Consider the following 72,089-nt stretch of genomic DNA (forward strand, 5'->3'; position numbering starts at 1 on the left):
GTTCCTCTGAGATTGCAATTTTCATGGACGGGTACGTTTATAGGCCGGTGCATGGCACTGTCATGCTACTGTACTGGCTCGCTACAAGTGCAGTTCAGATGGAATCAATGTTGGTTTTATTGTGATAGGCGTTGTCCTTTTGGTTAGTGATGATGTGGGTTTTGTTTTCAGTGTCTGGTGTTGAAACGGTGATTGATAGTTGTTTTGAGGATGATTTTGGAAATTGATTTGGTAGTCTGATTGTATGGATAAAGTGGCCATTTTGTTTGAGTTCTCTTTGTGTGATGATGCTTTTGGGATCGAGTCGATTGATCGATGTTTTGGGTTGGTGAGAGTATTGCATTGTTAGTGTCACTTGTAGCATCACCTCTAGATTCGGCATTGGATTGTTGGAGCCTTACCATTATGGTAAAGACTCACGTTTGTTTTGAGACAAGTTCTTGTCGCATTCATTTTTGGAGACAGTTTATGGCTATGACTGGTCTTTTCTTTTACCTAGACACTCTAGGACACGATGTCCATAGGTGTTCATTGTTGCATCATTTTTGTTCTTATGTAGTTTCATTTACTACCATGTTAGTAGTATGATTTCTGATATTGTGACGCATGAGTAGGTGGAAGTGTGTCCACATTTGCTTTCTTATTGTGTGGCATTAGCATGCCTTCTTTATATGCTTAGAGATGCCATGTTGTTACTGTACTTTAGTGACATGATTTTATGCTTACATGGAGATGTGCTGCATGTAACCTTGATTTTTATCTATGTAAGTAGATTTATTTATTTGGTTGTTGCATTCCTTGTCATATGCATGACTTCTATATTCGGTTCTTCCTTTTGTTCCCTTTTCATGTTTGTCGTGTTGACATTTGTGGGATAATAGGGTTTCTTCTCTTTCTTGGTACAAGTAAGGGACTTCATAAGGAGTGAGTCTCTTCTCTTCGTCGCCTTGTGCACGGTTTTGGGTTTTGTTGATCTGTAAGGATCACTATTGTTGTCTTGAGTCCTTGGTGAGGATTTGGTTGATTTTGGTCGACTTACTTCCATGTAGGGGGTGAAGTCTTTGACCTTGTGCCTTTCGTTTCAGAGACAGAGTTGTGGTGTTATCTTTCTTAGGGCTAGTGGTTCCCTTTCTTCCGTATCTTCCCTTAGGGAGTTTTTGCCGTGGTTGTGGACGGGTTGTGGTGCTCAGAGTGAGTGGATTGGTGTGAGATCATTTTACGGGAACTTGTGTCCATTTGATTAAGGATTTCATTGACTCGTTGTGTGAGTTTGACGCTGTTTAGGGATGTCTTTTGAAGACTTGTTTCAGTTTTGGAGACCTTGATGTGGTGGACTCTTAGAAGGAGTTTTGAAGGATCATTGTTGGATATAGCTTGTTTGTGGAGTCGTCTCATCCTAGTTATGACTAGGTATAGTTTTGAGGAATCGTAGTTCCAACGATTATTTATGGATCGATGGAAAATTGAGGAATTTTGATTTGGCTTAGTGATGCCAAGCACGGTTTCGAGAGATTCATTTTGTGATCATAGTTGTAAGGATTTTGATGTGAGTGCCACTTTGTGGACTTGTATTTCTAGGATCTAGTTATCCGTGATAGGGATTTTGATCCGATGTTTGATTACGATAAGTGGTCTTATGGTTGATCTGTTTCAGGGAGATATGTAGGACTTTCGATGGAATGTCTTGTAATGAGATTCATTTTGGTTTCTGGATGTTTTGACTTGTTTTTCAGGATTGGGACTCTTGATTGATGTCGTTATGGAAGTATTTTAAAACATTGGAGTTGTCAGCTTTGTTGTATTAAGGATTTAAGGCCTCAAGCATAGCGATACCTATGGCATTGTTGTCAGAGTTTGGGATTGGCCAGGATGGTTTGGCCGGACGTCTTTGGACCATATCTCAACTCTTACAAAATGTCTGGCCTCCGTGGTGCTTTTGTTCTTGATCATTTTTGGCATTGATGTCATTTGTATTAAGAGGTTTCATGGGTAGACCTAGTGGGGGGCAGGTTATGAACTAGTGCCTTATACTGTCATGCTACTATACAAAGTTGTGTGTTGTGGGCGAGTACTAGTTGCCGTCGATGCTACCTTACTGACGAGTAAGTGTGGGCGGGCACTAGGTACTGTCATTGCTACCACGCATTTGAGTACGTCGTGGGTGGGTTTTGGTCACTATTCGTACTGCGACGTTGTGTTTGTTCTGTACCCTGATTTGATACGAGGTTATTTTGGAGTCCTTTTTAGTGGATTTTTTGGATCCGCATGATAGTTCGTCAGGAGGGATGCTTACGGTTGTGGACTTCCTTTCCATTGTTTGGCCTTGAGTTTTGTGTGTGAGTTTCGACTTGTGGTGTGGCCATGTAGTCACTTTCCTTTTGAGAGGTTGTCCCTGTCGTGAGCACATGGGTGCAAATGACATTGGTTTGTGCGTTGTCCTTCAGTTTTGGGATTGCTTTTGTAGCATGTTGTGTGGGATACTCAGAGATGTACTCTGTAGTTATCTTGGTTTCTCCTTTTGTTTTGTTGGGGCTGGATTTCGGGGACGAAATCCCTTTAAGGTGGGAAGGTTATAATGACCTAGTCATTTTCATTCCTTTGCTTTTCTCAGATTTTCACGGGTATTTTTTTTCCGTTGATCTTTTCCTTTCTGAGTTCGGTTTCTTGTCACTTAGTGTCATCTTGAGTGCTCAGGGATGGTTTCCGAGACTGTTTTCCTTGGATTGACGACTTCCTTTGATGACCGTGTCATTTTCACATTTTCACTTTTGTGACACTATTCACTTTCGTCTTTTTCTCGGTTGTCACTTTGTAAGCATAACCTCACTTTTCATGTTCGGATTTGATTCCGATTTTGCATGCATCCACGATATTTAAATTCCATACTATGTGTATTTTCACTTTTGTAGAAAAGCATGCTAAGTGCTTACTTTTCTTGTAAAGGGTATAGATGCATGACCTTTTTGTAATTTTCCTAACTTTAGGGGTTTTGTGTAATTACTGTAAAGTAATTATTTTTCATCTTAGGTACCATTTTGCAATTTAATTAGGGAGATATTTTTAAAAAGGACCATTTTGCAATTTCTGAAAAGTGTGACAAGTGTCCCACTCTCATTAGTCCACTTGTTGACATGTGTGTGGAAACACTTTGAGGCCTTGGATGAGGACATGTGGAGGGTAGAGATTTAACCACTTGTTGGCCTAGGATAGGTGCACTTGTTGGCTTGGATGGTTGACAAGTATAGGCTTAGGATTAAGCCTACAATGGATGCTTGGATGAGTAACAAGTGTAGGCTGACAATTTGATCTTGCATTAGTGTGTGTGTGAGAGGTAGTGTAAGAGCACATAGTGAGTGGAGGATCTCTATCCCCTCCACTCACATTTCATCTTCATTATTTTCCATTTCCTTCCTCTCTTGTAAAGAAAACCTAGCCTCCATAGATGCAGCTTAAAGCCTTAAGCTTTGACTTTGATTTTTGGGAGCCTTCCATTGATTTCCAAGCTTGAACTTGGGAATACATTTTGTTCCCCTCATCTTCCTCTTCATAACCCTAGAAGGGTTTGCCATTTTGTGTTGATTTTGCCTTGGATTCTAGAGAGACACTTCTCTAGTGAGGTAGGGGATGTTTTGGGGTTGTATATTTTGTTATCTTGCATGCTATTGATGCTTATATAAGTTGTATGCATGTCTTTTGTTAATTTGATAAATTAGTGATTTATCATATCTTGCATATAACTCATTTTAGACTTGGTAAATGGCATGGCCATGAGTTGATCTTTGATACATATTAATTTGGGATGATTTAGAAGAGTTTTCAAAGCTAGAGATTAAATGGATTTAATTTGATTTAAATTCTAGTAAATTGTATTTTACTTGTATTCCACTTTAGACTTAAGATATAGTATGACCATGATTTGGTGCTTGATATCAATTAATTGAGAATCATTTGAATAACTTTTGAAATCTTGAGATTTGATTAATTTAAATTAATTAAATTCTATATGATGCTATCTTGCTCATTTGATACTTTTGATTTGATATATGTTATAAGCATGCTATGTTGTTTAACATATATTAATTTGAGGTCATTCGAATTTGATTTGAAATCTAGAGAATTTGATTATCTTGTTTAATTAAATTCTATCTAATGGCTCCATGGATCTATTGGTATTTTAGAAGTTGTTTCTATATTCAAATCTTGGACTTGAACTTTGTTATGTATTCACTTTGTTGTGTTTTAAGCATTGGACAACTTTGTTATTATATTTATATTCATGAGAACATGTTTTCTTTATGGAATATATTGATGCCATGTGTAGTGAATTGCACACTTTGTAATTGACATTATGTATATCATTTTAGAATTGAAACTGTAAGGCATGGATTGTGTGGTTTCAACCTACTTGTGCATAGAAGGTATTTTCATGCATTATATAAGTTATGTATAAGTTGTGAACTTATTTGATTATTTTGGATTCTCTTGGGACATGGTTACTAGTAACATGGCTAGAGTTTGGCTCTAGTGCGGGAGGTATGAGTTTTCCCCAATTGAGATAGTGCGCACTTAGGGTGGTCTTCCCTGTGGGTTAGTGCCCGAAATAACCATTGAGGTCTCGGCAGAATTCCGAGCTTAGATGTCCAAGTCTTCCACTATTTGGTTTCGCATTCAATTCCAAGTTAACAGTCATGTTTATATTGTAACTTGTGGTTTTGGTTATTGGCGATTTTGATGTTGTTAAGTACATCCATGTTTATGATTTTAATGAATCATTTTGATGTTGTTAAGTACATCTACGTTTATGACTTTAATGAATCATTTTAATGTTGTTAAGTACATCCATACTAAATTGATATATTTAGTTGATTTCACACTTTTAGATTTTTAGTTGATAACCTAGAGAACCTATGTCTTGATGTGTGGTATTAGATATTCTAATTATGCTAAATTGTTATATCTAGTTGATGTTGCATTTTAGAACTCTAGTTGATAACCTTGAGAATCTATATGTTGTTGCTTTGTGTAAGGTTGCTCCTATGTTGTTGTTTTGTGTAAGCATGACCCTATGTTGCTAAAATTGCATTAATGAGGTGATTGATGCTACAAACGATCTTAGGTAGCTAGGATGCTCCTTGAGTCTCACCTTTGACATAAACATTAGGTGGAATAAACCACAATAATTAAATCATGAAAACTTGTAAAACGTAGGTCGATGCATGCTTATTTCCTACGGGTAGCTTTATGTTACTCACCCCTACGATACTGGGGCATATTTCAGGTATAAGAATCAAGGTTGCGATTCTCGTCATGCTTGGATGATTAGTGGACTTGAAGACTTCCATTTTTGTGAAGGTTGGCTCGGAATGCCAATTGTAGTCTTATTTGTCAAGTGTGTATATTTGATTCTAAACTTGTAATGTGTGCCTAAGCATACTTTTTGGTTCTCATTTTATGTATATGACATGAGGCCAAGGGCCAAACTTCTTTTGAAATCACATATACGTCATGGATGTTAAATTTTCCCTTTAATGAGAATATATGAAAATCTTACATTTCAGTATGTTATTTTGCACTGGGGTGTGCATTGTGTATGAGATTCATCCGTTAGCATTCATTAATCATGCATGAAGTGTGGCCAAGGGCCAAATGGTAATTTCTAATCATTTGCTAATTTTGGTTTTCAAAATATCCATTTCAAATTCATTTTCGTCTTTTTGGCCGTTGGGGGGTTGGATTTTACATCAGTCATTTCTGGGAGCTACAGACCATTCCTGTGCACTCAAAATCACTTATTACGTTTGTGTGCATATTCGTTTCAGCCTAGAAGTGCATTTGGGGTCAAATGTAGGTTTGGTGCAAACTTACATTTTCGCCGTTTTGAGCCTAAACTGAGCATTAGGGCATTTTGGGGTCTTCACATGAAAAAAATAGTTTTCTTTTGGCATGGTTGGCTAGAAAACATGATTTTGAGTGTAGTTTCTTCTTTGTGTTTCTTTCAAACGGGCCCAAAAAGTCCTCAAAATTGCATTTCAAGGTTGTATTTCAGGTGCATCCTACAACAGTTCGAGCGCTCTAAAGGGGGTTCAAGCATTCTAACTTTGGGCAGAACTCTCGGGGCAATTTTTGAGTGCTTGAAGCCCTTGCTCGAGTGATCGAGGTACTGTTCATGGGTGTATATGTGCTTTGGTTCAGCACTACACCTCCGACTTTAAATTATCATATCCTCTTCGTTTTAACTTTGAATTAGGCGATTCTTGAGTCGAAATTAACCGCGTTGAAGTAAGCTTTCCAATGGTACCAATTTCAGATTTGGATTATTCTTGTAGCTCAAGATATTTGAGTTTTAGTTAAGTAGTGTCAGAATTTGGTTTGAACCAGGATGGGGTTTCCATTCCTTCAACTTCAGGACTTGATATCTTTGCCGTCCAGACTCTGAATCAAGTGATTCTTGAGTCTATCTTTATTAGTTTTTCATTTTATTTCTAATGGTGTGCACGGTGGCACCCATTTCAGTGTGGAATGACCATTTTGCCCTTAGGTTCATTCTTATCCGTTTTTGAAATGTTGCTTCCGCATTTTCTTCCTTTGGGTTTCGTGACCTCGTTAAGGGTCACATCGGTGTCTTAAAGGAGTGTTGCATCTCTAGAGGTCATTGTTCTATCTTTTCTTTTTGCATTTTGGTTCTGTTTTGGGTCATCACAGGACACACTGGGTTGAAAAATCCAGGGTCGTCACAGCAAGTGACAAGGAATAAGTGACATGATGTGAAGCATGCTAGACAGTATAAGTATGGAATGCATCCAATGTGGAAAACACAGGCATTGGGCATGTTTGAGGTAGCATGAAACACAAGAGATGGTGTGTGAAATATGTGATGCATATTTGTGAAGTTCGATCTATCACAAAAGTGTGAGATCGATGCAAGTTCGATTGATCTTGAATAAGTGAGATCGATCTATTATAGATCGATCTGAGAAAAAGTTTGATAGATCGAACTGTGAGGTGAAATTCGAAAAGTCATAGATCTGTGACGTTGATGGCACGGGGGCCTCACAAACAAGCTTATGGGCCCGTCTTACACAACAAATCAATATTTTTGGTCACTTTCCTTAGCTCGTGACCCCTAAAATCAAGAATTAAAATTAAAAAATATAAAACCTATATATAAATATATATACACATATATACATAACTTCAAAGCTTTGTCAATGGCAAGATTCATCATCAAAACATCATAGATCTAACATGGGAGGCATGGATTCATGAAGATAAAGCTTGAAATCAAAAGAGGAGTTTCAAATCTTACCTCAAATGAGAGATGAGATGAAAGGGAGATGAGATCTGAGATCCGAGATGAAGTGGAAAGATTCGAGATGAGATGGACTAGCCGGATGGTTCGCTGGAGGTAGGGAGGTGAGTAACAGCGGTGAGGGACGAAGGTGAGGGTGTTAAATCAATCTGTGGCTTCGATCTAATAACCCTAGGTTTGGTTTTTTAAACACATTCCATTACCAGTTCGATCGAACGAACTAAAATCTCAGATCGATCGAACTGTGATCTATCTCTCCTCACCAAAAGATAAAATTGTTATTATTATTATTATTATTATTATTTATTTTTTTGAAATTTAAAATTCAAAATCATAAAAAAATAAAAAAAATAAAAAAATCAAACTTACAACAATAAATCAAAGAATAGAAATCGATCTCTCCAAGATCGATCTCAGATGAACTCCGATCGATCGAAAATGCAAAAACCTGCAGACATGTTCGATTGATGGGACAGAGAGCCTTTTGATGCAGGTTGGATGCAGGTTCAAAAAATTTCTAGGTGTTGGGACTACAGATCGATCCAAGATGAAGTTGGATCGATCGAAGAACTAAAGATTGATCTAGGAACAAATTCGATCGATGGGACTGAGAGGTAAAATATGCAGGTTTCCTTCGAACGATTAGACAGAGAGGTGATTGGATGTAGGTTTGATGTAGGTATGGAGTTTGATCGATCAAACCTCCTTGGAGATCAAGCGAACTTATGCAAAATGCTCATTTTCAACATTAAAGTGCATGCAATCCTAATCACAGTTACTAGCAATGTATATGAACCTAAACCAAATATCTAGACTTTACAAGAAATGAAATTTAAAATAGAAATGAGGAAGGAATAGGGTTGTGACACCCTACAAAATATACTAGTCTTTAACGTCTCTAGCAAGACGTTGGGCTCTTTTAGCCCGGGTCAAATATCTTGTAGTGCATCGCCTCCTTGATGGGGTGATGAGTGCTTTGAACTCTACCCAACAAATGGTTCCCTAGAGAACTTATTTGATTACGCTCAAAAGAAATTTTTGGTCCTTGGTCAAAATGATCTTTGGGCTTCCATGCCCTTTCAAAACAAGATTTTGAAACTACTTTCTTGGAATTCAGGGTTGAAGAGGAACTTTTTGGAATTTTTATTTCACACAAAGACTATATTCCTTCACATTCAAGGTCATGATATTTCTCTAAAACATTCATTTCTTCATGCTTGTCAAATGAATTGGGGGTCGGATTGAAGATATTCAATTTCACCTTCATGTGGCCAAATGAGATCTTCATTATCCCTGTCCTACAATTAATGTTGGCATTCGCGGTTGCCAAGAAAGGACGGCCAAGGATAACGGGAATTTGGCTCTTAGGATTCAGGACCGATTCCATATCAATGACAACGAAATCAATGGGGAAGAAGAATTTATCAATCTTAATCAATACATCCTCAATGATACCCCTAGGCTTTTTGATGGATCGGTCGGCAAGTTGCAAAACCACCGATGTCAGTTTCAAGTCTCCTAAGCCTAATTTGACATATACCGAGTATGGAAGAAGGTTAACACTTGCTCCTAAGTCTAAAAGAGCCCGATAAATGATATGATCCCAACGATGCATGAAGTGGTAGGTGTGTTATACTATAAAATTGAGCTTACTTGCTCGGTTAAGACCACTTTTCTAGGTGCTTGTCTTTTGTTTTTCCTCTTTTGGGTGCATAAGTCTTTCAAAAACTTAGCATAAGTTGGAATTTGCTTGATTGCATCCAAAAGTGGAAGATTGACTTTCACTTGCCTAAACACATCCATAATATCATTTGTTTTGGCCTTTTGCTTGTCAATTGAAATGGATCCTTTTAAGGCATCCGGAAATGGAGCTCTTGGCTTAAAAACCTTTTCAGAAATTTTCTTTGAAGTCTCTTCAACACAAGAAGTTTTAAAATCATTTTGCAAATTTTTCTTTTCAAAATCACCTTTCAAATTAATTTTTAACACATTCTCATTTGAAAGATCATGCATGTGCAATGAAGGAGGAATATGATAAAAAATGAGATGGGTGTCAACTTTGGGTTGCACCGGTTCACTCTCTTCCTTGGACATGTGTACTTGGTTGTCCAAAATCTTCCCACTTCTCAAGGTAGTTATCACATTGACATGCTCTATTGTGTGACCTTCTGATGAGGAATGAGTCTCCACAACACATTGTTGCTTGGATGGGGCATTCAAAGGCATTTTCCCTTTCTCTCTAGCATTTAAGGTACTAGCTATTTGCCCTACTTAGGTTTCTAGCTTAGCAATGGATTGAGAATGAGAATGAAGCGATTGAGTGTTCGCCTCTAGAGTGCCTAGTGATAAGCGCCGAATATTGTATATTCAAGCGCCCTAAATTGCATTAGTAAAGTCCGTTGTATGTTAATTTATGTAGATTATCTTCATTTCTATGTTTTTATGCATTTTTAGGTTCATTGGCCAAAATGGAACAAGAATAAGGCCTTGTGGAATCTTGAGCAACAAAAGGTGCCAATGCTGAATTCTGGCAGCAGTAGAACCTGGGCTTTGCTCACCATTTTGACCTTCCAAACTCGAGAACTGGACTTCCCTCATAACATAAAAGATTTAGAGCTCTGAATTAGCTTTCTAAATCTTCAAACGGTTTGTCATTCGGAGCTCGGAGCAGAGAGTTATGTCCTTGTTACCAGAGGTGCGCAGAACTGCCTGGCAGCAATGAAATTCTGCCTTGATCTTCATTTTCGACCAACCATCCTTGAGAATTGGATCTCCACTAAAACATGAAATATTTAGAGCTCTGAATTAGCTTTCTAAATCTTTAAACGGTTCATCATTCGGAGTTCGGAGCGCAAAGTTATGGCTGTTTAACCGAAGTAGGTCTGGGCGGAGCAAGGCAAGAATGGAGCATTCTGCTCCAATTTCGAGTGCTCGAGCCCTTATTTCGAGTGCTCGAGCCCTTATTTCGAGTGCTCGAACTTAGGGCAGAATTGCATCCGGAAATGGCCCATTTTCAGCCACTTGCATCTTGGGTTCCTCAATTCTAATTTCCCTCTTTAATGGTTGGTTGGAGATGTTGGTTGGTGGGGGTTTCTAGAGCCTTATCTCTAGAAGATAAGAGAGGGAAGCCACACAATAGGATTGAGCTTCATTTTACAAGATTGCAGGAGAGAGAAGAGAGCAAGAAAGGTGTGTTCTTGGAGCTAGAAGAGGGGAGCTCGAAAATGGAGGTCAAGGCTTTGCTTCCTCCTTCCTCTAGTGCATCAATGGGTAACTAACTCCCTTCTAGGGAGGTGACGAAACTCCTTCTTGTAAGCATGTCTTGTTTTTGATTTACATTTGGGGATGTAATGTATATATATGACCTTTCCATGAACTAGAGCTTTATTTGATGTGAAGAGCTTCAATGTCTATTAATGATCATTTTGAGTTTAAGATCTTGTCTTAAGATTGTCTCCTCTTATGATTATTTTGCTTCCATTTTCATAGTGACAATGAAGATGAGTTTATGGAAATGTTTTTATTGGCATGATGCTTGGGAAATTTGATAGTCTATAGCTTAGGGTTCTCTTTTGATAGATTATTCTTGATTCCTAATGTCATGTGCTTCTACTATGTGATTAAGGGCTTGATAACTCTATGCTTAGTGAGTATGTCTAAGGTTGCAACCTAGTTTAGGTAACCAAAACATGCAATACTTTGATAAGTTATTCTTTCCTATTGATTTCATAAAAATTCTTGAAGGTAATGTAGCAATTTTATGTTGTTGCATTTCATGGTTTTATGTATATATTATTCCCCAAGTAAATCATGTATTAACATGCTTATGGATAGGTAGTGGATTCACTTCCCTAGCCCTCTCTACCTAGATCTCCTTCCTTTACATTTACTAGCATTCTTGTTTTATGCACACTTCAATTACTAGCTTAGTGACAAACCAATCAACAACTCCTTATTACACCTTATCATTCTTAAATAACTCTAGATACTTAGGTTGCCTTAAGACTAGCGCAGTCCCAGTGGTTCGACTTACCCGACCAATAGCCCTATTTTACAATGATTCGTGCTATTGCGAAGGTTGATGTTTAATTGACCAACCGATCAATTTTTGGCGCCGTTGCCGGGGACTGCAAACGGTTTCGCGACCAAAGTTCTAGGGTTAATTTTAGTTTGATTGTTAATATTGTGTCTTGTGAATATTCCTTGTGTGTTTTGATCATCTTCGTGTTGTAAGATTCTAGGGACTCGAAGCTCGCCGTGGGATTGCTAGCAAATTGTAAGTCTAGAGGACCCCAAGTAAGTCTCTTGACTTCTAGTTTCGCATTGTGAATATTGTGTATGTGTTTAGTTTTGTTGTGAAGCCCTTGTCGAGGCTCTTATCTTGTTTATATTTCGTGTTCAAGCATCGGTCCTTGTCGTGGCCATTTACATTTTTGTCTTGATAATTGAGGAGAAAAGGAATATCATATGTGGAGGTTATGGTGATGAAGTGTTGTGTTGATTGCTTTGTGTGTTGTTGAATTACTCCTAGATGGAGAATAATTGTCTCCCAATTCAATTCTACACACCACATGCGTTTTGTGCTTTTTGCTCTAGTAATACACATCATACTAGAGATTGTCTTCCAACGAGACAATTCTCAGATTTTTATCTAGAGCAACCAAATGCAAATTTCTCTGAACCGGGTAATGATCCATACTTCAATGGTTATGACTCGAGTAGGGGAGATCACCAAAATTTCTTGTGGCATGACATGGAAAATTCAGCCCCACAATCTCATGGGCAACATTTTCAAGCCAATTTTCAACCCAATGATCATTATTTCCAGCCCTCTTCTCCTTTTCCACCGTCTCCATTGGATGAGCTAATTGTTGCTAACAAACAAATGATGGAGTCTATGCACACACAAATGATGGACTCCAACAATCAACTATTGGCCTCCCTTGCTAGCATGCAATCCACAGTAGAGTCTATCAATCAAGTGGTACCATATCACCAGTCCCAAGTTAGTGCAATGATAGATGACCAAATATCTCAAATTCAACAAAGGATTAATGCTAAAAATCATGAAGAAGAGGAAACATTTTCATTTGAATTTATGGCCAATCCAAAAGAAAATTCTATGAATGATGAGATTACTCCTAGTAACTTTCATCATGAGAATGATCAAGTGGTTATTACATGTGAAAATGATAAAATGGTGGTGGAAGATCAAATTGTTGCCCCACATCAAAATGAAGAAATTGTGGCTCAAAATGGGAAAAATAATGATGTAGAGATTGTCTACCCTACTCCAAAACAGCCCCTACATAATCCTTTGCTTGATACACCTCCTTCAATGGAGGATCCTCTAAAAGCTTGTTTGGCTCATTTCAATTGTGAGGATTTTAATGTTGACAATTCCATTTCGGAGGTGAATTCTTTGCTTAATATTTATCCACATATTCATTCTTTTCCTTTGTCAACATCAAATGTATCTCTTTCTTGGGAGCTTGCATCTCATCCCATTCCCTCACTTGAGTTGTCTCAAGTTGTTGAGCCCGAACCGCCGGATAAGTGTGAGGAGGATGTTGAAATTTTGAAGGATAAGTTGTCGAGCATTCCCATGCTCAATATGACCCTTCAAAAGCCTTTGCTACGTGCACTCTCAGCTACTCCACCTTTCCCTAATCCAAATCAGCCCCATAGTCCAAAGTTCTTCATTGAGGATGAAGAGTGGATTGAGGTCTTTCCATTACCTCTTTCCAATTTTTGTCTTCAAGCTCTTTTCCTTCCGCTTCCAAAAGAACTTTCTTACTTCGGGAAGCTTGAATTTCTTGAGAGACATGGTATAGGGTGATGAGGACTAACCTGATCTCGGTGCGTCTAGCTATCGACGTTAAATTTAGCACTTATGGGAAGCAATTCTTTCAATTTCCAAGCTTCCCTCCTTTCAATTGCCTGAGCCTTGAAATTTTCTGGGAAATGGTTTCGAAAAGCTAAAAATTTGATTTTCCTGGAATGCTCTTCAGTTGTGTTCCACAATTTTAGACCGGCTTCTTAGACCTTCTCAACTCTTGTTTTCATTCCCGGAAGTTTCCGGCTCTATCAGGCAATTTTCTCGGACTTTCAACATGGCACTCACATGCATAACCTCTCATCTTCAATGCATTGTTGAAATGTTCTTAATCTCATCCATGCATTGAAGAGATGTTCCAAAGTTTGAAAATTTTCTCAAAATCATCTATGCATTGTGTGAGGTTGCAAAAGTTAGGAAATCTTCTTGAAATCATCCATGCACTCATTGAAAAAAAAATTTGCACAATTTGAAAATTTTTCTAAATTTTCCATGCATTGCAATGAAGTGTAGAGTTTGACAATTTTCCCTCCTTGCATTAGAATGGATTGAAGTTCAAAAGTTTGAAAATTGTCCATGCATTAGAACGAAGTTGAAAAGTTTTCAAAATTTTTCATCCATGCTTTGGAATGGAATGAATTTGCAAGGTTTAAAAAATTTTCCTACATTCATCCATGCATTTGAAGAGACCAAATTCCACCCATGCATTGGAATGGATTGAATTTGAAATTTTTAAAAATTTTCCATGCTGTAAAAAAATTTGCACAGTTTGAAGCATTTTCCAAATTTTCCATGCATTACATGAAGTTGCCAAGTTCTTGATTTCCATCCATGCATTGGTTTGGAAAAATGCATGCAAGGTCTGAAAATCCATCTATATATTGCTTGGCCTCAGGTGCAGCAGTTGCAAAAATTTTTCCATCTAGTTTGCATAATGTTGCTCACATTGCAAATTCCATCTCCATGTTGCCTAATGAGCTCACTGCCTCATTTCCGAGCACTCTATCTCTCATTTCAAGTGCTCGTTGCTACCATCCATTTTCAGCCCAACATCTCGCAGCTACTGCCATGATTTCGAGCACTCGAAGACTGGATTTCGAGTGCTCGAAGCTGAAACCCAAAGCTGCTGAGTGCTCGCAACTACCACCCCTCTCAGCATCACACCATGCCACTTCACACCTCAACTCCCATGCATGCCTCTGCAAATCAACCTCCCACTCATCCCTAAACCATGCATGAACTCTTCCCTGCATCCCTCTCTCTCTCTACCACCATCAACCCTCACCATGCCATGCACAACATTAACAACACACCAACCACCATCAACCCAGAAACCACACAACCACCTCAACTCCAACCCACAAACGTTTCCCTATGCATGCAATCATGCCACCATCCCCACAACCCAACTCTCGGCATCTCCCTTTCCTTCTGCAGCCACTGCCAGTTTTTCGAGCACTCGAAGTCCAACTTCGAGTGCTCGAACCCCCTCTCAACCTCACCCAAGCTCTCTCACTCAACAGCCGAGCCCTCTGCCGATTTCTAGAGCCCTCGAACCCAAGTTTCGAGTGCTCGCCATTGCCCGGGCTCTCTCATGCAAACCAACTGAGGCCACTGCCCCTATTTCGAGCACTCGAAGGCACCCTTCGAGTGCTTGAACCAAGCCTCTCTCTCTCTCCCTTTTAAAACCCCAGCCCACCACTCTTACTCAACCTCATCTCCTCTCCTCGGCTGCCAACCCCTCTCCTCCACCAACTTCACAACCCAACCACCCTCAACCTCACCACCCCATGCAAACCCACCTTCACCTCCTCCACCTTTTTCCCCACTCTCCTCTAACCCAAGCACCATCATCAACCTCTCATCCACATCTTCCATTAACCACAAATAATGGGCCTTGTGTTCTCCATTGTTGGGTAAGTGTCTACCCTCTTTTTCTTTCAATTTTTGATCAATGGAGGATGGGATTGCTTATGGAAAGGATTTGTGATTGTTGGGAGTTGTGTATTGCATTTGCAGGGCCAAATTTTTGGATTTTCTCATCTCTAATCAACCTTTGGCCCTCTTCCTTTTTGTCTTGCACACCACGTGTTTGACGAATTGCCTAAGCCAACTTTATCTCTCTAAATGCACGGCTTTTGGCATTGTTTTGTTTTCCATTTTACACTTATGACTCATGTGTGCCAATTTGTATTTTGTATGGATTTTTACCTTGCAACACATTCGTCTTAGTGTTTTCATTTCTGTTTTGATTTTTTTTCTTAAGAGACCTATGCTTTCACCTGTGTACATTAGTTCTGTCTTGATAGGTCTTCATGTCCAAGTTTGGGGGACGCCGTTGCGCACTCACATGGCTGAACATCTACGTCGTCGTCACTCCACTTGGTATTATTGTTCTTTTACCCTCTTTGCGCTTATTTTGATTTACTTGTCTTCTCACATTGAGGACAATGTGACATTCAAGTTTGGGGGTGCATTTATGTATTTTTGGTTTTACACTTTTGCTAAGCAATGATAATGGAATTTGAAACCTGTTGGAGATGAAAGCATATGTTTAAAACTTTGTGTATAGAAGCAGCTGATATTTTTGAAAATAAAGAAAATTTGAGTTGAAATGATCATGTAGATTCAAATTAGTCTGTATAAATGTCTCAATTAAATTCTCACTAGATTTGACACTCTTTTAAGCTTCACAATGCACAGATGCACATTGGAAACTTAACTGTGAGGCATGCAACTTGATTGACCTTGACCTTGCCCTAGTTAATCTGATTTGATGAACCTAATGGATGAATATCTTTGGCATGATTTAAGTTGTCTAAAAAAAAAAAAAAAAAAAAAAACTGAAAAGGAAAGAAAATAATGACCAGTTGACGTTCGTAGCCTTTCCAACTCGAGCTATTAAGCCCTAGGAGTGTCTCTACACTTAACACCCTAAAGCCATCTGGTTTGGGAGTTGTTGGCCTAACGCTTGCTACAAGGGTTGGTTAGAAAGCTTAAAGGACTTAAACATTGCACGGTCATTCAAAAAAAATAAACTGGTAATAAGCATGGTTCGTTGGAGTTCGTAGCCTTTCCAACTTGAGCTATTAAGCCCTATGGAGTGTCTCTACACTTAACACCCTAAAGCCATCTGGTTTGGGAGTTGTTGGCCTAACGCTTGCTACATAGGTTGGTTAGAAAGCTTAAGGGACTTCAGCATTGCACAACCATTCTATGTTTCGCTTATGAGTTACAATAAATTGTCAACAAGCAACAAAAGTTGTCTTGTAAATAAAATCATGCCTTAGGGACCTCATTTAAAGGGGAATTCAATGATTTGAAAACTTGTGCTTTGGAATTGGAAAAGAAAGTAAAAGCCGCATGTTGAGAATCTAATTCACTTTCACTGAAGCTAGAGTTGATTTCCATTCAAGAGATGATAATTGAGTTATTTATATAGACTTTGATGTTGATGCATGCATGTGGAAATGTATTTAGCCAATTTTTGTATCAATGCTTCATATATGCAAGGTAGTTTTCCCAATGACTCCATCTCCAGTTTTTGTCTGTTTCAAGTTGTATTTGAGCTATGTATCTATCTCATTTTACCATGGATGATATTTTTGTAGTAGCATGCCCATGGTTGTCTTTTCATTAAGTTTTTCATTGTAGTTTTGCTAAGGGACTAGCAAAATGTAAGTTTGGGGGTGTGATAAGCGCCGAATATTGTATATTCAAGCGCCCTAAATTGCATTAGTAAAGTCCGTTGTATGTTAATTTATGTAGATTATCTTCATTTCTATGTTTTTATGCATTTTCAGGTTCATTGGCCAAAATGGAACAAGAATAAGGCCTTGTGGAATCTTGAGCAACAAAAGGTGCCAATGCTGAATTCTGGCAGCAGTAGAACCTGGGCTTTGCTCGCCATTTTGACCTTCCAAACTCGAGAACTGGACTTCCCTCATAACATAAAAGATTTAGAGCTCTGAATTAGCTTTCTAAATCTTCAAACGGTTTGTCATTCGGAGCTCGGAGCAGAGAGTTATGGCCTTGTTACCAGAGGTGCGCAGAACTGCCTGGCAGCAATGAAATTCTGCCTTGATCTTCATTTTCGACCAACCATACTTGAGAATTGGATCTTTACTAAAACATGAAATATTTAGCGCTCTGAATTAGCTTTCTAAATCTTCAAACGGTTCATCATTCGGAGTTCGGAGCGCAAAGTTATGGCTGTTTAACCGAAGTAGGTCTGGGCGGAGCAAGGCAAGAATGGAGCATTCTGCTCCAATTTCGAGTGCTCGAGCCCTTATTTCGAGTGCTCGAACTTAGGGCAGAATTGCATCCGGAAATGGCCCATTTTCAGCCACTTGCATCTTGGGTTCCTCAATTCTAATTTCCCTCTTTAATGGTTGGTTGGAGATGTTGGTTGGTGGGGGTTTCTAGAGCCTTATCTCTAGAAGATAAGAGAGGGAAGCCACACAATAGGATTGAGCTTCATTTTACAAGATTGCAGGAGAGAGAAGAGAGCAAGAAAGGTGTGTTCTTGGAGCTAGAAGAGGGGAGCTCGAAAATGGAGGTCAAGGCTTTGCTTCCTCCTTCCTCTAGTGCATCAATGGGTAACTAACTCCCTTCTAGGGAGGTGACGAAACTCCTTCTTGTAAGCATGTCTTGTTTTTGATTTACATTTGGGGATGTAATGTATATATATGACCTTTCCATGAACTAGAGCTTTATTTGATGTGAAGAGCTTCAATGTCTATTAATGATCATTTTGAGTTTAAGATCTTGTCTTAAGATTGTCTCCTCTTATGATTATTTTGCTTCCATTTTCATAGTGACAATGAAGATGAGTTTATGGAAATGTTTTTATTGGCATGATGCTTGGGAAATTTGATAGTCTATAGCTTAGGGTTCTCTTTTGATAGATTATTCTTGATTCCTAATGTCATGTGCTTCTACTATGTGATTAAGGGCTTGATAACTCTATGCTTAGTGAGTATGTCTAAGGTTGCAACCTAGTTTAGGTAACCAAAACATGCAATACTTTGATAAGTTATTCTTTCCTATTGATTTCATAAAAATTCTTGAAGGTAATGTAGCAATTTTATGTTGTTGCATTTCATGGTTTTATGTATATATTATTCCCCAAGTAAATCATGTATTAACATGCTTATGGATAGGTAGTGGATTCACTTCCCTAGCCCTTTCTACCTAGATCTCCTTCCTTTACATTTACTAGCATTCTTGTTTTATGCACACTTCAATTACTAGCTTAGTGACAAACCAATCAACAACTCCTTATTACACCTTATCATTCTTAAATAACTCTAGATACTTAGGTTGCCTTAAGACTAGCGCAGTCCCAGTGGTTCGACTTACCCGACCAATAGCCCTATTTTACAATGATTCGTGCTATTGCGAAGGTTGATGTTTAATTGACCAACCGATCACCTAGAGCGGTCAAAACTTTCTCTTCAAAAGCGGGGCTCCTAGAATTTCCTTGAGAATATGATGGTTGATTAGGAAAATAAGAATTAGAAAATTGATTTCCTTGTGGTTGAAATGATGATCTAAAACCTTGGGAACCTTGGCTTTGCATTGGAGGTGGAACATACTTCCCTTGATAACCACTTTGGGGAGGGTTTGAGCCTTCCCCTTGGTTTCTCCAAGAGAAATTCGGGTGATTCCTCCAACTAGGATTATAGTGATTGCCATAAGGATTGTTTCCTTGATTAACAAAAATTGCATTGACTTGTTCATGATGCTCACTTTGCACATGTCCATGGGGACAATTGGAAGTAGAAAGCAAAACACTTGAATAAGTCATATATGTCTCATTGGATGCATGATGGGAATGGTTAAGGATGGAAGATACTTGATTTGCCGAGTTTTGGTTGATCAAGAATTGAACAAACCTTTAAGAGAAGGATTTCATCTCGGTGGCTATTTCATTGGAATGGTCAACTTAATGTAAGCCAACGCTCTTCCTTCCACTTGAATTCCTACCATTCTTAAAAGATAAAGTTCGATGCAAAGAATTTTCACTCATGCTCTCATAAAGACGCCACACGTCGTCCTCATGCCAATCAATGTAAGAGCCACCCATGGAAGCATCAACCATACCCTTATAATTGTCGGATAAGCTCTTAGAGAAATATTGAACTAATTGCCATTTGGGCATGTCATGATGTGGACACTTCCTAAATAATTCATTGAATCTTTCCCATGCCTCATGAAACGTTTCCCTATCCCCGTGTGAAAACTCTCGAATTGAGGTTCTCATGGCATTGGTCTTAGAAACCGGATAGTGCTTCTTCAAGAACTGTTCTTGCATTTCTGTCCAAGAAGTTATTGAAAAAGGCCTAAAATTCTTAAACCAATATTTTGCCTTGTCTTTAAGGGTGAATGGAAAAAGTTTAAGCCTTAAGACCTCTTCTAGCATGTCTGTGTATTTCACGGTGGAACATACTTAAAGAAACTCATCCAAATGCTTGTAAGGTTCTTCACTTGGAAGTCCATGATAGTTAGGAAGCATTTGAATGGTTTGTGGTTTGATCTCATAGTGGTGTGCTCTAAATGGTGGCAATTGAATGCATGTGGGTGCGTTGTATTCATTAGGCACATAATGATCTCTTAAAGCAAGGGGAGGATTAACAATTGGAGGTGTGACATGGGCACCTTGATTGCCTTGGATGATGGGAGGTTGTGGAGCATAGATTGGCCTTGTCATTCCCAATGGAACTTGGCCTTGTTGTTGTGGTGGGTGAATGAATGGCCTTGGCATACTTAATGGTACTTGCATGTTATCACGATGCACATTGGGGTGGAGGATACCTTGTTGGTCTATGTGACCAAGGTCCTCCACATGATCCTCATTATGTCCTTCCATTGATGAAATGGATTGACTAGAATTTCCTCTTCTCCTAGGGTTTCGAACAACAGATTCAAGACGAAAATTTAGAGGGACAAGAGTAGGTTTTAATGATCTACGACCATGCATGCACAACAAAACATAACAAGCAATAAGTACTGAACAATCACTTCACCTTCGCAACAAATCAACAATCAACAAACTTCCTCCACATACAATGTTCCCATACTCCCATGCTATCAACAATATGCAAAGAAAATTAAAATTGCCTCCACGTGGGCTCACGATTTAACCGAGAATTGAAATACAAGCCTCCACGCAGGGCGATGATTTAACTAGAGATTGAGTTAAGAAAGAGCTCACAAAGGGTCCTTTAGCACTTCAATTCAATTTTAAATTTTAGCTTTACAAATTTTTAGATTTCAGCTTTTTCCTTGCTTAGCTCCTTACTTGAAATGCTCCTTTGTTCACCTTCTAGCTCAATGCACCTAGTCAAACAAGAACCAACACAATAAGTAACCAAAATGAAAATGAAAATAAAGAAAAGACACGATCAAAAGAGTACTGATTCCAAATTCATTCCACAAATACGACGTTGCCTTCAATCAATCCCCTGCAACGGCGCCAAAAACTTGGTGTGTGGTCCATAGTCATCACACAATCCAAACCAAAGTTTGTGTAAAAGAGAGTGGTGTTGGACTATGGTGAGTGTGGCCAAGTTTTACATTTATAATATGCCACTACTACCTTTCACTAAAAATATAGGTAGGGCGAGTAGGGATCGTCCCAAGGGATTGGTGGGTCGTATTAGGTTGTAGAATCGAGATTAAGGCTAGTAGGTCGAGTGATCAAAAGATTGGTTGGTGATTGAATTACACTAAGTTGCAATTTAAACTAAAGTAAACAATTAAATGCAATAGGGAGAAAATAAGAGAGAGAAATCTTGGAGTTTAGAGATCACCACTTAGCATAGCTTTTCCTCATCCTTAATGAATGATTAATGAGGGGAAAAACATGTATTGCAACATTAGTGTGTGTGTGTGGTTGTTTCAACAAGCATGGATGACTAATTAAGTATATATTGTCTAAGCAACATGATGAATAACACAATATATCAAATTAAGCCATTAATCCTTTCTTTAAGCTCACAATTAAAACACATCACAAGGTTAGAGACATATGCTACTTGCTTTCATAAGTATGGAACATCAAACAACAAGCATGGATTGTCCTCTACACTATAATTAAGCTAATAACATGAAATTAAACTAATTAAACTAAGGAAGAGGCACAATCCATCAAGAAATGAGTATGAACCATCAAATAAACCACAAAAGCATTCCATTAAGCACCATATCTTGACAATCTCTAGATCTATAGCATTAATACACATAAACATCCATCAATAACACAAAATCTAGAGACAAACATATAAACATCTATTCTAGCATACATAGACATATGGATAGAATGAAATGATCAATTGGAAGCATTAAACCACACAAATCATTGAATAAACAAGATCTATATATATAAAAGTGTCAAAACATGTTTCACAATACAAATCCCCTTAAAAATATATAAATCAAGATGTAGAAAGCATGTTTAAGGCTAACTCTAGCCCAAAGAGGATGTCTAGCCACTCATGGATGGTGTCCTCCAACCCTCAAGGGCTAACTCCATGGTAGAGATTGCTCCTCTTCTTGGTTGATGGAAGAACTCCAAGCTTGTGTCTCTAGCCTCCTTTCTTCTTTTCTTCCTCATTAAGAATATGGAAATTATGCCTCTATTGTGTCTATCTAGTAAATGTCAAGAATGGCTCATATTCCTTATATAGGTAGGTTAAATGTCACCCCTAATGAGCTGGGCTCGTACACCAATATTTTTCCAATGATTGGATAAGAGACAACTTTTAATGAGCTGGAAATTGGATTTTCTCGGGCTTTGAGGAAGTTCGCGATCGAACTTGTGGTGAGATCGATCGAACATAGCTGAGATCTATCGAATTTAAGTTGAATCGATCCTCTATGGCGGCGCCTTTTTGGATAAAGACAAATCTTAGATATTTTGAAGATATTTTTGGGAAAGAGATAAGTGTAGTAGGTAGGGTGGTATAACTGGATAAGATGAAATCTTTTTGATTGATCGGAAGAAAGTTGGATCAATCGAATTTTGTGGGATCTTTTGATAAGGACAAAAGAGCTTGGATCCATCTTGAAATGTTGAGATCGATGAACTTTTGATCGATCAAATATTTTCTGAGATCGGTCGAACTTGCTAAATTTCCACCACTTGCTTCTTTTTGTTCCCACTTTACTCATTTCTTTGATTCATCTCAAGATTGCTTCAATTATGCTCTTATTTAGCTGAGTTAGCTTATTTTGGGGATAAGTACTTGAAAATGAAAATAATACAAAATCAATCTAAAGTGGGAAAATAAGATAGATAAAGGTCATAGAATACCTAAACTTAAGGGGTTTAAATGCGCACTTTTCAGGGCTCATCATCCCCCATACTAGGACCATGTCCTAGCCATAGCCAAACAACGACATCACAAGTTTCCAAAATCAACAAGTTGTACAACAACGTATATATCAACATGTATATACAAGATAATCAACTATCTACCACGCACAACCTAATTTGGAAACACATACAATACATGTTCTAAGTCCACAAATACTATGGCATGAAAGATGTCAAGAACAAAGTGTGCAACTCATTACACAAGGCAACAATATAATCCATAAGGAAAACATGCTCTCATGAATATAAATATGACAACAATTTTGTCCTATGCTCAAAACATAACCAAGTGAATATACAACAAGTCCAAATTCGTGATTTGAATATAGAAACAACTTCTAAAACACAATTAGATCCATGGAGCCATTAGATAGAATTTAATTAAACAAAAATAATTAAATTCTTTAGATTTCAAATCAATTTCAAATAACCTCAAATTATTATATGTCAAACAACATAGCATGCTCATTACATATATCAAATCAAATGAGCAAAATAAGCAAGACTTCATCATGTAGAATTTAATTAATTTAAATTAATTAAATCTCTAATTTTTAAAAGTTGTTTAAATGATCCCAAATTAATATATAACAAGGAATAAGTCATGTTCATACCATATATCAAGTCTAAAATGGAATACAAGCAAAACACCATTAACTAGAATTTAAATCAAATTAAATTCGTTAAATCTCTAGATTTGAAAACTCATTTAAATTATCACAATTTAATATATAACAAGGATCAAGTGATGGCCATGCCATATATCAAGTCTAAAGTAAGTTACATGCAAGTTACCATTTAATCATTTATTTCTCAAATCAACATAAGATATGTATACAACTTATAACTCTTTACAAAAGCAAGTAAGACCACATGAAAAATAAACTATAACACCCCCTACCTCATTAGAGAAGTGTCTCTCTAGAATCCAAGGCAAATCAATATAAAATGGCAAACCCTTCAAGGATTATGTAGAGGAGGATGATGGGAATAAAAGTATTCCAAACTTCATGGTCAAAGGTGAGTGGAAGGGCCACAAAAATCAAAGTCAAGGCGTAAGCATCAAGCTTCTCTAATGGTGGCTAGGGTTTGTGGTGAGGAAGAGAATGAAACAAAATGATTAAGAATGAGTGGAGGAAATAAAAATCCTCCACTCAGTATGTGTTCTTACACCATGGTCAACACACACATCTATGGTCAATTGCACAAAAACCCCTCTTTAACAACATAATCCCAAAGTAGCCCAAAAATAATTGCAAGACTTAATTTGGAGCATAAACTTGTCACTCATCCAAGCCAATAAGTGGTCCAATCCTAGGCCAACAAGTGGGTGATTCTCCACCCTCTACATGTCATCATCCAAGGCATCAAAGTGTTTCAACACAAATGTCAACAAGTGGACCAATGAGAGTGTGACACTTGTCACACTTTTCAAAAATTAAAAAAAGGTCCTTTTTGAAAATATCTTCTTAATTAAATTACAAAATTGTCCCTGAGATAAAAAATAAATACTTTTTGTAATTACACTAAAACCCCACAAGTTAAGAATATTACAAAAAGGTTATGCATCTATACCCTTTACAAGAAAAGTAAACACTTCGCATGCTTTTCTAAGAAAATAAAAATACACATGGCATGGAATTTAAATATCATGGATGCATGCAAAACTAGAATCAAATCCGAACACAAAAAGTGAGGTTGTGCCAACAAAGTGACAAACGGGAAAAAGACGAAAAGTAAATAGTGTCGAAAAATGAAAAAATATGGAAATGACGCAGTCCTTAAAGGAAGTTATCAATCCAAAGGAAAGAGTCTCAGAAACCATTTCCGAGTACCCAAGAAGAGACCAAGTGACGAAAAACCGAACACAAAAAAGAAAAGACAACGGAAAAAATTTATTCGTAAAATATGAGAAAAAAGGAAAGGAAAGAAAATAACCGAGTCATTACAGTTTAAAAAAGAGAAAGATCGGTTCTTTGCTCAAATCAAAAATTTCTTTTGGGAAGTGATGCATACAAATGTGTACCACTAAAAAATACCACTTATAACAATAACACATTCATCATTGTAGATTAATGCTATAGTAGGGGGTTATCGAACCACAAGGATTGCTAGTTTATGGCAAATAGAATTGTAAAATTACTTTGTAGTTGATAAAAGATATAATAGTTCGATTGGTTTGTCACTTAACCTACGAATTTAAATTACATAAGATAGTAAATAATTTGGATAGAATGGATTGAACTTATAAAGAGAAGGCTAGGGAATTGATTTCACCTTAACCTTGTAAACATATTAACTTGCACTTAACTTGGGGATAAACAATTGTACATATAAAATGATGTGTAGAAGTATAAAACTACCACAATATCTTCAAGAAGATCATACATTTCAGGACTAAGCATAACCTATCATTGGTTGGTATGGTTCATCCACCTAAACTAGGTTGTGTATAAACCATCTTCCCTAGGCATGGCCTATCAAGGTACTTCAATGGTATGTTACAGCATATGAAATTAATTAAATATCATAAATTATTTTCAGTTGGTATGGACCATCTACCTAACTACATTAATCTAAAGGTGTAGCATGGTCCATCTTACTTAAGCATAATCTATATAAATACTCAATTACATGCCAATATAACCATTCCATAAATTCTTTCTCATTGTCACTATAGGAAATCAAGTGTATAATTGTGTCAATGTGATTTCTAAGACAAGATAAATAAATCAACATAATTATATATTCAAATGATAATCACATACATCAATTCAATTTAAAATACATCAACTCATTGTAAACACTTCTAATTTATGAAACTAAATATATACAATAAGAATCCCTAAATTAAAATACAATTTAACACATGTTTACTTAGTCTAGGTTACATCAACTCCCTAGAAAGGAAGTTAGCCCCTCATGGATATGGCAGCAACCTTAAGGATTGAAGAAGAGAAGAAATTCCCTCTTTCCCCCATTGTTGCAAAACTCAGCACAAGAACCCTAAGAAAATCCTCTCCCTCACAATCTCTTTTCAAAAATTGAAACTAACTGACTTGATTCAAGCCTTTGCCCCCTCTTTATCCTTAGATGAGTTTCAAAATAAAATAACTCGTTCAAATTTAAATTTCTACTCAAGATAGAACAAAATCGGACTTATTAAAAATGGGGAATGTAGCCTTGCGTTCGGATGCCAATTCCTGCGTTTGGACGCAAGGCCCTGATAGTTGGGGTCCGGATGCCAGTTCTTGCGTCCGGACGACAAGCACTGTAACGACCCTGGATTTTTCAACCTAGTAAAAGATAGAAAAATAGAAAAATGTAGAAGTAAAAGATAGAAAAATGGTCTCTCGAGATACAACACTCCTCTAAGACACCAATGTGACCCTCAACGAGGTTACGAAACCCAAAGGGAGAAAATGCGGAAGCAACATTTCAAAAACGGATAAGAATGAACCTAGGGGCAAAATAGTCATTTGACATTGAAATGGGTGCCATTGTGCATACCATTGGAAAGACAATGAAAAATTAATAAAGATAGACTCAAGAACCACTTGATTCAGAGTCCGGACGGCAGGGATATCAAGTTCTGAAGTTGAAGGACGAGAAACCCTATCCTGGTTCGAACCAAAAACAGACACAATCTTACTAAAACTTGAATATCTTGAGCTACAAGAATAATCTGAATCTAAAATTCATACCATTGGAAAGCTTACTTCAATGCGGTCAATTTAGACTCAAGAATCGTCTTATTTGGAGTTAAAACGAAGAAGATATGATAATTTGAAGTCGGAGCTGCAGTGCTGAACCAAGACAATACACCCGTGAACAGTACCTCGAGTGCTCAAACATTTTCCGAGAGTTCTGCCCAAAGTTAGAGCGCTCGAACCCCCCTTTAGAGCGCTCGAACTGCTGTAGGCTACACTTGAAATGCAACCTTGAAATGCAATTTTGAGGACTTTCTGGGCCTTTTTGAAAAAAATACAAAGAAGAAACTACCCTCAAAATCATGTTTTCTAGCCAACTATGCCAAAAGAAAACTTTACTTTTAAGGTGAAAACCCCAAAATGCCCTTATGCTCAGTTTAGGCTCAAAACGGCAAAAAAATGTAAATTTGCACCAAACATGCTTTTGACCTCAAATGCACTTCTAGGCTAAAACGAATATGCACGCAAATGTATTATATCTATTTAGACATGCACCAATGGTTCACGGCCTCCGTAAACACTCAATGCAAAAAGTGACCCTCCAAACCTCCATTTCACAGTAATTTGTCTAAAAACATAAAATATGGAGACTAAGTGCATATGCAAAGTTTGGTAAGGTGTTTGGCCCTTGGCCACACCTCGAATAAAGTAAATAAACCTCAAATAAAAACTCATAACCTAAAAATACCTCCCAATGCAAAAATGATACCTAAAAACCTTAGGTTTCTCTATTGTCCCCTTTAAAAGCAATTTTCCATGAATAATGCATAAAGGTGAATCTAAATATAAATTGGCTCTTGGCTACATATTACACATTCAAAATAAGTACCAAAAGGTGCACTTAAGTGCACATTACATGACTTGAACAATAAACACAAGTGTTTGACATAGTAAGCAAAATGGAACAAGATATGCTAACATGTGCATATTCTAACATAGCAAAAAAAATACTCCAAGTAGTCTAGCAAGTCTAAGATTGTTGTGCATCACACATTATGGCTTCTTTACCTAAAAAACACCCAGTAACTTAGGGGTGAGTAAACAAGTTTACTCGTAAGGAATGCATGGGTTTATCTTTGTATCAAGTTTGCAATTCAATACAATTTAATTCATGCTATCAAAGTGACATTAGAACTTTCAACGTAGCACAATGTGATGTGAAGTCACAAAGTTAACAACTTGGAATTTAAATGTGAAATCAAGCCAAAGTGGATCCTTGGATATCGCCCGGATTAAAACCGTACTCTTGAGATCACTTTAGGGCTATTAACCCATGGGTACCTTCCCCTAGTGCGCACTATAGTTGTAGAGGGACAATCCCCCGTACTAGAACCAAGTCCTAGCCTAGTCATGTTCTTGATAATATCCCAAGTTTCCAAAATCAACAAGTAGAGCAACAAGTCATGACATGTGATAAAACACAATGAGTTCCATGGATTACATGACTAAATCATTAGTTTAACATGGTAAAAATTAAGTAGACCAACTAGGTAATTTCTCTAGATTTCAAGAATTGTCCAAATGATTCCAATTTAATATATGACATGGAGTAATTCATGGCCATGCTTTATATCAAGTCACAAATGAATTACAACCATGGTATCATTAATTTGAATTTTAATAAACATAAATCAATTAATCCTCTAGGTTTAAAAGCTCATTTAAATCATGCCAAATTAATACACAACAAGGATCAAGTCATGGTTATGCCATTTATCAAGCCTAAAGTGAATTTCATACAAGTTACCATTAGTCATTTATTTCTTATTCCAATACAAGACATGCATATAACTTGGATATCACTATAAGAACAATTAAATTACTTGGAAGATAAATGATAACACCCCCTACCTCACTAGAGAAGTGTCTCTTTAGAATCCAAGGCAAAATCAACACAAAATGGAAAACCCTTCTAGGGTTATGAAGAGGAAGATGAGGGGAACTAAATGTATTCCCAAGTTCAAGCTTGGAAATCAATGGAAGGCTCTCAAAAATCAAGGTCAAAGCTTAAGGCTTTATGCTCCATCCATGGAGGCTAGTGTTTTCTTTACAAGAGAGGGAGGAAATGGAAAATGATGAAGATGAAATATGAGTGGAGGGGATAGAGATCCTCCACTCACTATGTGCTTTACACTACCTCTCACATACACACTAATGCAAGATCAAATTGTGAGCCTACACTTGTCACTCATCCAAGCATCCATTATAGGCTTAATCCTAAGCTTACACTTGTCAACCATCTAAGCCAACAAGTACACCAATCCTAGGCCAACAAGTGGGTGAATCTTCACCCTCTATGTTTCATCATCCAAGGCCTCAAAGTGTCTCCACACAAATGTCAACAAGTGGACCAATGAGAGTGTGACACTTGTCACACTTTCTAGAATTTTCAAAAAGGTCCTTTTTGAAAATATCTCCCAAATTAAATTGCAAAATGGTCCCTAAGACGAAAAATAATTACTTTACAGTAATTACACAAAAAACCGCTCAAGTTATGGATAATTACAAAAAGTCTTATTTTCATGGCTTTTACAAAGAAAGTAAGCATTTAATATGCATTGCTACAATACTAAAAATGTAGATGTCATGGAATTTAAATATCGTGGATGCATGCAAAATCGGAATCAAATCCGAACACGAAAAGTGAGGTTATGCTAACAAAGTGACAACCGAGAAAAAGACGAAAGTGAATAGTGTCACAAAAGTGAAAATGTGAAAATGACTCGGTCCTTAAAGGAAGTCATCAATCCAAGGAAAAGAGTCTCGTAAACCATCCCCGAGCACTCAAGATGACACTAGGTGATAAGAAACCAAACTCAGAAAGGAAAAGATCAATGGAAAAAAAATATCCGTGAAAATCTGAGAAAAGGAAAAGAAAGAAAATGACCTGGTCATTACAAGCACGCTACTTGGCTTCTTTTTGTCTTCTACAGTGCTGGCTGCATGCATCACCTATTTGGGCCATTTCTTCTTGAAACCATTTCATGTTTAGGCCCAATATGCCTTCTGCTACAAAAACCCTTAAAACCATATTTTTATTTCTTTTTCGCAATTAGACATGCAAAAACAGAAAAACATAAAAATGAAGTTAATCTATATACACAAATCAAATAAGGGGCTTAACTAATGCAATTAAGGGTGCTTAAATATGCAATATTTGATGCTTATCAGGAAGACCCCAAAATTTTCAAGTATTGCCCGGATCAAATAATCTGGAGATGCATTCCTGTGACGACCTTGGATTTTTGAACCCAGTGTGTCCTGTGATGACCCGAAGTGGATCTAGAGTGCGAAAACAAAACAAAAACAAGTTTATAGAGATATACATTAACCCTAGGACACAAGAATGGACTTTCATAGAGCTTTGAAGCTCAATGGAAGCAAAACGAAGACAAAGGTGTCAAAATTCTACCAAAAGAAGGACCAAGGGTAAAATGGTAATTTTACCCTAAGAGGAAGGAATTTAACTTCTAGCAAGTCAAATGAAATCAAAAACATCCTTTGGCAACTTCACATGAAGTCCTAAGGCCAAAGGAAGAGAAATCCTAGATGAACCCTATCATGGTTCGAACCAAATCCGACACCTCCTCACTAAAATAAGGATCTCTTGAGCTAGTAAAAGACAATGAAACTAGAATTGGTACTATTGGAAAGCTTATTCCAATGCGGTCAATTTAGACTCAAGAACGGACCAATTCGGAATTGAAACAAAGAAGTTACATCAGATTCAAGTCGGAAGTCCAAAGTTGGACCTTCAAACAGGACTTGGAGGACTTGAACCGGTTCAACATTCTTGAACTAGTTCAACATGGATTATATGCCCATGCGGGACCAATTTTTGTACCTTGAACGGGTTCAACCATCTTGAACCGGTTCAATCTTGACAGAAACAGTGAAATGCAGCAGAAATAGTGTATTTACAGAAGAACAAGTTTGGAACGCAGTTTTTGAGATCAAGATGACATTTTTCGAAAAAATGTCATGAAGAAACTCACCCTAAAAGCACATTTTCAATATGATAGGGTCATGAACAGAATTTATTTCCCAAAGAAAATCCCCAAAATGCCCTTGAGCCAAAATATGCGAAAAAAATTTGAAATGAGTCCGTAGGAGGCTCATTTCACCAACGAAAGAGTTTTTCATGGAAGCAATCATGCACGCAAACGTAAATGGTGGCTTTGAGTACAAGGGAATGGTCCGTGGCTCCCAAAAATGGCTGAGTCAAAATCCGACCCCCCAACGACCAAAAAGGCGAAAATGAACTTGAAATGGAAATTTTGAAATCTAAAATAATAAAATAGAGTCAAATGACCATTTGGCCCTTGGCGGCACTTCATACATGATTAATAAGACCCTATGAAAGAATGAAAATGGAATTCCCACACTCGATGCACCCATGGTGAAACAAATACTTGACATTTTTCAATGTTTCATAATATTTCATGAAGTCAAAATTTACATTCAATACAAAATACATGTCATTGGCCTCCGGCCTCATCTCATACAAGTCAATACATTACAAGAGGTGTACTTATGTACACATTACATATATGGAATCAAACTTATACATTTTGACATAAAAAGCTACAAAAGGCATCTCATGCTAACATTTGCATGAAATGGAAACTTAAAAGCTACAAGTCATCTACGGAATGATGAGTATCATGAACCAAGTCTTCGTACCTGAACAAAACCCCCAGTAACTTCGGGGTGAGTAAACAAGTTTACTCGTAGAGAATAAGCATACATAAACTCAATTTCTTTAAAAAAATTTACATTAACTTGAAACAATTAAAAAGGGGCCATGCCACCTAACATCTATGTCAAAGTGAGAATCAGGGATCATCCTAAGCTACTCATGCAATTGAAATGAGATACATGACATACAAGCATACCGGTTACAAGTGTACTAAACGAATATGGAAACGTGCGAGGTAAGTATACAAAACATAGGTATACCTAATGAGATCGGAAACACACAAAGTAAGTATACAAGACACGAGTATACTAAATGGAATCTAGATACAAGAAGCAAGTGCATAGTTTCAAGTATACTGAATGAGGTCTAAATACATGAAGTAAGCATGATGTCTATGCAATTAAACAAGGTGAGAAATACTCCATATAACATGATAAGGTTCTTAGATCTTTAAGAGCTAACACTTGAAATCTAAGAGTTTAGAGATTTTGCATGTTGATTTAGATCATTACATATGGTCCATGCCATCTAGAATCTAAGTCAAGATGCTTATATAGGATCATTCCTAAATCATATCAACATGAAGCAACATGAATCACGATGTCTATGAAACTGAACAAGTTGGGATAATCTAAAGAACATGACAAGGAGAACACTTGAATAAAGATTAACATGAATTGCATTATCAATACAATTAAGCAAGGTTGGGATAATCTATACAACACGACAAGAGGATACTAGAATACAAGGATCACATTATCAATGCAATTTACACGATTGGGACAAGAACAAGAGTTATACATGAAATCAAGAACAAGGCATAATATCTATGCAATTAAACAAGGATGGAACATTTCCTATAACATGAAAGAGTTTTAAATATTCAAGGAATGCAACACTTGAAATTTAAAGAGTGAAATTAAACAATATGGAAACTTGGATATCGCTCGAATTAAACCATACTCTTGGGATCACTTTAGGGCTACTAACCCATGGGTATCTTCCCCTAGTTCCCTTAGTGCGCACAATAGAAAATCATTATTTTGGGATCACTTTAGGGCTACTAACCCAAGGGTACCTTCCCCTAGTCTTGGGATCACTTTAGGGCTACTAACCCAAAGGTACCTTCCCTTAGTGTGCACGATAGTGTAGGGAGCTTTCTATCTCCCGTACTAGAACCAAGTCCTAGCCATGTCACTTCTTGATTAATATCCCTGAGTTTCCAAAATCAACAAGTTGTGCAAGTCAGGATGACATCAAGATACAAGTAATGCATTAAACACGTTTCATGCATAACCATGATTTCGGAAACACACAAGGCATGCCCTTAGTTCTCATCTATTATGGCATGTGAAATATCAAGGAATCATAGTACGCATTTACGTAGACTACAAACTATGATATATAGTACATAGAATCCATTGATGTAAACATACCACTAGTATAAGATAAATTATTTAACGATTTGTTTAACAACACTTGAATAATTAAATCATTCCAATGTAAGGGTGCAAGTTCATCAACTACACTAATGAAGTTAAGTTGTAACAAGTCGTGATACATGATAAAAAGACAAAAGCCCCATGAAATACAAGTCTAACTTATTAGAACACTAAGCAAAAATTAATTAACCTAATTAGTTAATTTCTCTAGAAATCAAAGTTGTTTAAAAATTCTCAAAATAATATCTGTGAAAGTATATGGCATGCACATCAAGAATGTCAAGTCGGAAATCCAATGGAATGAATAGTGCATTTGGAATAAATTAATTAATCAAATTAATCAATTGTCTCTAGATTTTAAAACACCTCCAATTACTCTCAAATTCACCTATATTGAAGAGTATGCTAGGGCCTAATATAATATGACATCACATATCAATTTCAAGCTAGATAAGGCCACATGAATTAAATTTTCATTCAAGAAAAATATTAATTAAAATCTTCAATACTTATCCAAATGCTTTCAAATTAATATATGTCAATGAACACGTCAAGGGGAAATATTCTATCATGCCACATGTTCAAACCAAGTTATAACCAACTAGAAAAATCAAATCTCATTCTAGAAAAATAAATAATAAAATCTCTAGATTTTGATACAAAAGCATATAAATGAGTTGTATAAGCATCAATAGCATGTAATACATCAAAAATATAAATTATAACAGCCCCTACCTCTATTTAGGATAAAATCTCAAATCCCCACCAAAAGAAAAATGATCTGAATCCGACGATACTCCTAGGTTATGTCGAGGACAACGAGAGGAACATTAAACACCAAGGAGGTACTATGAAAATCCAAACTTGAACTTGAAACCCGAACTCAAAAATGGTCAGATATGGGTTCTAATAAGGGGGAAAGGTCGACCACGTCAAGGCGAATATAAAACACAATGGTACGACGGCATTTTACACGAGGGAAGTGGCTGGAAAAGAAGGAAGAAGGGCGGTAGCCATGGCTGCCATGGATGGCCAGCCAAGAGAGGGGAGAGAGAGAAAAAATCTAATTTTTTTGTCTTTAAGTCCTCTATTTATGGAAAAACCCTAAAAGTGCCCCGAATGGGTCCCAACGGGTCCGGAAAAGTGGAATTTGTGTAGACACGCTCAAATGGCAAAACTCCATGAACGAAAAAGAACCAAAATGAGAAAATATGAACAACAGAAGAAATGACATCAAAAATCGAGTTCCGAGCAGAGAAATATGCCCTGAACAAGTTCGGCGGCAACCGTGGTAAAAAAATCCCTGAAACTGGGGAAAATGACTGGAAGGGACTTTTAAGAGTACCCGGCTCGACGAAATGTGAAAACAAATCACATATGAGGATCCAGGCTCAAAATGAGATATTTTGCAATAACTTTCGTTAATTGCAAAATTGCCCAGAATGGAAATATCTTCCAAAAGATATTTTCTTAAAAACCGCTGAAATAATATATCTTTAAAAGATATTTATGAAAAACACCCCAAGAAAAGAAAAAAATTCTGAAGAACTGTGCACCTATGCCACTATGGACACCGGGAGCAACTAGAGTACTTTTTCTGCAAAACTAAAGATACGTATTTCATGAAAACCACATAGATTGAAGATACGTGAAGTCAGAAATCAACTCCGAGCATGAAAAGTGAGGTTGTGTCAAAAAGTGACCAACGGGAAAAAGACATAATAGGGAAAAGGATGAAAAGTGAATAATGCCTGAAAAACGAAAAATGTGAAAATGACTCGGTTCTCAAAGGAAGTTGTCAATCCAAATGAAAGAGTCTCGAAAACCATTTCTGAGCACTCAAGAGAACACTAAGTGATGAGAAACCAAACTCAGAAAAGAAAATTAAATGAAAAAAATTTATCAGTAAAATTTGAGAAAAAGGAAAGGGAGGAAAATAACCGAGTCATTACAACCTACCCTCCTTAAAGGATTTTCATCCTCGAAATTAGGAACATACCGGAAAAGAATAGAACAAAGAGCGAACAAAAGGTCAAATCAAAGAGTATCTCATTAAGCACTGAAGGACAACTCCAGAAGTCTCAAGATTAACTAAAGGAACGCGAAACCATGAACTGAGACAACACCTCACACGAATCGGCATGTTAACTTAATGTTAAGCACCTAGAGAATCCTAAGACAACGAAACGTTGAAACATGATACAAGAAGAGAGTGACAAGGCAATATAAACAATGACCAGAACCCACCCACACTTACTCGTCAGTAAGGTAGCATGACTGTATAAGGCACTAGTTCATAACATGCCTCGAACCAGGTCAACTCTGAAAAACCTATCGATATGGATGACATTAATGTCAGAAACGATCATTACCAAAAGCACTACGGGAACTAGACATCTGCGAGAGTTGGGGTAGATAATCCCAAAACGCTGACAACAATGTCATAGGCACCGCTACACTTAAGGTCTTAGATCCATAGTGTAAGTAGAGCCAGCAGCTCCTACATTGCAAAACACCCACAAAGCCATGAAGGAAAAGGGAAATGAAATAGTGCCTCCCTGGCCCGTGTCTCACTCCATCTGACAAGGACTGCGATTTTATGCTCACATGAGCCTTACTCGCATGAACCATCAGATGAAGGTCTCGAAACACCCAACCAAGAAAATGGATAAAAAGGTTCCTAACATGGGTCCTTACAGGATGAATTTCTCCTATCTAAGGAAGAAACTCGTGAAACAAGAATGCATCCAAGGGATACGTCAGACCGAAAAAGACAATGTCAAAACTAGATATAAAAGTAAATAGCTAGCATGCAATATAGCAACGGACTATCTACTCACATAAGTAGTAAAATCACGTAAGACATGTCAGTGTATACAGCATAAGAACGTAAGGCATGACGATATGCTGCATATAATCATGCCAAGATGAACAAACGTATACAATGTACTCAGACAGACGAGCATATACAATATGCTAAAATAACAAGCAGGTACCATGTGCTAAGGTAAACAAATATATATCATATGCTAAGATAGTCAAGGTAAGCTTCTAAGCGAGTTGCCACATAAGCAAACAGACATGTTATCAAGTCAAAACATGTTATCAAGAAGCAATTAAACACATGGAGCATGGCAACACATGCATGATATGCACCCAAAACCCGTCGTCTAAGGTATTCGAACCTGGACACTCTAATACCACCTGTGACGACCTTGGATTTTTCAACGCAGTGTGTCGTGTGATGACCCAAAGCGGATCCAGAGTGTGGAAGCAAAACGAAAACAAGTCCATAGAGATGTACATTATCCCTAGGACACAAGAATGAAATTTCATAGAGTTTAGAGTCTCAATGGAAGCAAAACGAAGACAAAGGTGTCAAAACCCTACCGAAAGAAGGACCAAGGGTAAAATGGTCATTTTACCCTAAGAGGAAGGAATTTGACTTCCAACAAGTCAAATGAAATAAAAAACATCCAAAAATATCCTTTAGTAACTTTACAAGAAGTCCCAAGGCTAGAGGAAGAGAAATCCCAGATGAACCCTATCCCAGTTCGAACCAAATCTGACACCCTCTCACTAAAATGAGGATATCTTGAGCTAGGAAATGAATCTAAAACTAAAATTGGTACCGTTGGAAAGTTTCTTTTGAGGCGGTTAATTTAGACTTAAGAATAGACCAATTCAAAGTTGAAATGAAGAAGTTACATTAGATTGAAGTTAGAAGTGCAAAGCTAGACCTTCAAACAGGACTTTGAGGACTTGAATCGGTTAAACGTTCTTGAACCAGTTCAACATGGAAAGTACACCCATGCTAGACTAATTTTTGAACCTTGAACAGGTTCAACCATCTTAAACCGGTTAAACCTTGACAGAAATAGTGAAATGCAGCAGAAACAATGTATTTACAGAAAAACGAGTTTGAATGCGATTTTCGAGATCAAGATGACATTTTTCGGAAAAATTTCATGCAAAAAAACTCCCCCTAAAATCACATTTTCTATGTGACGGGGTATAGAACGGAATTTATTTCCCAAAGGAAATCCTCAAAATGCCCTTGAGCCAAAATATGTAAGAAAAATGTAAAATGAGTCCGTAGGAGGCTCATTTCACCAACCAAAGAGTTTTTCAAGAAATTAATCATGCACGCAAATGTAAATGGTGACTTTGAGCATGTGGGAATCGTCCGTGGCTCCCGAAAATGGCCGAGTCAAAATTCAACCCCCCAACGGCTAAAAAGGTGAAAATGAACTTGAAATGAGAATTTTGAAATCTATAATTATAAAATGGAGTCAAATGACCGTTTAGCCCTTGGACACACTTCATACATGATTAATGAGACCCTATGAAAGAATGAAAATGGAATTCCCACACCCGATGCACCCATGGTGAAACAAATACTTGACATTTTTCAATATTTTCATAGTATTTCATGAAGTCAAAATTTATATTAGATACAAAATACATGTCATTGGCCTCCGGCCTCATCTCATATGAGTCAAATACATTACAAGAGGTGTACTTATGTACACATTACATATATGGAATCAAACTAACACATTTTGATATAAAAAGCTACAAAAGGCATCTCATACCAACATTTGCATGAAATGGAAACTTAAAAGCTATAAGTCATCCATGGAATGATAAGCATCATGAACCAAGTCTTCGTACCTGAACAAAACCCCCAGTAACTTCTGGGTAAGTAAAAAAGTTTACTCGTAGAGAATGAGCATGCATAGACTCGATTTCTTTAAAGATTTTTACATTAACTTGAAACAATTAAAAATGGGCCATACCACTTAACGTCTATGTATAAGTGAGACTCAGGGGTCATCCTAAGTTACTCATGCAATTGAAATGAGATACATGACATACAAGCATACTGAATACAAGTGTACTAAACGAAGATGAAAATATACGAGGTAAGTATACAAAACACATGTATACCTAACGAGATTGGAAACACACAAAGCAAGTGTAAAAGACATGAGTATACTACATGGAATCTAGATACAAGAAGCAAGTGCACCGTTTCAAGTATACCTAATGAGGTCTAAATACACAAAGTAAGCATGATGTTTATGCAATTAAACATGGTGAGAAATACTCCATACAACACGATAAGGTTCTTAGATCTTTAAGAGCTAACACTTGAAATCTAAGAGTTTAGAGATTTTACATGTTGATTTAGATCATTACATATGGTTCATGCCATCTAGAATCAAAGTCAAGATGCTTATTTAGGATCATTCCTAAATCATATCAACATTAAGCAACATGAATCATGATGTCTATGAAGCTGAACAAGGTTAGGATAATCCAAAGAATATGACAAGAAGGACACTTGAATAAAGATCAACATGAATTGCATTATCAATACAATTAAGCAAGGTTGGGATAATCCATACAACATGACAAGAGGATACTAGAATACAAGGTTCACATTATCAATGCAATTTACACGATTGGGACATACCAATTAACACAACAAGAGTTATACATGAAATCAAGAACAAGGCATAATATATATGCAATTAAACAAGGATGCAATATTTCCTATAACACGAAAGAGTTTTAAATATTCAAGGAATGCAACACTTGAAATTTAAAGAGTGAAATCAAATAATGTGGAAAATCGAATATCACCCGGATTAAAACCGTAGTCTTGGGATCACTTTAGGGCTACTAACCCATGGGTACCTTCCCCTAGTACGCATGATAGAAAATCATTCTCTTGGGATCACTTTAGGGCTACGAACCCAATGGTACCTTCCCCTAGTCTTGGGATCACTTTAGGGCTACTAACCCAAAGGTACCTTCACATTGTGCGCATGATAGTGTAGGGAGCTCTCTATCTCCCGTACTAGAACTAAGTCCTAGCAATGTCACTTCTTGATTGATATCCCTGAGTTTCCAAAATCAACAAGTTGTGCAACTCAAGATGGCATCAAAATACAAGTAATGTATGAAACATGTTTCATGCACAACCAAGATTTTGGAAACACACAAGGCATGCCCTAAGTTCTCAACTATTATGGCATGTGAAATATCAAGGAATCATAGTATGCATTTACATAGACTACAAACTAGGATATATAGCACATAGAATCCATTGATGTAAACATACCACTAGTATAAGATTAATGATTTAATGATTTGTTTAACAACACTTGAATAATTAAATCATTCCAATGTAAGTGTACAAGTTCATCAACTACAATAAAAAAGCTCAGTTGCAACAAGTCGTGATACATGATAAAAAGACAAAAGCTCCATGAACTACAAGTCTAACTCATTAGAACACTAAGTAGAAATTAATTAACCTAATTAGTTAATTCTCTAGAAATCAAAGTTGTCCAAAAATTCTCAAAATAATATCCGTGAAAGTATATGGTATGCACATCAAGAATGTCAAGTCTGAAATCCAATGGAATGAATAGTGCACTTGGAATAAATTAATTAATCAAATTAATCAATTGTTTCTAGATTTTAAAACGGCTCTGATTACTCTCAAATTCACCTATGTTGAAGAGTATGCTAGGGCCTAATATAATATGACATCACATATCAATTTCAAGCTAGATAAGGCCACATGAATTAAATTTTCATTCAAGAAAAATATTAATTAAAATCTTCAATACTTATCCAAATGCTCTCAAATTAATATATGTCAATGAACATGTCAAGGGGTAATATTCTATCATGCCACATGTTCAAATCAAGTTACAACCAACCGGAAAAATCAAATCTCATACTAGAAAAATAAATAATAAAATGTCTAGATTTTGATACAAAAGCATATGAATGAATTGTATAAACATCAATAGAATGTAATACATCAAGAATATAAATTATAGCACCCCCTATCTCTATTTGAGATAAAATCTCAAATCCCCACCGAAAGAAAAATGCTCCGAATCCGACGAGACTCCTAGGTTATGTCGGGGACAACGAGAGGAACATTAAATACAAAGGAAGTACTATGAAAATCCAAACTTGAACTTGAAACCTGAACTCAAAAAATGGTTAGAAATAGGTTCTAATAAGGGGGAAAGGTAGAGCACGTCAAGGCGAACATAAAACACTAAGGTACTACGACATTTTAGACGAGGGAAGTGGCCAGAAAAGAAGGAAGAAGGGAGGCAGTCATGGATGGCCGGCTAAGAGAGGGGAGAGAGAGTGAAAATCTGATTTTTTTTGTCTTTATGTCCCTTATTTATAGAAAAACCCTAAAAGTGCCCCGAACGGGTCCCGCTAGGTCCGAAAAAGTAGAATTTGAGCATACGCGCTCAAATGGCAACACTCCATGAACAAAAAAGAACCGAAATGAGAAAATATGAAAAACAGAAGAAATGGCATAAAAAACTGAGTCCCGAGTAGATAGATATGCCCCAAACAAGTTCGGCGGCAACCAGAGTAAAAAATCCCTAAAACTGGGGAAAACGACCTGAAGGGAATTATAAGAGTACACGACTCAACAAAATATGAAAATGAATCCCATACGAGGATCCAGGCTCAAAACAAGGTATTTTGTAATAACTTTCGTTAATTTCACAATGGCCCCTACAAAAAGGGTTAACTGTAAAACTTCCCAAAATGAAAATATCTTCTAAAATATATTTTCTTAAAAACCCCTAAAATAAAATATCTTCAAAAGATATTTATAAAAAACATCACAAGAAAAGAAAAAGATTCTAAAGAACTGTGCATCTATGCCCCTATGGACATCGGGAGCAACCAGAGTACTTTTTCTACAAAAGTAAAGATACGTATTTCGTGGAAACCACATTGAATGAAGATACGTGAAGTCGAAAATCAACTCCGAGCACGAAAAGTGAGGTTATGTCAAAAAGTAACAACGAGGAAAAGACATAATAGGGAAAAGGACGAAAAGTGAATAGTGCACGAAAAACAAAAAATGTGGAAATGACTCGGTCCTCAAAGGAAGTTGTCAATCCAAACAAAAGAGTCTCGAAAACCATTTTTGAGCACTCGAGATGACACTAAGTGATGAGAAACCGAACTCAAAAAAGAAAATTAAATGGAAAAAATTTATTTGTAAAATTTGAGAAAAAGGAAAGGGAGGAAAATAACCGAGTCATTACAATTCCTAAAAATGATGTCCAAAATATCTTAAAATTCTACCACACTCTCGACTGTGGAGGACACTTCAGTGCTAAAAAGACTTCATGTAAGGTCCTCAAAGTGGATTTTATTGGCCTTCATTATTCAGGGATACTTACAATTTTTACAAGTCTTGTGAGCGATGTCAAAAGGTTAGGGCCATGTCTAAAAGAGACATTATGACGACCCTGGATTTTTCAACCCAGTGTGTATTGTGATGAACGGAAAGTTGACCCGATAATGGATCCGAAATGCGGAAGCAAAAGATAAATACAAAGTCTATAGAGATGCAAACCATCCCCAAGACACCAATGTGACCTTCCATGAAGTCACGGAGCTCAAGAAAATAACTGGAAGCGAAAACTAACATGAAAAGGGTCAAATGGTACCCTATGGCACCAATGACAACCAATGGGACAAAATCTAGTTCAAACTAAACCAAGAACACCAATAAATGGCTTACACTAGATTAACAAAATCTAGTAGGAAGGAACGAAGCGATAAAAGCCTGAAGAAACAATCAACCAAACAAAACCTACAAGGCAGCTCCATTTTGGTTGACCAAAATGGAGCTTCAGTCTGCCAAAATGAGCTAGGAAAAAGAACGAAAAGAGCCTTCATTTCAGTCGACTTGAAATCTAAAAGTGTGAAATCAAAAAGTGGGAGACTTGGACATTACGCTAGGAATTCTGCCGAGACCTCAACGATTTTTTCGGCATTAACCCGCTGGGAAAACCACCCTAGTGTGCACTATCTAAACGGGGATAACTCATACCTCCCGCACTAGAGCCAAACTCTAGCCATATCACAGTAACAATGTCCCAAGTGACTCGAAAATAGATAAGTTAACAACTTATATACGTATTAAATTGTACACGAAACTATCTTCATGCACAAGTAAGTTGAAACCACACAATACATGCTCTAAATCCACAACTACTATAGGATGACAAATGTCGAATCTTCAGAGCGCGATTCGTTACGCGCTATAATAACATCACATGTCGAATCTTCAGTGTGCGATTCGTTACACGCTATAACAATATAATTCAATATTAAAAGCATAACTTATAAATCCATTGCAAGTCTAAAATCATGCTTCAAATATACTACCAATGTTATATACATGGTTAAATCTTCAACGCAATAGAAACAGAATTTAATTACATAACTTAATTAATTTCTCTAAGTTTCAAGTCTCGATTTAATGATCCCTAATTAACACATGTTATACAACATAGCATGGCCATTACATATACCACATGAAAAACTTAATTAGGTCATTAAAAGAATAGGATGGAATTTAATTAAATCACGATAATTAAATTCCTAAATTCTAAAACAACATCAAATGGTCCCAATTTAACTTATGCCAGTGTGCAAGTCCTAGTCATCGCAAATATCAAGTTAAAAACTTAATTTAAGCCAATGGACCCATTAAATAGATTTTAATTAATTCTTTTAATTAAAATCTTTTAGAATTTCGTACTCATTCAAATGCTCTCAAATTAAAGTATGTTAAACAACATGCCATGACTTAATTTAAAAACATATCATAAGTTAATTTCATACAAGGTACAACCATGAGAATTAAACTTTCACCAAAGATAATTATTAAATAAAAATTCCAATTCTTATTCAATTAATTTTAATTTAATATATGTTAACAAATATATGAAATCCAAACTTTCTAGCATGCCACAATTTATTTCTAAGTTATACATCATCATGAGAATTAAATCTTAACCATAGAAATTAATTAAATTAAATTCTAGGACTTAAATAAAAGCATGCATACATGTTTTATAATCATGGAAAACACTCCATACAACACATAAAATCCTAAAACATCCCCTACCTGGATTTGAGATAAAAATCTCAATTCCCCAACGAAAGAAAAGTGCTCTGAATCCGACGATACCGCGGGGTTTTGTCGGGGACAACATGATGAACAAGAATCCCCAAGAAGCCCTATGAAAATCACAACTTGACGTCAAACCCAAACTCGAAAAATGGTCAGAAATAAGTTCTAATAAGGGTGAAAGATAGAGTACGATGAGGGGAACAATAAATGTTAAGGCCGAAGACTTTTTACTTAGGAAAAGTGGATCAAAGGAGGAGAGAGAAAGTGGTAGCTCCATGGGCATCCATGGCTGCCGGCCAAGAGAGGAAGAAGAAGAGAAAAATCTGATTTTTCTTCTTTAAGTCCCCTATTTATAGAAAATCTCAAAAAGTGCCCCGAAAGGGCCCTACTAGGTCTGGAAAAGTGAAATTTGAGCAAACGCGCTCAAACGGCAAAACTCCATGAATAAAATAGATTCAAAATAGGAAAACATGAACAACAGGAGAAACGGTGTCAAAAACTGAGTCCCGAGCAGAGAGATATGCCCTGAACAAGTTTGGCACAAACCGGGTTCAGAAACTCTGAAACTGGAGAAAAATGACCAGAAGGAAATTCTAAGAGTGCACAACTCGACGAAATGTGAAATGAATCCCGTACGATTATATAGGCTCCAGATGAGGTATTTTTGCAGTAACTTTCGTTAATTGCACAATGACCTCTCCAAAAAGTGAAAACTGCACTAATAGCCAGAATGAAAATATCTTCCAAAAATATTTTCTTAAAAACCCCTGAAATAAAATATCTTCAAAATATATTTACGAAAAACACCCCAAGAAAAGAAAAAGATTCTGAAAAACTATGTATCCATGCCCCTATGGACACCGGGATCAACTATAGTACTTTCTTACAAAAGTAACGATACGTATTTCGTGGAAACCACTTAGGATGAATATATGTGAAGTCAAAAACCAACTCCGAACACAAGGAGTGAGGTTATACAAACAAAGTGACAAACGGGGAAAAGACAAAATAGGGAAATGGACAAAAAAGGGAAAAAGACGAAAAGTGAATAGTGTCCAAAAAAGTAAAAAATATGGAAATGACTCAGTCCTCAAAGGAGGTTGTCAATCCAAAGAAAAAAGTCTCCTAAAGCAATTCTGAGCACTCAAGACGACACTAAGTGATGAGAAACCAAACTAAGAAAGGAAAGATCAACGGAAAAAAAATATCCGTAAAAATTTGAGAGAAAAAAAGGAAGGAAAAAGACCGGGTCATTATAGACATGATGCCATTGAACTCAATTTTAATTGTTGAAATCTTTGATGTATGAGGAATAGATTTTATGGGACCATTTCAATCTTCCTATAGCTATTTTTACATTCTCTTGGCGGTGGATATGTATCTAAATGGATAGAGGCTGAGGCAATCATAACTAATGACCAAGATGCAGTGGTCAAGTTCATTCAGATGAACATATTCAGTCGGTTTGGTACACCTAGAACGCTTTTAAGCGACGGAGGATCTCATTTCTATAATCACTATCTTTGATTCGTCCTCCTTAAGTACTCTGTTACTCACATGGTTGCCACGCCTTACCATTCTCATTCGAGTGGTCAAGTAGAAGTCTCAAATCAGGAAATAAAAAATATCCTTGAAAAGATGGTTAGACCGAACCGCAAAGATTGGTCATTACGACTAAATGATGCGTTTTGGGCTTACCGAACTGTGTTTAAGACGCCAATTGGCATGTCTCCATATCGGTTCATCTACGGTAAGACATGTCACCTCCCAGTTAAATTAGAGCATCCGGGCCATAAAAGGTTCAATTTTAATCTTGATCAGGCCGGCTCTAACCAAAAATTGCAGCTCAATGAGCTAGAAGAAATCCAGAATGACGCTTATGAAAGTGCTAAAATTTACTAAGCAAAGACTAAAGCATTCGATGATAAACATATCGTCAAGAAGTCTTTTACTTAGGGCCAAAAAGTTTGGCTTTTCAATTCCCGGTTGCACTCTTTCCTAGAAAACTCCGTTCACGGTACGAAGGTCATTTCCTTATCATTTCTGTCTTCCCTCATGGTGCAATTGAGTTGCAAGATCCAAAGAATGGGAATCTTTTTAAGGTTAATGGCCAACGGCTTAAGCTATACATTGACAACCTAGTCCCTGTCGGATAGGTGGATTCCATCATCTTGACGGATTTAATTTATGAGGACTAGTTAGATTCCCATATCGTCTAGCTATCGACGTTAAATTTAGCACTCTAAGGAAGTAATTCTTTCTACTCTAAGCTTCCATATTTCTTTGTTACTATAAACCAATTTTTTTTGAAAAATGACTGAGTAGAGACTCCACTTTGCAGTCTTCAAGAATTATCTAGATTTCCATTCCAGTGGTCATCCTGGGTTTCTATAGTCGTATTACGGTTTTGGTAACGTCTTTAGGAATTTTCAAGATCATATCCAGAACCTAGGCACATTTGCATCTGGATGCCATCCTTCGCGTCCCAATGCCACTACCTGGGCACTTTTGCGTCCGGACACCATCCATCGCATCCCAACGTTAATCACTGGGTCTGGACGCCCATTTCTGAATCCTCTCGCGTCCAGACACCATTACCTGAGCGTTTCCGCGTCTGGACGCCATGTTAACATTGCTCCCACAGCTGTGCGCATGAGCAAAGCTGCATCCATCCCATCGTATCCTACGTCTGGAATCCAGCCTTCGAGTTCGGATGCCACGGCCCAGAGAGGAACTCGAGCCCATTCAAAGTGTTATAACTTGCTCTCTATCTCTATTTTCTTTATTCTTTTCCTTCCATCTTTTCTCTCTACGCCTCCCACCTCCTAACTTTACCTTCCCCACCTTCTCATTCTTTTCTTTCACCCTCTCCATCTCCATTATTTCCCTTTTCTTCACCTTTCATGATCATCATTCCATCAAAGAGGGCAAGGTTTGGAATTCCAATTTGAGGTAAGTTCTTTTCTCTTCCATCCTTTACTTCTTGGGTATTTTATGGGGCTTGATATTGTGGAGGATTTATATATTGTTTGGGGGATTGTTGTGCTTCAATTACAGGTTCATAAATCTTGGGTTTTCCTCATTCTAATCTTCATACTTGTTCTCTACTTTTCAGTCTTGTACACCATGTGTTTGAGAAAAGTCCTAAACCAAATTTCTTCATTCAAATGGCTTCTAAAGCTGCTTCCAAGTGTCTTCGCACTTCTGAAAGGTCTTATGAGGAAGTTCAAACTCTATATTGGTCTCAACGGCAAACTGAATTTAAGTCTGAATTCACCATTGAGCATGAATTCCATACCCACCCAGAAACGGTGTGGTCGATTTTGTAATTGAAGAATTATGGCCTCGAAGCTTTATTTAAGCCATGTGCTCATGTTTTCTTTCTGCGTATCATCCGATAATTTTATTCCAACATGTCCTAGTCATGCGCAGAGCCAAATGTGATAAGGACAACAATTGATGGCACGCCTTATACGTTCACCATTAATGACATTACCATAGCTTGGGATTGTCCTCTGACTTCTCCTTTGAATCAGGAGGATGAGCCTATCTATGGCAGTTTCCTGGACACCATTACCTTACCGTACATTTTACATGAAATTTGTCATAACAATTTCATAACTTGTTGCACAACTAGTACTAATAAGTCCTACATTCCATGCCGGCTTTGGTTTTTGGACTCTGTCCTTGCTAAGAATGTCTTTTTGGTTGCAAAGCATTTTGAAAAAAAGGGTGCTTTTCTGAATACCCTCTATACAGTGGAAAGAGGTTATTAGTTCTGTATCCCACAGCTTATTTGGGACTAGATTCTGAAGCTCTATCATGATCTCATTGTTAAGTAATTGGATAATGCTATAACATGGTCATTCCCCTTTCCCTATTTGGTGACGAAGATACTAAAGAACAAGGGGCACAAGGTGCACCGGAATGAGGACAAGGTGGATGATGTGTACCTTTACAACCTCATTGAATGGAAGAAAAGTCGATCCCAATTGAAAAAAGCTTGACAGCTCTGCTTTGGTGATGTGTTCTATTAGGGTGATGTAGATGTTCCTATGGAGGCTAAGGATGATGACCCTGCACCTGTTGGCCCACAGCCACTTGTTATAACTAGGGCAGATTATGACTCTCTCAGCACCCGGCTTGACACTCTTCAGCTGCAGGTTGGTACCATAGAGGGCACCCTTATGGACTTTCATAAGGAGACTAGAGAGAGACAGCAGCTCTTGCAGGCGATGGTGCAGTCACTGACTGATCGTACTCCTAGAGGAGCAAGCACTTCGTCTTCTACTCCGAGGGTGACTGTCTTTACATTTGCTATTGTTATTTCATGCTATTTGTTTCAGTCTTGTATTTTGATACTATTTTGGGCCATATTTGGCATGACATATTAAGTGCACTTTTTAATGTGCATAGATTTTGATTTCTTTCCCGGTTTTAATAAAGCTTGACATGTTATTTCATATTTATATCCCTAACTATGTGATGAGCGCTGAAAAGTGTGTATTTAAACCCTTTAAGCTTAGGTATTCCAGAACCTTTATCTATCTTATTTTCCCATTTTGCATTGATTTCGTGTTATTTCCATTTTCAGGTACTTATCCCCAAAATAAGCTAACTCAGCCAAATAAGAGCAGAAATGAAGCAATTCTAGGATGAATCAAAGAAAGGAGTAAAGTAGAGCAAAAGGAAGCAAAGGGTGGAATTTCAGCAACTTCGATCGATCTCAAGAAAAGTTCGATCGATCCAACTTCCATCGATCTCAGCACTTCAAGATAGATCCAGGCCATGATGTCATCTTCAGAGATCCCAAAAGTTCGTCGATCTAACATTATTCTCTGATCGATCGAACTTTCTTGTCCTTATCCATACGCCAAATCTTATCCAACTGTACCACCCTACCAACCACTTTTGTCCTTTTCCCAAAAATATCTTCAAAATATCACAGATTTGTTTTTATCAAAAAAGGCGCCACCATTGAGGATTGATCCAGCTTCAATTCGATAGATCTCAGCTATGTTCGATTGATCTCACCACAAGTTCGAACGATCGAACTTCCCAAATCCCGAGAAAAATCCAAATTTCAGCTCATTAAAAGTTGTCTCATATCCAATCATTAGAGGATTATTGGTTTACAAGCCCAACTCATTTGGGGTGATTTTTGACCTACCTATATAAGGAATATGAGCCACTTTTACACATATACACATACTTAGAGAAGATAATACTTAGTGAGGAAGCAAAGGAGAGGAGGAGGCTAGAGATACCATTAGAGACTCTTCATCAACCAAGGAGCAGATTTCTTCTATGGAGCTTGCCCTTGAGGGTTGGAGGACATCATCCATGAGTGGCTAGATATCCTCTTGGGGCTAGAGTTAGCCCTAAGCATGCTTTCTACTTCTTGATTTATGTATTTTTTAGGGGATTTGTATTGTGATTCATGTCTTGACACTTTTATATATATAGATCTTGTTTATTCAATGATTTATGTGGTTTAATGCTTCCAATTGATCATTTCATTCTATCCATATGTCTATGTATGCTATAATAGATGTTCATGTGTTTGCCTCTATTTCTTGTGTTATTGATGTATGTCTATGTGTATTGATGCTATAAATCTAGAGATTGTCAAGACATAGTGCTTAATGGCATGTTCTTGTGGTTTATTTGATGGTTTATACTCATTTCTTGATGGGTTGTACCTCTCCCTTAGTTTAATTTCATGTCATTAGCTTAGTTGTAGTGTAGTTGCAGTTTAGTTGTTAAATGGGAGGACAATCCATGCTTGTTGTTGATGTTCCATACTTATGAAAGCAAGTAACATATTTCTCTAACCTTGTGATGTGTTTGGATTGTGAGCTTAAAGAAAGGATTAATGACTTAGTTTGATATATTGTGTTATCCACCATGTTGTTTCGACAATATATGCTAAATTTGTCATCCATGTTTATCGAAACAACCACATACACACTTTTTGTTGCAATACATGTTTTTCCCCTCATTAATCATTCATTAAAGGTGTAGAAAAGTATGCTTAGTGGTGATCTCTAAACCCTAAGATTTCTCTTTCTTTTATTCTCTTTATTGCATTATTGTTTACTTTAGTTCAATTTGCATCTAGTTTAATTCAACTAACCAACCATTATTTTGATCACTCGACCTACTAACCCTAATCTTAATTCGTCAACCTAGTACGACCCTCAATCCCTTAGGACGATCCCTACTCACTCTTGCTACGTTAGTAGTAGTGTTGGTAGTGATTTTTGTAAATTTAAATTTGACCTAAAAGGCTTTTCGTGAACCGCATATTCACTACATTATTTTGACGTATAAAACAGCCACAGTCAAATTTTGGCGCCGTTGCCGAGGATTGATTGATTGGCAACTTCGTATTTATAGAATCAATTAGGAATTAGTACTCTTTTGATCGTGTCTTTACTTTGTTTTCAATTTTTGTTACTTATTGTGTTTGTTCTTGTTTGACTAGCAGCATTGGGCTAAGAAGGTGAGCGAAGGAGTATTCCAAGCAAAGGAGCTAAGCAAGCAAGGAAAAAGGTTAAAATCATAAAAAATTGCTAAGCTAAAAGCTAAAAATTTGGAGTTCAAGTGCTAAAGGACCTTTTTGAGCTTTTTCTTACTCAAACCCTTAGTTAAATCATCGGCCCGCGTGGAGGCTTGTATTTCAATTCTTAGATAAATCGTGAGCCCATGTGGAGGCAATTTACTTTTCTTGTATATTGTTAAAGCATGGGAGTATGGGAACATTAAATGTGGAGGAAGGTTGTTGATCGTTGTTATTGCTTGTTGTGTTGCATTGTGCATGTATGGTCGTAGATCACTGAGACCCACTCTTGTCCCTTTAAATTTTCATCATGAATCCATTGTTCGAAACCCTAGGGGAAAAAGGAGTTATAGTCAATCTATTTCATCAATGGAATGACACAATGAGGATCATGTAGAGGACCTTGGTCACATAGACCAACAAGGTATCCTCCACCCCAACAACAAGGCCAAGTTCATCCATCACAACAATAAGGCCAAGTTCCATTGGGAATGCCAAGGCCAATCTATACTCCACCACCTCCCATCATTCAAGGCAATCAAGGTGCCCATGTTGCACCTCCAATTGCTAATCCTCCCCTTGTTTTAAGAGATCACTATATGCCTAATGAATATAATGCACCCACATACATTCAATTGCCACCATTTAGAGCACACCACTATGAAATCAAACCACAAACCATTCAAATGCTTCCTAACTATCATGGACTTCCAAGTGAAGAACCTTACAAGTATTTGGATGAGTTTCTTGAAGTATGTTCCACCATGAAATACATGGAAATGCCGGAAGAGGTCTTAAGGCTTAAACTTTTTCCATTCACCCTTAAAGACAAGGCAAAATATTGGTTTAACAATCTTAGGCCTTTTTTTAATAACTTTTTGGGCAGAAATGCAACATGAGTTCTTAAAGAAGTATTATCCGGTTTCTATGACCAATGCCATGAGAACTTTAATTACGAAATTTTCACATGGGGATGGAGAAACATTTCATGAGGCATAGGAACGCTTTAATGAATTACTTAGGAAGTGTCCACATCATGACATGCCCAAATGGCAATTAGTTCAATATTTCTTTGAGAGCTTATCGGATAATTACAAGGGCATGGTTGATGCTTCCATGGGTGGCTATTACATTGATAGGTATGAGGATGACGTGTGGCGTCTTTATGAGAGCATGAGTGAAAATTCTTTGCATCGTACTTTATCTTCGAAGAATGGTAAAAATTCTAGTGGTAGGAAGAGTGATGGCTTATATCAAGTCGACCACTCTAATGAAATTGCCACCGAGATGAAATCATTATCTCAAAGGTTTGATCAATTTTTGATCAACCAAAGCTCGGCGAATCAAGTATCTTCCTTCCCTAACCATTCTCATCATGCATCTAATGAGACATATATGACTTGTTCAATTGTTTTACATTCTACTTCCAATTGTCCCTATGGACATATGCAAAGTGAGCATCATGAACAAACAAATGTTGTTTTTGCTAATCAAGGGAACAATCCTTATGGCAATCATTACAATCCTAGGTGGAGGAATTGCCCGAATTTCTCTTGGAAAAACCAAGGGGAGGGCTTAAACCCTTCCCAAGGCGGTTTTCAAGGGAAATACATTCTACCTCCAATGCAAGGCCAAGGTTCCCAAGGTTTTAGATAATCATACCAATCATAAGGATACCAATTTTCTAATTCTCATTTTCCTAATCAACCATCATATTCTCAAGGAAATGTTAGAAGTCCAGCTTTTGAAGAGAAAGTTTTGATCGCTTTGGGCATTTTAGAGGCAAACATACAATTACTTCATTCTCACTCTCAATCTATTACTAAGCTAGAAACCTAAGTAGGGCAAATAGCTAGTACTTTGAATGCTAGAGAGAAAGAGAAAATGCCTTTGAATGCCACACAAAAGCAACAATGTGTTGTGAAGACTCATTCCTTATCGGAAGGTCACACAATAGAACATGTCAATGCGATGACTACCTTAAGAAGTGGAAAGATTGTGGACAACCAAGTGGGTATGTCCAATGAAGAGAGTTAACCGTTGCAACCACAAGTTGACACATGTCCCGTTTCATATCCTATTCCTCCTTCATTGCATGTGCATGACCATATAAATGAGAATGTGTTGAAAAGTGATTTGAAAAGTGATTTTGAAAAGAAAGATTTGCAAAATGATTTGAAAACTTTTTGTGTTAAATAGACTTCAAAGAAAATTTCTGAAAAGGTTTTTGAACCAAAAACTCCATTTCCGGATGCCTTAAAAGGATCAATTTCAAATGACAAGCAAAAGGCCAAAGTAAGTGAAATCATGGGCATGTTTAGGCAAGTGAAAGTCAATCTTCCACTTTTGGATGCAATTAAGCAAATTCCGGCTTATGCCAAGTTCTTAAAATATTTGTGCACCATAAAGAGGAAGAACAAAAGCCAAACACCTAGAAAAGTGGTCTTAACTGAGCAAGTAAGCTCAATTTTGCAGCATAACACTCTTCCAAAGTTGAAGAACCCCGGTTCACCTACCACTTCATGTATCATTGGTGATCATATCATTAATCGGGCTTTTCTTGACCTAGGAGTAAGTGTTAATCTTCTTCCATACTCGGTATACATCACATTAGGCTTAAGAGACTTGAAACCGACGTCGGTAGTTTTACAACTTGCTGACCGATCAATCAAAAAGCCTAGGGGTATCATTGAGGACGTATTGATCAAAATTGATAAATTCTTCTTTCCCGTTGATTTCGTTGTCATTGACATGGAACCGGTCCTAAATCCTAAGAGCCAAATTCCCGTTATCCTTAGCCGTCCTTTCTTGGCAACCGCGAAAACCAACATTAATTGTAGGACGGGCATAATGAAGATTTCATTTGGCTATATGAAGGTAAAGTTGAATATTTTTAATCTAACCCCCAGTTCATTTGACAAACATGAAGAAGTGAATGTTGTAGAGAAATGTCATGACCTTAAAAGTGAAGGAATTAAGTTTTTGTGTGAGACCAAGGTTTCAAAAAGTCCAACTTCAAACTTAAAACCAAAGAAAGTTGTCTCAAAATCTTGTTTTCAAAGGGCATGGAAGCCCAAAGATTGTCTTGACTAAGGACCGAAAATGTTATTTGAGCTTAATCCAACAAGTTCCTTAAAGAACCATTTGTTGGGTGGAGTTCAAAACACTTATCACCCCATTGAGGAGGGGATGCACTACAAGATGTTTGATCCGGGCTAAAAGAGCCCAACGTCTTGCTAGAGACATTAAAGACTAGCAAGACATTTCGTAGGGTGTCAAAACCCTATTCCTCCCTTATTTCTATCTTTAAGTTCATTTCTTGCGAAGTCTATATATTGGCTTTGGGTTTATATGCATTTCTAGGAACTGTGATTAGGATTGCCTACACTTTTATATTGAAATTGAGCATTTTGCATAAGTTCGATCGATCTCAAAATGAGTTCGATCGATTGAACATCCCACCTGCATCAAACCTATATCCAAATCACTCTCTGTCCAATGGTTCGACTAAAACTTGCATATTTCAGCTCTCTGTCCCATCGTTCGAACTTGTTCCAAGATCGATCTAAACTTCTTCGATCGAACCAACTTCATCTTGAACCTGCATCTACCTACATCCAAAAGCCTCTCTGTTTTATCAATTGAACATTTCTTCAATTCTATGCATTTTCGATCGACCGAAGGTATTCTGTGATCGATCTTGGATTTTCAATTTTGACTTTATTTTGACTTTGTTTTAAATTTCAAAAATTCAAAAATATATATATATATATATTTTATTATTTTTTATTTTATTTTCCAAAAATGTATTTATATAAAAAAAAATTTAATAATAAATAAAAAATAATAAAATAAATAATAATTTAAATAAAAGTTTTTCCAAAATCCTAAAAAAATCCTTAAAATATTTTACTTTTTATTTTATTTTTATTTTTACTTTTTCAAAAATCACAAAAATACTTTATCACTTAAGAGGAGAAATCGATGTCAGTTCGATCGATCTGAGATTCAGTTCGTTCGATCGATCTGAGATTCAGTTCGATCGATCGAACTGGCAAGGAAATGTTTTTAAAATCGATTCAGGGTCATTCAATCGATTCAACTTGAATCGATCTCAGACCCTCGTTCCCCCTTTGTCGTTGCATCCCAACTCTTCCCCATCTCCGGCGAGACTCCGACGAGCATCCCAAGCTTTGAATCACTCTCTCTCCTCTCGGATCTTGACTCACATCTCATCCCCCTTCGCATCTCCATTTCTCTCTTCACTTCGGTAAGATCCGAACCTCCCTCTTGTGATTTCAAGCTTCAATTTGTTGCACACATGTTCTAAATGCTAGATCTAAGCTATTTTGATGTTGAAAATCTCCATTGATGAAGTTTGAAGCTCTTTGTATATATGTGTATATATATTTATATATGGTTGCATATATTTTGAGATTTGTTTTGATTTTGGGAGTATGGGTCTCGTAAAGTGATTAGGATTGATGCTTTGTTGTTTTGATGGGCCCACGACCATGTTCGTGAATGCCCCGTGCCATCCACATCACAGATCTGTGACTTTTCGAATTTCACTTCACAATTCGATCGATCAAACTTTTTATTTGATCGATTTGTAATAGATTATTTTCACTCATTCTTAATCGAACTTGAATCGATCTCAGATTTTTGTGATCGATCGAACTTCACAGATTTGTTTCACGCATCTCACACACCATCTATTATGTTTCATGCCGTCTCATACATGCTCAATGCCTGTGTTTTCCACATTGGATGCATTCCATACTTATACTGTCTAGCATGTTTCACATCATGTCATCTAGTCATTGTCCCTTAAATAGATTTATGTTCCCTATCTATTTTGTCTATCCTATTTGACATACATGATTCTATAAACTGTGCGTTAATTCTTTATATCGGCACTGACTTCCTTTGCAAGTTTTGCTTTTATTTTGTAGACCATGGCTAGGGTCAAGACTGTAGCCTGCGAACACTATCACCGTAGGGGCTGGCCGAGTTTGGATGGCGAGGCGGGTCCATCTCATGCCCAGGAGCCCACTCTACCTCAGTCTCCAGTTGACAACCACCTAAAGTCTTCAGACGGAGCATCTCCTTTACACGGTGACGCTGAGGTCAAGCACATACCATCTCCACCACCACCGCCAACTCAGCCAACCAAGGAGTTAGACCAGCCATTACGTAGATACTCACGCCTTCGAGTGGCGCATAAGTCAGTCTTCAAAACAGACTTCTTTTCCCAATTGGTGCTTACCCGGTTAGCATATGATGATATCTTCAGATGGGGCATCTTAGCCATACTAGCCCCTTCAGATGGGGCATTTCAGCCATACTAGCCCCTATCTCATACACAGTGTACCCAAGGTTGGTCCGGATGTTCTACCAGAACCTCCGGCCTGCCCCGAATAACCTGGCGGAGCTGTGGACCACCATTGATGGCTACCCGATCCGCATCACTGTGGACACATTGTCCAGATCTTGCCAGTGTCCACACGTCTGCCCTCCAGAGCTACAGGACACATATCCCACTCTTTACAGGCCCATATATGCAGACATGGCCGTTTTACTCATAGGTCACTATGCCGGTGATGAGACCTATGCCACCTGGACCTATCTTCCAGATGTGGTTTTTCGACTCTGTCCTGTTTCGTAACATCTTTATGGCCGACCATAAGATATAGAGGCGTGGCAACTATTTGACAGCTTTGTATGCATCTATACAGGGCATTGGCTATCTATTCCAGCGCTCATCTGGAGCGTCATGATGAAGCTGTCTGTCGATCATATCAGTAAGGTCAAGCCCAAAAGGGCTAAGTATTTTTCATTTGGCCATCTCATCACCCAGATTCTACGAGACCAGCGCTACCCCTTCCAGCCACAGGAGCAGACTGAGTCTGGGGCCTATTCCTTCAAGAAGATGGACTGGGATAAGAGCTACAATGCTCTTATCAAGAGCCTGAGGGATGATGCTGTCGAGGAAGCTAAGGATCTAGAGGCAGAGGAGCAGGCAGCAGCAGCAACAAACCCAACAGCGGACAATATAACAGTCGATTCGGCTACCTTACATATGGACATTGATTTGGAGCAGCCTGCCGAGGACGCAGAGCAGCACTCTTTAGTTGGGTCACCCATTCACGATGCAAAGCAGGCTCAGGGGCATCATTCTCCCACTCCAGCGGTACCTGAGGCTCTAGCACAGGCACCCGGCTTTGGAGAGCGACTCCAGGCTTTGGAGGATGCTGTAGTTTCTATCCGCGCTGACACGGTCTCTCTCCGAGAAGATGCTGTCTCTATTAGAGCTGATATTGCTTCCCTCTGTACGGATGTCATTACCACATTCAGAGATCTATCTAGAGACATCCGCGGAACGCGACCTACCTTTCCTACCTTTTCTTCCTGATCTCTTTATCCCTTTCCTCCTGTCATTTTATATATATGTGATCTCTGTATATTTTCAATACAGTTACACTATTTTTGCAGCCGTGTTTGTTGGCTCTGATACTGGACATACTGTACTTTATTTTTTATTTATATATGTTTTCTGTATGGATGTCATATTTTCATATTCTTATAGTTATCTGTTTGACTCCATCAGGTGCGTCCCATAACTTCAGTGAGAGAGGGTACTGCCTAAAAGTTTTAGGACAATCCTTATACTTCTCTCTATTTTTCAGTTACTATCCCATTTACACTTGCATGACCACTGTGCACTGTGATTATCCCTTTTTGTTATCTGATGAGTTTTATCCAAGTTCCAAATTTCAGGACCATAGTTAATCCCAAGTTTGGGGGGCTATGCCACCCATTTTAGATACTTCTGTCCCAGCCATTCTTTGCCTTAATTGCACTGGTATACTTTTTCCTTTTGTTCTCTTTGCACATTGAGGACATTGTGCCATTTAAGTTTGGGGGTAATGGTGTTTTGCAGTGTTTATTTTTAAATTCAAAATTTTGAGCATGACTTGTGTATTTGAGAGATTTTCTATGATTGGTCCATGCTAGCTATGATTTTGATCTTTTGAGGACTATATTGTTTAAAATTAAAAAATTACTTGACTTGAGAGTTCAATACTCCTTGTATGCCTTGTGGATGCCATTTAGGAGTAAATTTTTTGAAAAATTGATATTTTACTTGCACTTGTGGTCCACATCATCATGATTTTGTGATTGTTTTGAGATTCACTCTAGGATTCTACACTAGCACAGGGGCACACTAGCATTCATTTGTGGGGTACATGCTTTGTTGATTATTGTATTGGTTATATCCCAATTGGGCTAGTAGTGCATTGAAAGCTTTCATTCTTGATAAAGGTGGATAACAACCCATTTTCACTAAGTAGCTAGGATTCTAGCCTCATCAAGCACTGAACTTCTCACGCCGAAAGGTGGAGGGCCCAAACTTTATGTTAATAATTGAATTCAAAAAAAAAAAAAAAACAAAAAAAAAAAAGTTGCAAAAGCAATAAAAAAGTGAGGACTTCTCCCAAAAGGTGAGAAGTTGGAAATGATTAGATGGAGGTTGTTTTGATTTGTAGCCTAGTTGATTTGAGCTTGTAAGTCCGTAAGGGTGTTTGAACACCTAGTGCTCTAAAGCCGTCTGGTTTGGGAGTCATTGACCTAACGCTTGACCTCATGGACCATTAGAACGCTTAATAGATTAACATATTGCACTATACTTCCATCTTTGATCCTAAAAAAAATAAATAAAAAAAAAAGAAAAAATTGAGTGAAAAGAATAAGCGCACCTAGAACAATAAAGTTTTAAATAAAGGTCAACTTTTTGTCTTGATGATCGGTATTAGATTTGTGTACTAGTTTGAGGGTAAGGATGTGATCATTTTTTTTGTTGGCTAAGATAGCAACTTATTTGATGTCGGTCCACTCAAAAAGGATTCTAGAGTTGTTTTGATTTGTATAATCATTTTCTTGATGTGTGGAGGACCATACTTGCTTGCTTGGTGTTGATATTTTGGGAGATTGCTTGGAAATGTTTGAAAATTGCATACTTGAGGTAGTTTTCTCCCAATGCTTGTTTGCAATATTGGTGCCTCTTTTGAAATAATGAGCTTAATGCTTGTGGGTATCATTTCTGGAAACCCTCACGAGACTTCACTCGTCCACTAGGGGTAACCTAGGGGTTTAAAAGGCTTGTTGCATATACTAAATGTGACGGCCCAAGTTTTTCAACCTGGTGCGTCAGTGATGAACCGAAAGATGACCTGATAACGGATCCGAAATGCGGAAGCAAAAGAAAAAACAACAGTCTCTAGAGATACAACATGGCTCTAAGACACCATTATGACCCTCAACGAGGTCACGGAACCCAAAGGAATCAAATGCTGAAGCAACGTTTCAAAAACAAACAAGAATGAACCTAGGGGAAAAATTGTCATTTCTAGCTTAAAAGTGGGTTCCAACGAGCACACCATTGGAAAGACAACGAAAAATCAATGAACTTAGACTCAAAAATTTCTTGATTCGGAGTCCGGATAAAGAAGATATGGCTTACGGAAGAAGAAGGGGCAAAACGGTTAAAAAAAGGCAACCCATAAACATCTAATTGGTTAGGAGACCTCCTAACCGGTTAGTAGGCCAAAATTTATGACATACACACTTCCCACACTCATCTAACCGGTTATGAAACCCCTCGTAACCATTTAGATGTGAAGGCGGCAGAATGGGCAGCAAGAAACCCTGGCAGCAGGGGTTTTCTGGAAAAAATGGAAATTTGAAGGCCTAGATGACATTTTCTGGAAAAACACAAAGAAGAAACCCCCCTCAAAATCGAGTTTTCTATGTGGTTAGAGAGAAAAATCGAAAAAAACTCAATGGGAAATGCCCAAAATGCCCTCCCAAGAAAACTGGTCCAAAGGGTCCAAAAAGCTGCTAAATTTAAAAACTGAGAGCTGAACTTCGAAAGCGATTTCTGATGTCAAGACGATATTTTCTGGAAAATCACAAAAAAGAAACCCCCCCTAAAATCATGTTTCTATTCAACCATGTAAAGAATGGAATTTATTTCCGAAAAGAAATTACCAAAATACCCTTAGGTCAGAATATGCAGCAAAAGTGAAAAATGAGTCCGTAGGAGGCTCATTTCACCAAAGAAGAATCTTTGCCCCAAAACAACCATGCACGCAAACGTAACTTACCTAATAAGATGTGCTACAATGGTCCATGGCTCAAAAATATGGCCGATACAAAATATGACCCCCCAACGGCCAAAATGCCAAAAAAGAAGTTGAGAACGAAAACCTGGAATTTAAAATCATGAGATGGTTTCAAAATGCTGTTTGGCCCTCGGCCACACTTCATACATGGTGAATAAATGCTAATAGAAAAATCAAAATGGAATTCCCACACCCAATGCAAACATAGTGAAGCAAAAACTCAATATTTTTCAATACTTTCATAATATTCCATGAAGTCAAAATTTACATAGGATACAATTTACATATCATTGGCCTTCGGGCTTATCTCATACATGTCAAATACATCACAAAGAGTGTACTCATGTACACATTACATATAAGGAATCAAATGTACACATATTGACATATAAGACTACAATTGGTATTCCGACCCAACCTTTACAAAAATGGAAGTCTCCAAGTCCACAAACCATCCAAGCATAATGAAGACCTCAACTTTGATTCTTGTACCTGAAATATGCCCCAGTATCATAGGGGTGAGTAACATAAAGCTACTCGTAGGAAATGAGCATGCATTGACCTACATTTTACAAATTATCACCTTATGGTGAAACATATTAAAGGGCTCATGCCACCTAACGTCTACGTCAATATGTGACTCGGGAAGCATCCTAAGCTACCTAAGATAATTTCTAGCATGAAACACATCATTCATGCAATTCACGCAACATGGAAGCATGTTATACAAAGTAACAAGGCATAGATTTTCAAACTTACGAACTCAAAATCTAAAACACAAGAATTACCAAAATGGGTCATGCCACCTAACGTCTATATTCTAAATGAATTTATAGGGTCATTCCTAAGCCATATCTGAACATGAAAACATGAATCATGATATCAATACACTTTAATCAACATTGAAACTTCTAATACAATGCATAAAGCATGATTTCACAAAGTTAACATCCTGCAACAAAATATGGAGAATCAAATAAGAAACAATAAGTTATAACATCATATAGTTATCAACTTGAAACAAAATGCGAAATCAACCAAAGTGGATACTTGGACATCACGCTGGATCAGACTGACACCATAGTTACTTTAGGGTTACTAGCCCACGGGTAACCTCCCTATATGCGCACTAGACTATATAGAGGGACAATCTCCCGTACTAAAACCAAGTCCTAGCCGTAGCCAAACAACGACATCCCTAAGTTTCTAAAATCAATAAGTTATGCAACAACGTATATATCAACATGTATATACAAGATATCAACTATCTACCAAGTACAACCAAATTTGGAAACATATACAATACATGCACAAAGTCTACAACTACTATGGCATGAAAAATGTCCAATACAAAGAGTACAATTTCTTACATAAAGCAACACCATATTCATTAAGGAAAACACATTCTCATGAATATTAATTTAACAATAATGCCCTTCAATGCATATAACACAATCAAGTGAATACTTCGCAAGTCTAAATCCATGATCGTAAAATATAAGCACATTCTAAAACATCATTAAATCCATGGATAAACAAGATATAATTTAATTACATCAAAATAATTAAACTCTCTAGATTTCAAATCATTTCCAAATGGCCTCAATTTAATATATGATAAAAGACATATCATGGTCATTACATATATTCACACAAAAGCTTAATTAGGCCCATGAAACCACCAAAATAGATTTTAATTAATTCTCTTAATTAAAGTCTCTAGATTTCTAAACTCAACCAAATGTTCTCAAATTAAAGTATATTAACAAACATGCCAAAACTTAATTTAGAAGCATAATACAACTCAATTTCATGCAAGGTACGGCCATGAACTTAAATCTTTCATAAAAGATAAATATTAATTAAAAAGAACAATTCTTATTTAATTAATTCCAAATTAATATATGTTAACCAACATATTAAAACAAGATTTTCTACCATGCCACAATTCAAATCAAAGTCATATATCATCATGAATTTTAAATCTTATACAAAGAATTAAAAATTACCAACTTTCTAGATTTGATACAAGGCACATATATAAGTTGTATAATCATGCTAAATACTCAATACAATACACACAAAAGCCTAAAACATTCCCTACCTCCATTTGAGATGAAATCTCAAATCCCCACCAAAATAAATCAGCTCTAAATCTGACGAAACTCCTAGGTTTTGTCGGGGACAACACCACGAACTTGAATTTCAAGAAAGCCCCATCAAAAACACTACTTGACTTCAAACCTGAACTCAAGAAATGACCAAAACGAGATTCCAATTGGTTGGAATCGAAGGCCTCGCCGAGGGGAACAATAAACATAAAGGCTTCACCACTTTTTAATGAAGGAAAGAAGTCCAATAGAGGAGAGAGAAGATGGCAGCCATGGATGGAGCTTGGACCGGCCATGAGAGAGGAGAGATAGAAAAAAATCTGATTTTTCACTTAAAGGCCCCCTATTTATAGAAAAACTCAAAAAGTGCCCTGAACGGGGCCCCGCCGAGTCCGACAAAAGTGAAATCGAGCAGACGCGCTCAAATGGCAAAACTCTATGAATGAAAAAGATTCAAAATAAGAAATATGAACAACGGAAGAAATGGTATCAAAAACTGAGTCCCAAGCAGAAAGTTATGCCCAAAACAAGTTTGGCGCAAACTAGGGCTAGAAACCCTGAAACTGGAAAACATCATCCAAGAGGAAATTCTAAGAGTCCATGACTCAACGAAATATGAAAATGAATCCCATACGAAAATCCTGGCTTAAAACAAGGCATTAAGCAATAACTTTCATTAATTGCACAATGACCCCTCCAAAAAGTGAAAACTGCGAAACTGCCCCAAAATGAAAATATCTTCTAAAAGATATTTTCTTAGATACCCCTGAAACAAAATATCTTCAAAAGATATTTATCAAAAAAAACCCAACAAAAGAAAAAGTTTCCAAAGAACTTTGCATTTATGCCCCTATGGACACTAGGAGCAACCATAATACTTTCTCACGAAAGTAAAGATACGTATCTCATAGAAATCACTGAGAATGAAGATACGTGAAGTCAGAAACCAACTCCGAACACAAGAAGTGTGGTTACGCAAACAGAGTGACAAATGAGGAAAAGACGAAATAGGGAAAAAAACAAAATAGGGAAAAGGACGAAAAGTGAATAGTGTCAAAAACTAAAAATGTGGAAACGACTCGGTCCTCAAAGCAAGTTGTCAATCCACATAAAAGAGTCTTGGAAATCACTCCAACGCACTCAAGACGACACTAATCGACAAGAAACCAAACTCAGAAGGGAAAAGACAACGGAAAAAAATTTATCCGAAAAAAATCCGGGTCATTACACTAAATACAATCGTGTTCCCTACGAAAGTGGCGTTATCCATTTATTATTTTCTAGTTGTTTAGTTATTCATTTCATTCCTTTACTTTCTAGTTCATTGCTAGGGACTAGCAATATTTAAGTTTGGGAGCGTGATGAGCGCTGAAAAGTGCGTATTTAAACCCCTTAAGCTTTGGTATACTAGAACCTTTATCTATCTTATTTTTCCGTTTTGTATTATTTCGTGTTATTTCCATTTTTAGGTACTTATCCCCAAAATAAGCTAACTCAGCCAAATAAGAGCAGAAATGAAGCAATTCTGGGATGAATCAAAGAAAGGAGCAAAGTAGAACAAAAGGAAGCAAAGGGTGGAATTTTAACAACTTCGATCGATCTCAAGAAAAGTTCGATCGATCCAACTTCCATCGATCTCAGCACTTCAAGATAGATCCAGGCCATGATGTCATCTTCAGAGATCCCAAAAGTTCAATCGATCCAACATCATTTCTGATCGATCGAACTTTCTTGTCCTTATCCACATGCCAAATCTTATCCAGCTGTACCACCCTACGAACCACTTTTATCCTTTTCCCAAAAATATCTTCAAAATATCTAAGGTTTGTTTTTATCCAAAAAGGCACCGCCATTGAGGATCGATCTAGCTTCAATTCGATAGATCTCAGCCATGTTCGATCGATCTCACTACAAGTTCGATCGATCGAACTTGCCAAATCCAAAGAAAAATCTAAATTCCAGCTCATTAAAAGTTGTCTTATATCCAAATATTTGAGGATTATTGGTGTATGAGCCCAGCTCATTTGGGGTGATTTTTGACCTGCCTTTATAAGGAATATGAGCCATTTTTACACATATACACATACTTAGAGAAGATAATACTTAGTGAGGAAGCAAAGGAGAGGAGGAGGCTATAGACACCATTAGAGACTCTTCATCAACCAAGGGGCAAATTTCTTCTATGGAGCTTGCCCTTGAGGGTTAAAGGACATCATCCATGAGTGGCTAGACATCCTCTTGGGGCTAGAGTTAGCCCTAAGCATGCTGTCTACTTCTTGATTTATGTATTTTTTAGGGGATTTGTATTGTGATTCATGTCTTGACACTTTTATATATATAGATCTTGTTTATTCAATGATTTATGTGGTTTAATGCTTCCAATTGATCATTTCATTCTATCCATATGTCTATGTATGCTAGAATAGGTGTTGATATGTTTGCCTCTATTTCTTGTGTTATTGATGCATGTCTATATGTGTTGATGCTATAAATCTTGAGATTGTCAAGATATAGTGCTTAATGGCATGTTCTTGTGGTTTATTTGATGGTTCATACTAATTTCTTGATGGGTTGTGCCTATCCCTTAGTTTAATTAGTTTAATTTCATGTCATTAGCTTAGTTGTAGTTTAGTTGTTAAATGGGAGGACAATCCATGCTTGTTGTTGATGTTCCATACTTATGAAAGCAAGTAACATATTTCTCTAACCTTGTGATGTGTTTGAGCTTAAAGAAAGGATTACTGGTTTAGTTTGATATGTTATGCTATCCACCATGTTGTCTATCCACCATGTTGTCTAGACAATATATGCTTAATTTGTCATCCATGTTTATTGAAACAACCACACACACACTCTTTGTTGCAATATATCTTTTTCCCCTCATTAATCATTCATTAAAGGTGTAGAAAAGTATGCTTAGTGGTGATCTTCAAACCCCAAGATTTCTCTCTCTTTTATTCTCTTTATTGCATTATTGTTTACGTTAGTTCAATTTGCATCTAGTTTAATTCAACCAACCAACCACTATTTTGATCACTCGACCTACTAACCTTAATCTTAATTCCTCAACCTAGTACGACCCTCAATCCTTTGGGACGATCCCTACTCACTCTTACTACGTTAGTAGTAGTGTTGGTAGTGGTTTTTATAAATTTAAATTTAACATAAAAGGCTTTTCTTGAACCGCACATTCACTACATTATTTTGACGTATAGGAACGGCCACCGTCAGTATGTCTATGCTTTTATGCTTGGTACCTTGTGTATGTGGATAGATTATCAGGTACAAGTTTGGGGGGAAGAACTTTGGCATTTTCAATGCGACTGGTTGCAATGTAGTTACTATTTGGCACTCGGTATTTTCTCTTTTTGCACTTCTATGCATGCTTAATTTTTATATACTTGTTTCATACATTGAGGCCAATGTATCATGTAAGTTTGGGGGTGTTGAGAGTTAGCTATTTATATGCATATTCTCATTTTCGGATATGGTTGAATTAAAAAAAATAAATAAATAAAAATTGTATGTTTAGGCAAATGATTTTTAGTGTTGTTGGAACTAAGTTTGGTGGAGGGTCTATGTGATTAATACAATTTGTATGCTTATATCAAGGAATGATTGAAAGTTACTAGCATGTTTGTTCAAATAAAAAAAAAGGGTCCATTACATGCCTTACATGTTTTATTTTGGATTCTTTCATCTCTAAGTAACTTCACAATGCATATTGAGCACACTGAAAATTGCATTCCCTTCCTTGTGGTCTTGTTTAATTGGCTCCTTGAATTAGTAAGTCGGATGAATGAAATAATCCTTGGCATTCAACATGTTAATTGATTAAAAAGGAAAACAAGGAAAGAATGTAAGATATATGATTAGTTTGAGTTTGTAGCCTAACCATTTCGAGTCATTACGCCCTTAGGAGTGTCTTTACACTTAAGGCCCTAAGACTATCTTGTTTGGGAGTCGTTGCTCAACGTTTGTTACACGGGGTGATTAGAGAGCTTAAGGAACTTAGACATTGCACATGGCCTGTCATGCATAATAAAAAAGAAAATAGAAAAAAAAAAAAAGTAACACAAAATGTGTTTAAATAAATTCATACATTGGATTAAGATTTCAAAAGATAAATTAAGGATGTGAAAGACATTGAATGAGCCATAAAATGGTTAAAAGTGCATTTTTAAAAAAAATATTGAAATTCTAGTTCACTTCTAAGGAACTTGAGATGAAATTCTATTATAAATTATAAATTTATTTATTTATTTTTCAATTATTAACCTAGAATTTGGGCCTCCACCTTTCGGCACGAGAAATTCAGTGCTTGATGAGGCTAGAATCCCGGCTACTTAATAAAAAGGGTTTGTTGTCCACCTTATCAAGAATGAAAGCTTTCAATGCACTACTAGCTCAATTGGGATATAACCAATTCAATAATCAACAAAGCATGTACCCCATAAATAAATGCTAGTATGCGCCTGTGCTAGTGTAGAATCCTAGAGTGAATCTCAAAACAATCACAAAATTAAGATGATGTGGACCACAAGTGCAAGCAATATATTAATCTTTTGAAAAATTTACTCCAAAATGGCATCCACAAGGCATACAGGGAGTATTGGACTCTCAAGTCAAGCAATTTTTAAATTTGAAGCAATATAGTCCTCAAAAGATCAAAATCATAGCTAGTCATGGACCAATCATAAAAAAAAATCCCTCAAATACACAACTCATGCTCAAAATTTTGAATTGACAATAGACACTGAAAATAACACCCATTACCCCCCAAACTTTAATGACATAGTGTCCTCAATGTGCAAAGAGAACAACAAAAAGAGTATACCAATGAAGCTAAGGCAAAGAATGGCCGGGACACAAATATCCGAAGTGGGTGGTACAACCCCCCTAAACTTGGAATTGACTGTGGTCCTGAAAAGATGGCACTGGGAGAAAAGCTGATTAGATAACAAAGGGGAAAATAACAGTGCACAGTGGACATGCAAGTGTAAATGGGATAATAAGTGAACTAAGGAGAGAGGAAAACGGATGGTCCTGAAAAATTTTAGGCAGCACTCAGTCACTGAAGTCACTGGAATGCACCTGATAATGGAGTCAAGAATAGATAGATGTATCAAAATAAGAATCTGACATCCAAACATAGCATGCATAGAAAGAGAAAAATAATGTACAGTATATCACGGTATCAGGGCCAACAGACTGGCCGCAAAAATATCAATATCAAAATAACAGTAATGTATCACAGATATATAAAATTATAAGAGCAAAGAGATAGAGATCAGGCAGAGGAGGTCGGGCAAGCGGGGTTTGATCCCCGGATATCTCTAGATAAATCCTCAAGCGCAGCCAAGACATCTAAACAGAGAGTAGTCACATCAGTGCTAAGAGAGGCCACATCTGACCGAAGAGAGACAATCGCGTCCTCTAAGATCTGGATATGCTTTCCTAGGCCAAGTGTCGGAACTGAAGCATCAGGGATGATTGGGTCATGAAACTGAGGTACATCCTAAGCCTGCTCCTAAGAGTGCAATCCCGACCCTACCGGAGAGTGACGTGGTGACTCTGTTGGAGGCTCTCGCTCTAAATCTATGTCCATATGCACGTCTATAGCCGCCGGTGGGTCTGCTGGATCATCTGCTGCTGCCTCTGCCTCCTCCAACTCCGCTGCCTCCTCAGATGCCAAAATAGCCTCCAGCTCTAAACTCCTGATAAGAGCATTATTGCTCTTATTCTAATCCTTCTTACCATAGCGGCAAGCCCCTGACTCAGGATGTTCCTCTGGATAAAAAGGGTAGTACTGATCTCGGAGGATCTGAGTAATAAGATGTCCAAAGGGGAGGAAAGTGGCTCGCTTAGGGGCCTTGCTGATGTAGCTCGCGTATAACCTCATCATAGAACTCCAGCAGGAACAGAGAACCAATACCCAGTATAGAAGGCATAAAGAGCAGCTAGAAAATCTGAGCGCCGCTGGATCTTATGGCCCGCCATAAATACATTTCGGTACAAGACTGAATCAAAGAACCAAAGATCGTCAGGCAAATAAGTCCTCGTGGCAAATGTCTTACCATCACTGTAGTGGCCAGTCAGTGCAATGGCCATGTCTGCATCAGATGGCCTCTGGAGAATAGGATAATGAAGGCCGGGAGGGTAGACGTACGAGCATCGATAAGAAGTGGCCAAAGACTCAACAGTGATCCAGATGAGGTGGCCATCAATAGTAGTCCGCAGCTCCGATAGGTCACTCGGGGCCAGCCGGAGGTTCTGGTAGAACAACCGGACGGGCCTCAGGTAAACTGGATAAGTAACTAGAGCAAAAATGGCTGAAATGCCCCACTAATCAATATCATCGAATACTGCCCGGGTCAGAACTGACCGGGAAAAGAAGGCAATGTCGAAGACCGACTCATGCGCCATCTAAAGGCATGTATCTCCTGCTAGGCCTGTCTCGGATCTGGCTGGGCAGTGCTGGTGGTGGTGAAGGAGGTGGTACATGCTCAGCCTCATCAGAAGAAGATAATGCGGAAACAGACGACTGTAATCTGGTATCGGCTGATGAGGACTGAGCTGTAGCTGGCTTTGGAGCTGGGTCCTGAGCATAGGAAGGCTTTGCGGGCTCCTCTATACGCTGTCGCACTCAGTGTACATACTACCGGTTAGCCAAAGTCTTGACTAGGCCATGGTCTACAAAAGAAAAAGAAAACTTGCAGAAGAAGTCAGTATAGGAATAAAGAATTGAAGTACAATATATAGAAACATGTATGTTAAGTAAGATAGACAACTAAGAATAATTGACATGAATCTATGCAAGTTGTAATGCAGCCAAGCATGGACAGTGAATGAGTGAAACATACTAAATATGACAGAATAAAATGCACCCAATGTGGAAAACATAGGCATTGAGCAAATATAAGATAACATGGAACACAAAAGATGGCATGTGAAGTGGATATGGAAATCTGTGTTGTTCGTTCGATCATGAAAAGATGAGATTGATCCAAGTTGGATCGATCTGAACATGCTGAGGTCGATCTTTCTCTGATCTATCAAAGAAAAATGTGATCGATCGAACTCTACAAAAATACGAAAAGGGGGGCACCCAAGCAAGCTTGTGGGTCCCTCTACACTTCAATAAATCATAAATAGTCACTTGTATAGGCATGTGACCCCCGAAAACAAAATTGGAATAAAAAATACATATATAGATATATACATATATATACAAATGCTTCAAAGATTAAAAATGGCAACAATGGAACATGGTAGGTTTTAGATCTAAGGAAATCAACTTCCAAACATATGATTAAAGCTCAAAAATGAAAAATAAAACCCAAAACTTACCAAATCGGGAGGAGAGAAGTGGAGATCGAGAGAAAAGGAAGATCGAGAAGTGAGGGAGAGAGTTTAGAAGCTCGAAGAAGTCGCCAGAGGTTCGCCTGAGGTGGAAAAGAAGATAGGAACTCACCGGAGAAGAAAGAAGGTTTTGGATCAATCTTTGAAATCGATCCAAATGACCCTTGGGTTATATTTTTAAAAACTGTTTCTGGCAAGTTTGATCGATCACTAAGAAATCAGATCGATCGAACAAAGATCGATCTGAAAGAAATTCAGATCGATCGAATCCACAAAACGACACAGTATTTTTAAAAAATTTTGAATTTTTAGAAATAAAACAAATTTCAAAATTAAAAATATTTTTAGATTTTTGAAGATAAAAATAAAAATAAAAATAAAAATAAAATGTTTTTGGATTTTTAAAAAAAATTTCTTAAAACTAAAAATATTTTTGGAATTTTTAAGAATAAAATAAAAATTCAAAATATTTTTGTATTTTTGTTATATTAAATTAAAAATTCAAAGGGTAGTCAAAGTCAAAGTCAACAAGGGAACACAGATCGATCAATCTAAGATCGATCTGGAAGGAATTTCGATCGATCCAACAGGTGAAAACCTGTAGACAAGTTCGAACGATGCACAGAGAGGCCTTTTTCATGGGTTCAAAAAAAATTTCTAAGTATGGACTGAAGATCGATCTGAGAAAATTTTGATCGACCTTGGAACACTCAGATCAATCGGAAATGAAGTTCGTACGATACACAGAGAGCTAATTTATGCAAGAAATCTTCGCACGATGGAACAGAGAGATGATTGGATGCAGGGATGGATGTTCGATCGATCGAACCTCTTTTGAGATCGATCAAACAGGCACAAAATGCCTATTTTCAGAATGAAAGTGCATGCATTCTCAATCACAGATCCTAAAAATGTGTATTAACCCAAAATATATCTAGACAATGCAAGAAATGAAAGATAAAATAGAATTGAGGGAGGAATAGGGTTATAAACCTTATGAAGCACTCGTCTCTAACGTCTCTAGCAAGACGTTGGGTTCTTTTAGACCAGATCAAATATCTTGTTATACATCCCCTCCTTGATGGGGTGAACAATATTTTGGGTCCCACCCAACAAATGGTTCTCTAAAGAACTTGTTGGGTTTGGATCAAAAAAAATTAACGGTCTTTCATCAAAGTAATTCTTGGGCTTCCATGCCCTTTCAAACTTTGTTTTCGAAAAAACATTTTTAGAAATCCTATTGGAAGATGAACTTTTGGAAATTTGACCTTCAAGCAATGACTCAACTTTGTCACATTCATTGTCAACACACTTCTCCACAACGCACACTTCTTCATGCTTATCCATTGAATTCGGGGTTGGATTAAAAATGTTCAACTTCATTTTCATATGGCCGAATGAAATTTTCATTATCCCCATCCTATAATTTATGTTGCCATTTGCAGTTGCCAAGAAGGGACGGCCAAGGATAACGGGAATTTTGCTCTTGGGATTTGGGACCGGTTCCGTATCAATGAAAACGAAATCAATGGGGAAGAAGAACTTATCAATCTTAATCAAAACATCCTCGATGATACCCTAGGGCTTTTTGATGGATCGGTCGGCAAGTTGTAAAACCACTGACGTCAGTTTTAAGTCTCCTAAGCCCAATTTAACATATACCGAGTATGGAAGAAGGTTAACGCTTGCTCCTAAGTCTAAAAGAGCTTGATTAATGACATGGTCACCAATGATGCAAGAAGTACTAGGTTAACTGGGGTCCTTAAACTTTAGGAGAGTGTTGTGTTGCAAGATAAAGCTTACTTGCTCGGTCAAGATCACTTTCTTTGGTGCTTGACTCTTGCTCTTCCTCTTTTGGGTGCAAAGGTCTTTTAAGAACTTGGCATAAGCCGGAATTTGTTTGATTGCATCCAAAAGTGGAAGATTAATCTTCACTTGCCTAAACACTTCGATGATTTCATTCACCTTGGTCTTTTACTTTTCAATAGAAATGGACCCTATCAAGGCGTCCGGAAATGGAGCTCTTGGCTCAAAGTCTTTTTCAAAATCATTTTCAACACAAGAAGTTTTCAACTCATTCTTCAAATCGCTTTTCAAATCATTTTTTAACACTTTCTCACAAAGATGATCATGCACATACAATGAAGGAGGAATAGAATGTGAAACAGGACGGGTGTCAACTTTTGGTTGCACTGGTTCACTCTCTTCATTTTGGACACCAATTTGATTATCCACAATTCTCCCACTTCTGAAAGTCGTCGCCGCATTGACATGTTCAATTGTGTGACCTTCATTGGTTTCTACAACGAATTGTTGCTTAGGTGGGGCATTTAGAGGCGTCTTCCCTTTCTCTGTAGCATTTAAGGTACTAGTTATTTGCCTAACTTGGGTTTCTAGCTTAGCAATGGATTGAGAATGGGAAATAAGTAATTGAGTGTTTGCCTCCAAAGTACCCAAAGTGGTTAACACTTTCTTCTCAAAAGCAAGACTCTTAGAATTTCCTTGGGAATAAGATGATTGATTAGGAAAATGAGAGTTAGAAAATTAGTTTCCATGTGATGATTGAAACAAAGACCTATAACCTTGGGAACCTTGGCTTTGCATTGGAGGCAGAACATACTTCCCTTGAAAACCACCTTGGGGAGGGTTTGAGCCTTCCCCTTAGCTTTTCCAAGAGAAGTTTGGATGGTTCCTCCATGGATTGTAGTGTGAGCCATACGGATTATTCCATTGGTTGACAAATGTTGCATTGACTTGCTTATGGTTTTCACTTTGCATATGTCCATGGGGATAATTGGAAGTAGAATATAAAACACTAGAATAAGTCATGCATGAATCATTAGAGCTACGATGAGAATGGTTAGGGGAGAAAGACATTTGATTCATCGAAGTTTGGTTGATCAAAAATTGATTAAACCTTTGAGATAAGGATTTCATTTTGGCGGCTATGTCATTGGAATTGTCAACTTGATATAAGCTGATCGGTTGAGTCGATTACAATTATAAATCAACCTTCGCAATAGCACAAATCATTGTAAAATAGGGCTATTGGTCGGGTAAGTCGAACCACTGGGACTGCGCTAATCTATGGCAACCTAAATGTCTAGAGTCTTTTTAGAATGATAAAGGTGTTCATAGGGGATTTGTTGGTTGTCACTTAAGCTATGAAATTAAAGTGCATAAAGTAAAAGTTTGCAAGAGTTTAAGGGAGATAAAATACAAGTAAAAAGGACTAGGGAAGTGAATCCGCCTCCATCCCTAAACACATGCTCAGTTAGAGCTAAATTGGGGGAAAACAATATATATATATGGTCATGATACATAGCACACTTGGTTGCTATAATAACCTCAAGAAACTCATTAAATCTAAAGCAAGCATAATCCATCAAAGGTTAACATGTTTAGACTACCTAACTAAGGTGTAGCTTAACCACATTTACTTAAATGAAAAACTATCAAGCCCTAGATAAAATGATGAAGCACATGAAGGCAAGAAATAAGCATAAATCATCAAAGGTTTCACCTAAGCAATGATCTATCAAAGTCCTCCAACTCTATGCCATTAAAACAATTCCATGACCTCCCTCCCAAAATAGAACTATACTAAGACATGCTTACAAGGGAGGGACTTCATCACCTCCCTAGATGGAGGTTTAGTTACCCATGGAAGCTTTAGAAGAAGGAAGAAGCTTGGTTGCAACCTCCATTTTCGAGCTCCCTTCCTTTGGCTTCAAGAACTCTATCTTTTCCTCTTCTTTCTCTCTCCACAAATCTTGCAAAGATGAGATATGTTTTGTTTGTGTGGTTCTCCTCCTTTGTATAGACATCTCCCTCCACCAAACAAGGCACAGAAATCCACCAAAAGACATCTCCAACCAACCCATAAAGATGGAAATCAGAGATGAGAGAAACAAGGTGCAAGTGGGCTAAAGTGATGGTTTTCGGAGAGGAACTACCCGGAGTTCGAGCGCTCGAACTAAGGACTTCGAGCGCTCGAACTAGCACTTTGAGCGCTTGAACTAAGGACTTCGAGTGCTCGAAGTTAGTCCAGTGAGCTCCTTACTCTTAACCTGCTTTGCATAACTTTGGTAGAACAGCCATAACTTTTTGCTCCGAACTCCAAATGACAAACCGTTTGAAGATTTTGAAACTTAAATCAAAGCTCTAAATATGTCATGTTTAAATAGAAGTCCAGTTCTCGAGTTTGATTGGTCAAAAATCGCGAGCAAAGTCAGATTTTGTTGCTGCCAGAACTTAGCCTTGAGCACATTGCTATTCAAAGATTTGATAAAACACCATTTTTGCTCCTTTTTGGCCAATGAACCTAAAAATAAATAAAAGCGTGCAAATAAAGATAATTTACAAGGAATAATCAAAAGATGGATTTAACTAATGCAGCTAAGGGCGCTTGAATAAGCAATATTCGGCGCTTATCACACCCCCAAACTTACATTTTGCTAGTCCCTTAGCAAAACTAAAATGAAAAACTCAATGAAATGACAA

At 37.4% G+C, this 72,089-nt stretch overlaps 1 non-coding gene and 1 pseudogene across 1 annotated transcript; one reads left to right on the plus strand and one right to left on the minus strand.

Annotated features, from left to right (window-relative positions):
* Nucleotides 1-19,306: 19,306 nt before the first annotated feature.
* Nucleotides 19,307-19,405, plus strand: LOC132275758 (small nucleolar RNA R71; annotated as a pseudogene).
* Nucleotides 19,406-49,864: 30,459 nt separating this feature from the next.
* Nucleotides 49,865-49,971, minus strand: LOC132275582 (small nucleolar RNA R71). Its single transcript, XR_009470681.1, has one exon. It is a non-coding gene; the product is annotated as a small nucleolar RNA R71 (small nucleolar RNA).
* Nucleotides 49,972-72,089: the final 22,118 nt, after the last annotated feature.

This window comes from Cornus florida, unplaced genomic scaffold (genome assembly GCF_030987335.1).
Source record: "Cornus florida cultivar Cherokee Brave unplaced genomic scaffold, ASM3098733v1 CherokeeBrave_3.0.0_Hap2_Chr09, whole genome shotgun sequence".
Classification (NCBI taxonomy): Eukaryota; Viridiplantae; Streptophyta; class Magnoliopsida; order Cornales; family Cornaceae; genus Cornus; species Cornus florida.